This window comes from Medicago sativa, chromosome 3 (assembly GCF_051527215.1).
Source record: "Medicago sativa cultivar Bolivia chromosome 3, Bolivia_mono, whole genome shotgun sequence".
In the NCBI taxonomy this organism is placed as follows: domain Eukaryota; kingdom Viridiplantae; phylum Streptophyta; class Magnoliopsida; order Fabales; family Fabaceae; genus Medicago; species Medicago sativa.
Window position 1 is genome coordinate 99,382,271 of NC_140751.1, and position 72,089 is coordinate 99,454,359.

At 36.9% G+C, this 72,089-nt stretch overlaps 3 protein-coding genes, 1 long non-coding RNA gene and 1 pseudogene across 9 annotated transcripts; 4 read left to right on the forward strand and 1 right to left on the reverse strand.

Moving 5' to 3' along the window:
* Nucleotides 1-437: 437 nt before the first annotated feature.
* Nucleotides 438-13,358, forward strand: LOC146942784 (Tetratricopeptide repeat (TPR)-like superfamily protein). Of its 2 annotated transcripts, none has more exons than XM_085756864.1 (18): nt 438-622; nt 717-791; nt 958-1,118; nt 2,083-2,294; nt 3,154-5,030; nt 5,835-6,041; nt 6,151-6,813; nt 6,922-7,157; nt 7,312-7,522; nt 7,657-7,812; nt 8,426-8,583; nt 8,665-8,857; nt 9,028-9,410; nt 9,795-9,975; nt 11,098-11,327; nt 11,469-12,132; nt 12,542-12,614; nt 12,711-13,358. In XM_085756864.1, the coding sequence occupies exons 1-18, from the start codon at nt 620-622 to the stop codon at nt 12,890-12,892; spliced, it is 5,865 nt and encodes a 1,954-aa protein (XP_085612990.1). In that variant the 5' UTR covers nt 438-619; the 3' UTR covers nt 12,893-13,358. The 2 variants fall into 2 exon arrangements, with proteins under 2 accessions (XP_085612990.1, XP_085612991.1); XM_085756865.1 differs by having other exon boundaries at nt 11,098-11,321.
* A 1,500-nt stretch (nt 13,359-14,858) lies between these two features.
* LOC146942785 (ephrin type-B receptor) lies at nt 14,859-29,555 on the reverse strand. 5 transcript variants are annotated; one of them, XM_085756869.1, is made up of 23 exons: nt 28,498-29,555; nt 27,668-27,783; nt 26,445-26,653; nt 25,524-25,643; nt 25,201-25,329; nt 24,997-25,122; nt 24,320-24,375; nt 24,131-24,230; nt 23,920-24,037; nt 23,611-23,823; nt 23,177-23,513; nt 22,549-22,642; nt 21,176-21,284; nt 20,166-20,437; nt 19,894-20,021; nt 19,528-19,762; nt 18,610-18,798; nt 18,205-18,485; nt 17,825-18,032; nt 17,476-17,718; nt 17,242-17,330; nt 17,006-17,155; nt 14,859-15,133 (listed from the first exon to the last, which is right to left on the reverse strand). In XM_085756869.1, exons 1-22 carry the CDS (start codon nt 29,328-29,330, stop codon nt 17,008-17,010), a joined length of 4,353 nt encoding a protein of 1,450 aa, XP_085612995.1. In that variant the 5' UTR covers nt 29,331-29,555; the 3' UTR covers nt 14,859-15,133; nt 17,006-17,007. The 5 variants fall into 5 exon arrangements, with proteins under 5 accessions (XP_085612995.1, XP_085612993.1, XP_085612994.1 ...); XM_085756867.1 differs by lacking the exon at nt 14,859-15,133 and adding an exon at nt 15,863-16,149; XM_085756868.1 differs by lacking the exon at nt 14,859-15,133 and adding an exon at nt 15,863-16,350.
* Nucleotides 29,556-35,095: 5,540 nt separating this feature from the next.
* On the forward strand, nt 35,096-36,208 carry LOC146942786 (uncharacterized; annotated as a pseudogene).
* Nucleotides 36,209-36,233: 25 nt separating this feature from the next.
* On the forward strand, nt 36,234-37,870 carry LOC146942787 (uncharacterized). The gene is made up of 2 exons (XM_085750060.1): nt 36,234-36,251; nt 36,972-37,870. The coding sequence occupies exons 1-2, from the start codon at nt 36,234-36,236 to the stop codon at nt 37,737-37,739; spliced, it is 786 nt and encodes a 261-aa protein (XP_085606186.1). The 3' UTR covers nt 37,740-37,870.
* A 19,087-nt stretch (nt 37,871-56,957) lies between these two features.
* LOC146942788 (uncharacterized) lies at nt 56,958-58,252 on the forward strand. Its single transcript, XR_015033567.1, has 2 exons — nt 56,958-57,482; nt 58,056-58,252. It is a non-coding gene; the product is annotated as an uncharacterized LOC146942788 (long non-coding RNA).
* Nucleotides 58,253-72,089: the final 13,837 nt, after the last annotated feature.

Sequence of the window (72,089 nt, forward strand, 5' to 3'; positions counted from 1 at the left end):
CAATAACTATTCCAATATTTTATCATGAATCCTTCTTTTTGTTATTTCTCATTGCAACTAACATTGCATACAAGATTTGACGGACAACCCGCACTTGGAAGACCTATCACGTGCAGGTGCTAAGCACGTGTATACGTGTATGTTATTAGTTCTCTATTTCAGAGTGGATATGTTGTTAGCTAACCAACGATAAAAACATGATTTTCATGCTAACAAATGTTCTTATAGCATTAGTAGGTATTAAAAAAAAAACATTTGCTAAATTTTATGTAAGAAAAACATTTTTTTTGGAATTTTAACAAGTTAAATACACAATTTTTAAGATAAAATATTAAAATGCAGTAAAGACGATAAGAGTACTTGTTAGCGTTTGCTTTGGTGTAATAAAAGAAGTGAGGGTGAATATTTAATAAGTAGAAAAGTGTGCAAAAGACGACGTCGTGTGTGAAATAGTTAAACAACGATTCTTAGAGCGCGCTCACTCTTTCTCTCCCTCCCTCACTCGATTACAAGTTACAACCACGGCAAAATTTCGGAACCCAAAATCGAACCCTAAATTGGTGAAACTTCAGCGGCGATTCGCAACACTGCGAATACTCGTTTCTCTTAACCTCCAATTATGGTACGTTAATGCTTCTACCTTCTTGCATTCCTTTTCTTTTTTCTTACGAATTCTGAATGAATTTTTCATTCTGATCGATTTTGGTTTGTTTTAGTTTTCAATTGCAGCTATCAATGATACCGATTCTAAATGTCACTGGGAACCACTTGCACCCACCAAAGAAGCTCAGGTACGTTTCTTACTCCAAATCATTTTCTTAGTTAACCGTTTTTTACAGCTTAGGTTATAGAAGTTACGATTATTTATGCCCTAATTTGCTTAATCTTCATGCATGTTTTGATTGAGCGTTTTTTAGAGGATCCAAACTTACTATAGTGTTTTTTATTTTCTTTCAGGAATTTCATCTTTCTCAGACTTATCATGAAGGACTTGTCAAGTTACAAGCAAAAGAATATGAAAAGGCTCGCGAATTATTAGAATCTGTGCTTAAAGATCCTCTTATTGCTAATGCTCAGGTGGATCGAGGTGCCGCTGACAGTCATCTTTTGCAGCTCAGGTTTCAATCTCTCCTTTTTTTGTGCTCATATATGGCGCTGTTTAGGTGAAATGTATATACACATTCATTGTTTCCGTTCTTCTATGTGCACAAGCTGTTGCTTTTCTTGCAATGCTCCGGATACTAGATCAGATATGGTGTTGTTTAGGTCAATTCAGTATCTGCTTGGCATTGTAGGATGCTTAATGGATAGGATTAATTAGCATTTTGTTCAATGTTGTCAGTCACAGATCAGGAAAATAACGGTCTGTTCAAATTCTGCTATGTTACAGTGCTATAGCGCCGCTATTTGACAACACTTTGTATTAAATAGCATACCATGGAACAATACCAGGTTGTTCAAATTCCGCTACGCTGTAGCCGCTATTTGACAACACCGATTTTGCTATTGGTGTTTTATATAACCTGTCCAGTTGGATTTGTTAGTGTTAGAATATACGAAAGTAGACAAGAATATTGAGATTTACAGTAGAGTATTGTAGTTTATTTCATACGATTAGTTTTCAATTTTAGAACATCTTACATTATCTCCTAAATTTAGTTTCCAGATTATTTAGTCATTACCTTGATTTTGTTTCCTGGTTTTCCTATTTATTCAGAATTAGGAGTCTTGTATCCCTATAGGTAAGGGTCAGTGTTTAGTAGTGTTATCAATTGCGGATGGAGGACCATGGTGGAAAGCCATAATACCACCAATAGCACCGCCATCATTCACAAATTGCCCATGGTGGTTGTAAAAAAGTCCACCACTGCAATCCAAATCATTGTCATATTGTATGTTACGTTATTATTTCTCCTATGCTTCTTTTATCTGAAATCTATAAGTTCACCATTCTAAGACACCTACTTATATTCTAACAGTTAGTTTCTCTTATTTATTGATAATTCACTGTTCACTTAAATATGTGTGTGTGTGTGTGTGTGTCTGTGTGTGTATCGGTGTAACTTACAGAGGTTTCTACAGATTTTTGGCATTGAAAAACCTTGCCGCCGTTTTTCTTCAGCAAGGTTCTACTCATTACGAGAATGCTCTACGTTGTTATCTTCAAGCTGTGGAGATTGATTCTAAAGATTCCGTTGTCTGGAACAAGCTGGGAACATTGTCATGTTCAATGGGCTCGCTGAGCATTTCACGTTGGGCATTTGAGCAAGGCCTCTCGTGCAGCCCTAATAACTGTAAGCACCTAATATTTTAAACATTTCCTTTTTTAGTGGGTACTTAATGATGCGCTCATCAGTTTTTCTTTTCTGCGAGATTCACTTTTCTGTTTTCATCTCTGGGTTAAATTCCTTCATGTTTTCCAATTTAGTGTCTTTTGAACTGTCTATCTACGTCATCTTGCTTCTACGAGCTTGTTTGTTGGGTAAAACTGAAGAATGACATCCACAACCTACAATTGCATTTTGGACCCTATTTTTTGTATCACCAGCAACAAAAACGAAATTAAAATCTATAGCAGTGTGAAAAGCCATTCCGCCAATTGTAATAATTTGTTACTTCTCACTGAATGAACATTCAGCCAGGGTTCGTTCTGGTATATTTATACTTGGCGTTTTACAAACATGTTCACATTCATTGCATTTAATTATTTTTTAAATTAAAATGGGGTATCGTGAAGATCGATGATATGCAAGTTTTACCCCTGTAAGCCTTGAGTATTGTGGCCAAAGGCCGAAATTTGTTTGCATATTATCTAGACAAAATTAGTTCTTTCAAAATTATTTGGATGATCATTTCCAACAATAAAGTTCATCCTTTGAAAGTTGTTTTCATAATGTATTTTATTCAACAGTAATTATATTTGTGTGGGTTTGTCTAACATGTGCAATATTGCACATGTTAAAACAACTAAAAGCAGCAAGTTTTTACTGCAAAACAACAATTATTTATTAAAATGTTATATATTTAATACAAAATGTACAAGTTCCAATGCAAAGTTACTATTTGAAACTTCTTAACATGTGCAAATTTGCACATGATAGAAAAACCCTATTTGTGCATATGTGATTTTCTACCCTTGATGCGTATCTGCAGGGAATTGCATGGAAAAACTTTTGGAAGTTCTTATCGCAATTGGTGATGAAGTTGCTTGCCTTTCTGTTGCTGAGTTGATTTTGAGGCACTGGCCGTCACATTCTCGCGCTATGCATGTTAGAAATACCATTGAAGAATCGGAACCATTGCCATTTGCTCCCAGAGGCATAGACAAATTGGAACCAAAACATGTGCGGCTCAAATTTCCTGACAAGAGAAAAGCTAGTAATGAGAATCTAGACGAGGATGTTGCATTTAAAAAGCTGAAGCAAAACAAAGATCTAGACCTAACCGAAGCTTCATGGGTGGCTCTTGCTGATGCACTGCTGGAGATCTTATTGCCTTCAAACCTGCAGATTTCTGAAGTAGAACTTAAAAAAACGTGCAATTCGCCGGACATTAGGCTAAGCATAAACTTACCTTGTAGTTCAGAAGCTGCTGTGAACGTGGAAGTGAAAGGATTAAGTGGTGACAATTGTGCTTTTGGTGATGGTAATGTAGGACCAGAAAGTGATTTTAAAGAGAAAGAAGCAAATACCCAAGAAGAACAACCACATGAAAGGCGAAGTTCTCGACTTGAAAGGCTCCGCAGTCGTAAACCAGGGAAAGATGATGAATCAAACTCTTGTGGCAAGGACCCAGCCAAGGTTGTCATTCGGTGTCTAGAACCTTTCATTGCTGGTGGATTGGGTGATCAAGAAACTGTTGATAGTGATACCATGACACTCTCCTCTGCAGGAAATTCTGAATATGTTAATGTTTCTACATTTTTGAGACAAACTTCAAATAATTACGGTGCTTACCATATGGGGCACTTGCTGTTAGAAGAGGTTTCAAGACAAGGCCTCCCATTTCAGGATGCTTTTGTCAAATTTCTGGAGCTGGAAAAGTTGACAAGGCATTGGGGAAAGGATAGAACTGCTGAGTGTAATATTTTTCTTGCTGAGCTGTATTATGATTTTGGGCTATGCTCCGTCACTGGTTCTAAACAACTAGAATGGATGTCAGAGGCATCTTATCATCTTTGCAAGATTGTAGAGTCTGTAGCTCTTGATTATCCTTTTCAATTGACTAGTGCCTTGAATGAAGGTTGCAATTTAATTGACGGTTTCCAAGAGACTAGGGGTACATCAATACGTACCTCCACTGAGAATATTTCAGATTTGGACAACTCACTTTTGATGAAAAACAGTTCATTCTGGTCTCGATTTTACTGGATAAGTGGGAGACTGTCTATTTTTGAAGGCAACAAGGCAAAAGCTTGTGAAGAATTTTGTATTGCTTTGTCACTTTTGGCAAAAAGGGAAAAAATGGAACATTCTCCAGGTTCAGTCCCCCGCCCACACTGCAAGGATGTAAAAGAGATAAACATCGATAGAGTTCTTTATGAAGTTAATATATTGAAAGTCAATTTTTTGATGGAAAAGTCTGTCAGTAGGATGATGGAACAAGAAAAGTATTTGGACTGTGTATCTCTACTTTCTCCACTTCTGCTCTCCACAGAGGATGTCTACTTCAATTCATTTTCTTTATGCATGGCAGATAAAAAAGATGAAAAGATAACTTCCATCGAGCTCAGGGCTCTAGATGTTCTAATTGAAGCATGTCAGAAGACAAGGCCAATGGATGTAGATATGTATTTCAATTGTCATTACAGAAAACTGAAAATACTTATGGCATTGATGGGTTTGAATACAAGTATTACATCATGTAAATCTTCTGATCAAACACTCGGTTTCACTGCACCTTCTAATTTGGATGTTGACTCAAATGAAAGCTCTAGCAAGCACTGTAGTCACTTGGCTGCTGAGGAAGTGAAGGCACTCTCTGACTGTATATCACAAGTGAAGAAAGTTATTGATCATTTTGGAGATTCCGTGAGTAAATATCATTGAACATAGTCTTGGATTCTAAGCTGTCTGATCCTGAGGTGTATTTCTTTAAAATCGCTTTTGTGTTAATCCATGTAGTCCATGAACTATACATGTCGTTAATTCTTCTTCCTGTGCACAATTCAAATGATTCCATTAGTTAAAACATACCTACGGCATGCCTCCTTAATATGGTAAAATAAGTCTCTTGTTGCATGTAAACCCCCCCTGCTTTACTGGTGTTTGCTTATTGATTTTTTGGGCCGGACAGATTTCTTGAAGAATTCAAACAGATTGACAGGCTATACGTTTTAGACTTAAGTGATGCAGTATTGTGGCCTTTTTTTTTCTTTCCAATTTTTAGAGGGGGGTAGGTGTTTCATCTGAGTTTCTTTTTCTATGAATCTAGAAAAAGAAAAACACCAACAAGAGAAGCTGCCAGATATGCTTTGATTGCCGCCAGATATGCTTTGTTAGTTGTGTCTATGGCCTCTGTTTTATTACTCGTGACTGTTTGAACTGAATTTCCATTTCTGATATATGGAGAAGCTGCGCATCTCTGCTGCATTGTTGATTTTCTCTCTCTTTGTTACTTTCTTCTACAAAGTGTCTCATATTATCCTCTCAATTATATTTCCATCCCTTTGTCATAAACTTTATTTTTTATTGTAAAGTAGAACAGCTGTTGTCAGCGAGATTACTAATCCAAGTTAATGTTACATGGTTTTGTGGACAGCACCGTCTGTTTCCTCACCATTTTACTGTAGAATGTCCTTTGTCATGAAAGCATTTGTGTTAATGCATTTGCAGGATGGCCTCACAGTTCCAACAAGCAGCCTTTGTCAAATGCAATCTCTGCTACTGTTAATCATGAGCTATGTCGCGAATGTACTTGTCTGTAACAAAACCTCGGCACAAGTAATCTCTGATCAAGTGGAAAGTAGCTGTTTTGTTGATGCAGCCATTGTTTTCTGCAAACTCCAGCATCTTAGCGGAACCACACCTATCAAAACTCAAGTTAGCTATCTCCTTCGTGATATAATCTTACTTTCAATGATGGCTCTTTTTAGTTATTCATTTTTTTAATTGGAAACCTCTGCCACTCTTTCCTGAATTCCCAACTCAGGTTGATTTAATTGCTGCAACACATGACATGCTTGCTGAATATGGGCTTTGCTGTGTCGGTGAAGGTGGCAAAGGTGGAGAAGGAACATTTCTTAGATTTGCAATAAAGCATCTCTTGGCCTTGGATATGAAGTTTAAATCCATCTTTAACCTTAAAAATAAAGAATCAATGCGATGCCAAGAAGCGTCCAAAAACAGTACTGTCAATGTAACTATGGAAGATTCAAAATCTGATACATTAGATATCCGGATGGATTGGACCAGAATTGATGAAATTACCTCTGTCAAAAAGGATGTTTCCGAAGGAATATCTAAAGGCATTTCATGTTGCAAAGTTCAGAATAAAGACAGTAAGGAAGAAGAGTCTGAAAATCACTTGAGTTCTGGGACTGACTGTCAGTTAGTTAAGGGTGAAAATTCATGCAATCAATTGATTGAATGTGTAAATGAACTTTCAGAAGATGAAAGGGAAGAACTTGAGTCTATCATTGACAGTGCATTAGATCAGTGCTTTTTCTGTTTATATGGATTAAACCTAAGGTCTGATTCATCCTATGAAGATGATCTAGTGATGCACAAAAATTCAAGCCGGGGAGATTATCAGACCAAGGAACAGTGTGCTGATGTTTTCAAGTATGTTCTTCCTTATGCAAAGGAATCTTCTGTGAGTACTCTCTATCTTTAATTTGTATATGTTAGCTTGTTTACACAATGTGATGCCAAAATTGCAATTTTTTTATTTGTTTTTGCTAAACATTTTTATGTTTCTTAGAAAACTGGACTGGTCAAGCTCCGTAGAGTTTTAAGAGCTATCAGGAAACACTTTCTTCAGCCACCAGAGGACCTCTTGACAGGAAATCCAATTGATAATTTCCTAGATGATCCTAATCTATGTGAAGATAAACTATCAGAGGAGGCTGGGTCTGAAGGATTTCTTGAAACTATAACTAAGACCATGTTTCCTGATGTGGGAGGTCTTGGACAGTATAACACAACACTGTTGAAGAGGTATACATTTACACCATACTGTTTTTTTTTTTCCACACACACACATATATTATTCTTAACTTGTTTCCTATGAATCATATTTAATGGCTAATATATATCCATGATATTCCTTGTTTTTATCTTCTTAGGTTTATCTCGGTTTTTTTACTTTCAGGTCTGAGCCATACTTGGATGTCTACTGTAACTTGTATCATTTCTTGGCTGTGTCCGAGGAAATGAGTGCAACAGATAAATGGCCTGGATTTGTGCTGACCAAGGAAGGGGAAGAATTTGTTGAGCAAAATGCTAAGCTCTTCAAATATGATCTCATGTACAATCCTCTGCGCTTTGAAAGCTGGCAGCGACTTGGAAATATTTATGATGAGGTAAGTTTAAATGCAATTTGGCTTATTAAAACCTTGATTCTTCGGAATATTCATATGAACAACGCGTCTTGATGTCTTTAAACCTGTTAAACATTATAAAATTTCATATATGTTTCTTGGTTGCACCGAGCCAGGAAGTAGATTTGTTACTTAACGATGGTAGCAAGCACATTAACGTAGTAGGATGGAGGAAGAATCCTACTTTATCTGAGAGAGTGGAAACAAGCCGAAGAAGGAGTAGACGGTGCCTACTAATGAGTTTAGCTTTGGCAAAGACATCTGCTCAGCAGGTTTCACCATGCACTGCATATCTTCACTCTTTTTAAATTTTTCTTCTCTTGGACGAGAATAGTCAGTGTCCTCTTCTTGTTTACTTAGGTTCAATCAATATAAGAATTTAACTATAAAAGAATAGAATATTGTTTATACCCCTAAACATTCCATCCAAATGTTATCTGCACTTAACTTTCGTTTACTCAAAATGTCGGACAATATTTAAGGCCAAAAAAATGTGCAATAAAAATTCACCTTCATGCTGTAATGTCCAAGGCTCAAAATGTTATGGATTTGCAACTTTATATACTTACAATGCTCACTTGAATAAATAAACTCTTGGGACTTTTTAGATGTTGGTTGTCTTTGTCCAGGTAAACATATTGATTCTGTATCCTTTTAAAAAAAAACACGATTCTGTATTTAACTTTTGTGTGTGTATTTATTGTGTTTCCTGGCTAACAATGTCCTAATGCTGTGATGTTCAAGACTTGTAATGTTATTGATCTACATCTTTATATGCTTACAATGCTAACTTGAATAGATATTATATAGCTCTTTTGACTCTTTTACACGTAGGTTGTCAGTTGTCACTGATTTTTTTTGTGTGTGTATTTATTGTGTTTCCAGTGTGAGATACATGAGTTGTTGGCATTGGTATACTACGACAGTCTTCAAAATGTAGTCCCATTTTATGATCAGAGATCTGTTTTGCCCTTAAAGGATGCAGCATGGACGGCGTTCTGTGAGAGCTCAATGAAACATTTTAAGAAAGCCTTCGCACTTAAGTATGTCCTCTTATCTTGTGTCTTATTTTATGCGCTTATCTGGTATTATGACGTTTATGAACGACTTTTGTTCGTTTACAGGGAAGATTGGTTGCATGCATTTTACTTGGGTAAACTTAGCGAAAAGCTTGAATATTCGCATGAAATTGCCTTATCATATTACAATAAAGCTATTGCTTTGAATACATCAGCTGTTGATCCTGTCTATAGGATGCATGCCTCACGCTTGAAACTATTATTTAAGCGCGGAAAACAGAATGCAGAGATTCTGAAGGTTTTGCCTCTTTCTGATCGCATTACTATATTTTAATATTACTTTATTTGCTTGCTTTAATTTTCATGTCTTTGACAGTTGTACTTAAAGATAGACCTATAATTTTATAGTTGACTTGATGATTTGGTGCGCTTGATCTGTATTCTTGATTGTTGTCTGGTTCTCAACAGGTTATTTCAGCCTACGCCTTTGATCAATCTGTAAAAGAAGCTGTCACAAGTATCCTTGGCAGCACAGATAGCTCATCTTTAAATACAAAGGAGACATGTATCAATGCCAATTCTGTGGAAACAAAGCATGAAGGGTTACTAAAATTGGATACTGCATGGTCTATACTTTACAATGATTGCCTTTCTGCGCTTGAAACTTGTGTCGAGGGGGAACTCAAACATTTCCATAAGGCTAGATACATGCTGGCTCAAGGGTTGTATAGAAGGGGTGAGAGTGGTGATATAGAGAGGGCAACAGATCAACTATCTTTCTGTTTCAAATCTTCACGCTCATCATTTACCATAAACATGTGGGAAATTGATAGCATGACAAAAAAAGGAAGGTATATTTTTATTATTAACCTTTCTGTTATCTTTTCACTTGTATTATTATTGGTTTTTTTTTTTTTTTAAGCCTTTTGTTAGTTTAAACTTAATGAATTGATATTTTCATCAGAAACAGTTGATTATTGATGGCTCATACAATGGGATATTTCCACAAATACTTTGGTATTTCTAAGTGTCATAACAAATATTTGAAATATACAATCTCGTGGAACACTTTCTTTCAAATGAAAAGAAACCTTTCCCAATTTGTTTTATATAACTTGAGGACTTACCACTCAATAAATAACATTTGATGGATTTATCTGTGTTGTGCAAGAGTTAGGAAACAGCGATGTTGCCAATTCCTAAACTAATTTCTACTTTGCATTTAATGATATCAGGCGCAAGACACCGGGTTCTGCTGGGAATAAGAAAGGCCTTGAGGTTAACTTACCAGAAAGTTCTCGAAAATTCATTACTTGCATCCGAAAGTATGTGCTGTTTTATCTCAAACTATTGGAGGAGACAGGAGATAGATGTATTCTTGAACGTGCATATGTTTCTCTCCGGGGAGATAAGCGGGTAAATCCCTAAATCCTTATTTAGAAATTATAATTCATATAACAATTACGGTTGTTGCTTAGTTATGCTTCATTTATTCTCGTGGAACTGGAAGCACTCTTCATAATAATTTTTTCTTTTCACTTGATGCTTCATTTTCTGATTTTGACTTTATTTCCTGTTAGATAATAAGGTGAAAATATGTCTTTATAGATATGGATTTTCAGTTTATGCAGGCTTAAGGTAGGAACCCACCTTGTTCATATCGAAATCTGATAGTAAATTGAAGGATTTCTATCATCTTTATCTAAACTTGAAGTAAAACTCTTGCCTGTATATTTTATTATAAAATCAATCTGATCTTGCACCGATGATCATATCCTCGCCTGTTTCTGCAACTTTTTCCCTTTGTCTCAGCTAAAAAATTATTTTATATCAAATCCAAACATAATCTGGTTGGTTTTGCCTCTAGAGTATATTTGGAAGTTTCTATCGCTCCTTCATGAAACTATGCAATCCAATCCAACAGATACCGTTCCTCCTAGTTCTTAAACAATAATAAAACGAACCTCATTAATTATTTGCTGCTTCTTCCCCTAGGCACCTCAAAGGTGTTTCTTAAGCAGCCTTTGAAGGTTTTCTTTTTGGGCTAATTCTATGGTGACCAAGTAAAATAGTGTTGTACTCTGCACAAGTTTTTCCGCCATTGGATCCATAAGTCTCGTCATATCTCGCCTGATCCAATGGTGGAAACAAACTCGTGCATGGTGCTACACATATCTCACTGTGTACTACAGAACTAGGCACTATCCTTCTATTTGTCCCTTTTCCCCTCCCTTTTTATTTCAGTATTTGCATTCATGACCACAACCCCTTTCCTCACCCCCATAGTACTACAGAACTAGGCACTATCCTTCTATTTGTCCCTTTTCCCCTCCCTTTTTATTTCAGTATTTGCATTCATGACCACGACCCCTTTCCTCACCCCCATAGATGCGTAAAACATTCCAATATTGTCTAACGCCGGCAATATTATGCATTAGTCACTCAACTAAAACCCACATAATTTCTTGTTATATTTGTACACCCTTTCATCAGATTTGAAAGTAAACCTGATCTGTATTGTCTCTCTTTTACTTGCAGTTTTCATTATGCATTGAAGATCTTGTACCAGTGGCTATCGGAAAGTATTTAAAAGCTATGATTACAACCATGCGCCATTCTCAGACTACTGCTTCTGTTCCAGTGAGTAGTTCTGACAATGTGTTGGAGAGAATGTTTGCTTTATTTATGGAGCAAGGAAGCTTATGGCCAGAAATATGCAGCTTGCCTGAAATTGAGGGCCCTGGTATATCAGAGAGTATCCTGTATGGGTAATACTATTTAATTTAAATTTAAATAAAATAAAATTTTGAACCAATTCTGAGTCCACAAACTTTTGTAGCTTCTCTGGTTGAAATATTAATGTCTTTGCTGCCAGTTTTGTCCTAATTCAGATCCTCAAATAATTGCAGGTATCTGCATGACCATATAGCATTGTTGGAGATAAATGGAAAATTGGAAACTCTTGAAACAATTAATGAGAAGATTCGAAAACGTTTTAAGAATCCTAAACTCTCAAATAGTAGCTGTGCAAAAGTTTGTAAGCATGCTTCTGTTGCTTTGTGTCGATCTCTTATATACAATTTGGCACAAATCACTCCTGTATCAAGTGGATTCTCAAATGGGATTCAGGTCCATGATTTGACTGATGATGGAATGGAATATAGCCAGTTTCTCTGTATTGATTTGCAGCCACGTGAAATATGGAATACAGCTTTTGAAGATTCATCTCTTTTAGAAAATATCAAAACAAAATGGAGTGCCATTTTATCAAAAATAAAGGATATGCTGATAAAGAAAGCTTCTGATGAAAATTTGGAAATAGCAAACACTTTGCTTAGAGCTTGCTATAATTTTTACCGGGAGAGTTCTTCTGTGGTGCTTACCTCTGGCCTCAACTTTTATGTAATTCCATCTCAATTAGTAACAGAGACACCGTTCGATCCAACTATGTCCGGAGTTGAAACCCTTGATCTGAGCATCCCAAGGAAGCTTCTCTTGTGGGCCTATGTGCTAGTGCATGGACGTTATACAAATATATCAATTGTTGTGAAGCATTGTGAAGAAATTTCGAAGGTATGCTAAGTTCTGTGTAAGATCATCTATTAGCAAAAAACCTAGATGGGTTTTGTTACAGATGTTAGTCATTCATCATTCATGTGTCTTCACCTAAGCTTTTAGATACTTGCTTTATGACAATGTTTGAGAAAGGTGCTCGACATACAAATCTTTCATGATTGACAATATTTTATAGATTTTCACTTCTAGGGGCTGTTAGTATGGAGTACAAATCCACATGAAAATTTAAGTTGCGGGAGTTATGTAGTTATTGACACTGTAAAATTCTACAACTTTTATTGTCAATTGTACTTCAGCTGAAGATTATGCTCTATAAATAATCCTTCATCATGTTTACTCAATCATGCATGATTCTGAAGTAATCGGTTCATGACCATGAATCCTTATATTTGTTTCTGTGGTGCAGTCAAAGATGAAAAGAGGGAGTGGAATGTCACCTGCGCTTACAAACTCGCCTGCTACGGCCCCAACTCTTCATGGTAATTTTCCATCCTCAATAAAAAACAATAATAGGTTTGGACTATGCAAGTCTTTATAAGAAAAGGCTTAACAACTACAATTCCTGTTTGTTGTAGGTAGCAGTAGAAGTGGACCAAATGACATTGATTCTACCCATGTCACAACAGTAGGGAGTGGTTTACTTTGCACCGATGACATTCAGAAGAATCTATTTGGTTCTCCCCAGTTGCATCAATGTACAACTAACGATGCTGAGAGGAGCAATGTGAACGCACGTGAAGTAGAGACACGAGATTGACTACATCTTTCTTGTCCTTGTAAAATTTTGAAGTTTTAACGACTGTAAATTTCAATGTGAATGTGTATAAGAAAATGGGGTGACCATCGTAGGTTGAATCCGTGCATTTCTATGAAAAATAATGCATGGTAGGTTGATGATCAATGAAGAAAGATGTAAGAGGAACATGACTATTGATGATGATGACCCTGTGTGTCATTATGCTGTTGCATCTATCATCGACACTTTGAGAGATTTTGATGAAGTGGACAGTTATTATACATCTAGACCATTAGGCTAAGAAATTAAGCCTAAGTTTGCATGCATGGATTGATTGGAATCTCACCAAAGAGGGGATCGGTAACACCCCTTGAGCTGAGATATTTTTTTAGAGAAATTACACATGCTTTATGGTAGGATGAAAACTCTTTTGTAATCTCTCAACATTCACATCTTCAGCTAGATTGATGGAACCTTTTTTTCTTTCCATGTCAGTCTCATTACTCATGATATTCTTAACCTTGTGTATTGAAAAGTTTAGTGTATTGAGTCCCTCCTGTTGATAGTGCGTTCAAAGTCAATGTAGATGGCTTCCACAATAATCTTAATGGTAATTCTGCTTGTGGAAATCTTATTTGAAATCCAACTAGCAAATTAATCAAAGGATCATATTACAATCCTGGTCATTGTGGTGTAATCTGTGCTAAAAGAGAACCCCTCTTCGTGATATTAAATTGACCCGTGGCTTGAATCTCTTTCACGTTATTTTTTCAATCGATTATGCTAATCTAGCCTCACATATCCTTAGAAAGTCTACATCTATATCTAACCTTAAACCTTTTTTACAAAATGTTCTTAATCTCTTAAACCTTTTTTACAAAATATCCTTAGAAAGTTTACATCTATATCCGTAATTGATTTAAATGCTTTTGTTTCTCATTGTTCTCAGGAGGCTAATTGTTGTGCGAATTTGGTGGCTCTTCAGGGCCATCATACTCTGTTTTTTTTTGAAGGGATGCTGTTTTTTATAATTTCTTTTTTGAAGGGCCATCATTGCTTAAGTGCCCGTCTTTTCACTATTTTTATTGTGCTAACGTTTGAAAATTATGGATGATGTTTTTTATTATAAAATTTTAATTTTGATTAAAAGTAAAAATATAAATGTTTTTTGATTTCAAATTATAACAAATCAAACTAACCATGATTATCTATTTCAATGAAACCAACAATATAACAAAAGAATTATAATCTAAATTCTTATTTCTTAATGATACCAACGACAATCTTTATTATAGAAAAAGTGGTTGTTTAGGAGTATAATTGGAATAATGAAAAAGTAAGAATAAATATACTCATATAGTTTGTTACACTTTTAAAATGATAAAGGAAAAAACTGAACAATTGTGTTTGTTACACTTTTATTTTAAAATTTATCTATTTTTTTACATGTGTTATTTGTATTGAAAATTAAAGACATTTTTGAAAAGAAAAAAAATACTAACCTAAAAGAGCTGAAAGGGACTGTTTTTTTTTCATATATAGTATAAATATTCCTTTATTAAACATCCTTTTATAAAATGATTGTTATGAACTTTCTTCTGTTCGTGAGTTAATTAAATGTCTAATTCGTAAATAAATAAAATTTATGAATAAAGATAGCAATACTCGGGTCACACACTCAAACAAATAAGAGTCACGTCAGCCTCTTTTTTAATTCCTGCTCCTGCACTTGGCTACCAGTTACTATTTCTAACTATTTAGATTACCTTTTAATTTAATAAAAAACCTCAACTCCCACTATTGTCTTCTCATATGTTCTTTCACCATCGCACAGATTTTCCAGCACAGTCCAGAACATACCCAACGCACACATGTTGCAGCACAGTTTTTCCTTTTACTTTTTGATACAAACATGTGAAATTATAGAAAAAGAGATTAAATAGAATAGAGAGAAGGGTTGTAATAAGAAAAAAAGGGCAAAACGAAATCTCAAAATTAAAGCTATTACCATTTCTGCTTCACAATACTAGATCAAACACCACACTTGGAAAATGGAATCCAACTCAAACAATTTAGGAATTGGTTTTTGAAAACACACCCAACTCTATATGTCATATTCTTATAAAATATACTTATATCCAAGACATCAACAACAACGTGAGCTTGCAACGTAGAGAATAGACAGAGAAAGCCACCATCATAGCACACAACAAACAACGGAAATGGCTGCAGCCGCTGGCGCACTGAAAGGGTAGATCATAGCTAACAAAACAGACGATAGAGCTCAAGACAAAGATGATTGTGACAGATACGACCATAAGCTCTAATAATAGCTTAATTCATATTAGTTTTAACTCATTGAACCCAAGAGCTTAGTTAAATTAAAAGAGACTTATGTCATTTCATAATAATTCTCTTCGATGAAACTATCTTTAATATCCATAACATGTGATTCCTTCTTTTTATTTTTATAATACAAACTGCAACGGAAATTTGTTTTGTTACCACTTGCAATTAAGACTTCAGTAATTTTAAATTATTATTCACGTCCGCGTGATAAATAATTCAGATTAATAATATGAAATTGAAAGAGTTATGGGAAATTTGTGACTTGTTTAAGCATTAAGTTTCATATTATATAACCTTTTGAAAAATAGCTTCCGGAAATATAATATTTAAAGGGTATAACATGATTGATATTCGAATATATACAAAACATTTTGATATATGGAATGATAATTCTTGAGTGAAAAATTAAAGGTGATTATAGCAAAACCCAAGTATAGCGTACACGAAATCCAGTATTCCGCCATAAACAAATACAGAGTATTTAAAAATGCTTACTAAAACAAACAGGTCATGAAATATATAAGTCTACCTATCTAGTATGTGGCTTTAAGAGAGAGAAAAAATCGGTAATTCAAAAATAAAATCACAGCCTTTTACACAAAAAAAAAAAACCATTCTTAAGAAAATAAAAATGTCTACTTAGCAGACAAGACCTCAAGGTCATGTACTAAATAAGTTATAAGTTGTTACATAATCGTTAGTTAAAAAATAACATCATAACTTCTTTTTTAAGTAATTGTGTAAAAGTTATGACGTTATTTTTCTAATTATTTATACATTATAGGCATGCATTACAGCAGCTTTGCATGAATTTATTATAACCTATAACATAAATAATATATGCCGATTCATCAAAAATAAAAGATACACATTAACAATACAGAGCAGAAGCCTGGATTCTAGAAGGGTATAAAGATTCACTCACTCAGCTATAGTTGTGTCGTCAAGCATCACATGCAACAAAATACGGATATCAGTAGGCAATGCCAAAAAACTAATCAATTCTTAACAAAGCTACAGTCATGTCGGTTTCAGACTCTTGGCTGCTTAGCGTTGAGAATTATATTTGTAGGTTTCTCAGAGGAACGAGTTTTTGTCCTCACTCAAATCGTTAGTTTTGTGACAAAAACCTAAAACAAAAATATCCAGACTTCTGATGGAATTATTGAATTTAACAAAGTTTACTGCAATAACTTAATTTGACTGCCCAGATAAAAGCTGAGAGAACAAGAACGAAGCTAACTTATATCAGCCCTGCATTTTTTTATCATTAAAAGATTATTCTGATAGAGATACGAAAGCATAAACTGCCCTACATTTTTTTCATTTCAAGGTTGTTTTAATGCGGTATGAAAACATAAATTACAAAAACGTACTTCAGATCAAATTATAAACCTGCACCTAAATTCTCACTATTCTGGTTTTACTGAAATTGAAAGCATTTCTCAATTGAACAAAGTGAAAAGTAGGCATGAGTTACTAGACCATAACATAGTCTGAAGAATACTTAATTGCTTGATATTTACACATTAGAGAATTCAAGGTGAAAATGATTTCATTTTAAAATAACTATTGAACTTTAGGTGTTACATTAACGAATACCTCTACAACATCTACTTTGGGTTTATGTAATTCTATTTCTCCCCCCCCTAAAGTTTTCCCATCATCTCTATGTCAACCTTTGACCTATTCTAGACATACGCAAATCAAACATGTGATGGATCAATAAGAGAAAATCAGGGGGGGGGGGGGGAAGTTAATGTTGAATATATGATGTGAACATACCATCATGACTGCCAGAACAGCTCAAAATCATTACTATACAAGGAACGGTCTTGAATTTCCAGATTGGCAACATGCCAATTGATGAGTTGAGACTGGAATATTTTACACAAAACCAGTCCAGCTGGAAAAATCCACCATTCATTTTCATCCCTGCACCCCCAACCAGTTAAAAAATAAACAACTAGGCAGATATTCCCAAATAAATGTTATCTTACTGAAGCTAGGAATACACTTACATGATATTCCAAGGCTGGATGCTTGGGTGTCTTTTGCTGGAAGAGGATTGAGAGTTGTAATGAATATATCCACATAGAAATGCAACCACCTGGTGATAGAAAAAGTAACACAAAATCCCCAATTAAAACAAATAAACCCAATCATTGTATTTCACCCTAATAAATGGAAAAATCCAAATGTGACAAAAAGGGGGAAAATAATACTACTCAGCTGAAATTTGATAGAAAACTCACAACATTTATAAAGGACGTAAGGTTCCACAGAGCATAAAGACGTGCAAGGCCTGCAGAACGCCTGGGTCCATGACTAAATAGAGCATTGATTCCAACAGGAAATGGGAGAAGAATGCCAAAAGGTAATATAAACAATACAAGAAATACATCCACCAAAGAAATTGAGTACAACTGGAGCAGGGTAAGTAATACTAAACTAAAATCTCCTAGAAGCAACATTGAGATTACTAAACCAACAAGATCCTGCAGTCACCACAATAAAGGAAAAGGAGGAAGTCAGTTCTCAAATAATACAAGCACCACTGCACCAGTACAGGCTAAGTCTGCAAAAGTTATCATTACAAGATACCTGATGCCCAACAGGCTTTGTATTCTGAAGTATAAAAGAGAGAAGATAAAAAATATCTCTCTTCTCGTCAAGCATCTGCAAATTGTTTACATCTAAAGCAACTCCATGCATCTTTCTCCTCATACAATTCTCCTCTGTTCTTCCATGAGGGCTTAAGCGAGCTCCACTTGCAATCCCCAAGGGATGTTCCTTTTTAACAGTCTGAACCCTGGAAACCAAAAATTATATTAAACCAGAACCGAAAATATCATCACACACAGAAAGCCATATCACATATCTCTATAAATTATTTATCAGCACATCATGTTTACTGTTACTCATTAATTAAGATTGTAGTAAAAGAATTTGGTGGCATGTCATGAGTATAAGGGATTAATTACCGCGATATTTCCTCATTTCTTAACGCTCCATCAATACTTCCTCTATAACCTCCTCCTTCAAGAGCATAAACCACGAGCCCGTAGTGGCCATAGCCAATACTTGTAGCTTCAAACCAGGCAAGATCAACCCGTACACCATGGACGCTCAATGCAGGATTGGCATGAGTCTCGAGCCATCTGATGACAGGCCGCAGCGTTACTCTTAGTCGTCCACGGCGCACTAAACGCAATTGTGCATTCAGCCCAGCAACCAATCGATACCATGTTGTAGGCTGAACTGACTGCGACAAAGATTAAACAAATATGCATGTAAATTAAGTTCCCCGACAGTGGAATAAAAAGTAACAAGTTTTAACGTATCTTAGTGTGTCTGCACATAAAATTGTGTTTCAAAAATTAACAAACCTGACTCATGAGGCTGGTAAGGATATTATCATTGTGAAGGGTAAATGGAGCCATATAACTTCCATCACCACCAAAAAGCAATGTCATTGGGAACCTTTCATGTAATCGAGGAGGCAAGTCTGATCTCTTTTCATCCCCACCAAGAAAAAAGTCCACATATGCAAGCATCAAGTCGGAAGTTGCATTTACCTACATAAGTTTATGAGTCAATTTACATTCTACACAGAATTAAAACCTGAATCTACTGACTTCAATTGAAATAAAAAATTGCAAAGTTATCTCGAGAAAATTTCATTCCTAATGAAAAACTCTTAAATTCAAAAATATAACAAGAATGTGAAGACTGTATATAATTATGATAGATAACGTAAGGAAAAAAGAATGATGAAATTTTAATATAATACCGGCTACCAGAATGCCCTAAAAGATTCTGGCTGTCTAACTTAACGAAGTGATATCATTTGATAGAAAACAGTGATGCAATAAAATAGATGGCATCTGTAAGACAGACAGTCATTGTTTTAACAATACCACAACTCTGCATGACATTGATACAATGTTGTCTATGGCGGGCCATGGCGGAAAGCAAAAAATCCAACATACGGCCGTCATATTAGATGTCTGGCGCTATGGCGCCACCATCCTTCACAAAATGCCATATTGGTTTTCCGAAAATCAGCCTCCAAAATCCGCCATAGCCGTTATATGATAACACTGACTGGTATTAAGCAAACTATTCACTAAACATGAATCCAGCGACCCACCATTTAATAAACTCACTGTTTATATTTGACCATTTGTGTGCAATATAGATTCAGATCAATAGATGCATCTAAACCAACAGAGTTTTAAAAAACTCGATTCCATTTCAAATGTTTCATTGTCCATAGGCTAAACATGCATGTCAACAAGTCAAACCTTAATCCCTTCATAAAGAGCTCGTGAACGGCAAGAACGAAGGCAAGCATGATCATACTCTGATCGAACAAACTCACGCAATCGTTGCAACTTCAATTTCCTTCGCCAGTGTTGCCATGAACATGCAAGTGGATATCCAATAAAGGAAAGAACGCTATATATTGCTCCCTCCCACCATTGATAAGCTGCTATAGCATTAATCTCATCCACAAATGTATTGAATGCACTTTCATAACTGCCACATCAAAGTTTAAAAGATTTCCATCTCAATATCATGCCCAAATAAGTTAACCAAATACAAAATTTCAACAGCCAGAAATTTCAACTAAGGAATCTGCAAGGATCAAACAAAAGAAATTTACTTACACAATGTCATGTATTTGTTCAGAAGGTGTATGTGGCAGCTGCCAGGGTTCGCTGAAAGTATTAGGTCCAATAAAGTACATTCTATGAACATGACTCTGCGACTCCTCGACTCTGTTTGTCTCTAAGACCTGGCCATTGCACAACAAACATGGTCATGCCATTAACAAATATTCACAAAAGAAAACAAAATATCTACTGGTTCGGGGTATGATCATCATAATTAACAAATCAAAACAAGGATACCAAAAAGGAACCAACAGTTGGAGAAAAACCTCATTTAGCGACTCCAGGAAAGGGAAGGAATGATCTATTTGAGACCCATGTTGGGTGGGTGCTGGGCCTGGTAATTCATCAACACCAACAAATTTCATCCTTGCAACACTAAGCACCAAAGCTAACAGGATCAAGAGACCCGTAAGTAAAAGACCAAACAACCAAGGTCCACCAAATGTATAAATTAACTCTTCAAGAGCTGTATAACAGTCTGGCATGTGATATCGGTCTGAAATGCATTGGTAAGGGCAAGGGATTTCAGTAATGCCACCTGCACAAAAGGACATGATTGCAATTTATGCATTGATATACTAGAGATACTATAATCCGGATCAGAATTACACAACTACCCATCTTCACTCAAAAATAAATACATAAGCAATTAAAATGCAAATCCATAATCAAAAAATATACTCCCTACGTCCCAAATTAAGTGAGTCGTTTGCTCATTTCACACTTACTAAGAAAAATGTTTAAGTCAAGGAGAGAGAAAAATGGTTTTAAGTTCTCTTGTCAAGTATTGGTGCATTTACCATTATCATAAATTCAAAGTGGAATACTCTCTCCGGTCACATTTATAAACAAAAACAACTTTGTAGATTCATAGAATAACTAACGTATCTGACCTATAGACCAGATACATTAGGTATTCAATGAACATGAAAATTTATTTTATGCTTATGGATGTGATCGGAGGAAGTATATTGAATTGGGAGTGATGAAAGTAGTATTAATTAGAGTTATAATTGGTAAAACGTAAATAATATTGCATTGAAAAGTGAACCCTTCAACTTTCAAAAGGGTCAATTATTTTGGGACAATATTTTTTTACCAAACGGTCACTTATTATGGGACGGAGGGAGTACAAGAATTATGGTTCAACCCTTCAGCTTTCACAATATTTTTTTATAAGCTTCAGCTTTCACACAATATAACTTTTAAATTGCATGACGTCAAAGTCTCTGGCATGCCAGCTAAATTAATCATCCATTAATTTGTAAAAATCTACCTCGGACTGAAATATAAACAGCACGACGAGGAAGCTCATGAACAGGACAAACTTGACAAAGTGATCTATCAGATCCTGTAACATTCTTGTAAGTGCCTGGTGGACATTCCTGGAGGCATGCGAAAATACAGTCTGAGTGAAAGAAAAAAAAAAGAGCAGAAGCATCTAGTCACCAAAAAATGAAAACCGTAAAGTAGACAGTGAGCACAGGGTAAAGCAAGCTCCTATTAGTTTTAGTAGGCTTTCTTTTGCCCAGTCAAAAGCAGGGGTAACCTAACCCACGGCACTAAGGAAGAAGGGATGCCGATAGTGTAGCTCACCAGTATCAAGGTAGGCGTAGCCTTACTTACCAATGTGAGTTTAAAGTGGTTGCATCAGAATAGGCTATGACACACAACATAAATAAATAAATAAACCCTGTTTATCTTCTAAACACTTGTTACCAATACTATGCAAATGACAAAAGCATCAAATCACAGTAATGCTCAATGAAGTTACAAAATTAAAGCAAAACAGTCATTCAAGAAATATCTTTGTTTGCTAAGTGTAAAGTAGGTGTGACAAAAGGTCTAGGATAAGACAGATTGATGACTGGGAGTTAAGCGTGTGATTATAGAAATTTGGCTCTTGTTTTCAAGCATCCGTCCCCATCCTGTCTTTCTCAACCCAAGGATCTGCAGTCTACTTTTTTCTTAGTCAACTTCTGTCAAATCCACAACCCTCAACTTCAGTCACTACTAGCATGTTTGTTACCAGTTCCTAGGCATGTATTTGGTTTATAATCAGTTAGTCACACACATAAGGAACCTTCTGCCACAACGTCTTCACTTATTTCCAATCCTGATGATATGCAGACATTTTTTTCTGTACAGCTTTAACTAGTCGTATAGTTTTAATCAGGTATATACCAATACATTGCTCGGATGATGACAACTGGGAATGCTATACTATTATCTGTTAGAAACAGGGTGCAGTCAACAGAAAAAGAATGGATAATGTACTCTAGGAGGAAGTGCAGACGATGAAGAGAGGAGTTATTAGGAATAGGGTTAATTGTTTAAATAGACAATTATAGAATTTAGTGGGCAGTTATGGGATACAGTAAGAAGAGAGAGTAATGAATATTTAAGGTAAGGAAAGAACCCAGAAAGAGTAGGTTGTTCATTCGCAAATAAACAAGTGGTCGTTACTTGTATGGGAGCTATCCCTTCAGAAGGTATTTATATACATTGTGCAATCCCTAATTCTATATGCATGGTACTGTCCCCAAAGGTCACATTCACAAAAGAACTCGTAAATAGAAAACTAGCTAGAGTGTAAATTAAACATGGAATTATAACATAATTGGGGAATTGGAAATTATATTTATATACCTCACAAAATGTACCATAGAGCCCTTTGGGACAAGCTTTCCCAGATATGGTTCCATTTGCTCCAGAGCCACCGAGGCCTTTACCCTTTCCTCCCCTACAATAATCAGATAAAATATAGAAGTTCAGAAATTACGAATATACATGTATGAAAAACAAGTGTAAAACTTCAAATGAAATGCCAAGGGTTGAAATAGAAAACTTCAAGGAAACAAATATAGGATGAAATTTACGTAAAAAAGAGGAGATTTACTTTAGTCACAGGAGTTCGAGGCTGCAATCACCCAGTCGGGTTGAATATATCACCCTCTAGAAGGATGCCTATCTAAGATGTTACCTTGTGGTGAGAAAAGTAATGAAAATCTATTACTTTGGAGGTACACGGAAAGAGGATAAATACAAAGCAAAAGACAAAAGAAAACTAACGTCAATGGCAACCACAACTGTTAACAACTTAACATTAAAATATAGCAAATATAACAAAGGTTGGGGGCCGTTTATTTTTCAAATAAGAAGGCAGCTACACTGGTGGGGAAGAAAAGAAACAAAAAAACGTACTACAAGATGATATTAAGCATACTAAGCTTAAAATAAATCTTGTAACTGCAACAAAAGATTATTGTAGCCATACCCAGACTGAATGTCTCCTTTCACAGTAGCAATGGGCTGATAAACATCTCCAGTGGGAATGCCAGACCAATGAAAATGAATTCTTCCGCCACCTCCACCACCGCCTCCACTAATACCGCTATATCCCCCAATGCTAGAAAGAATAGCTGATTCATCAATGGCAAGGCTATGGAGAAACAATAGAATAGTGCCACCAGATCCACCTCCAGGGCCTCCAGTAAAATTATCAAAAATTGCAAATTTCTCCATTCTGATTGCTGGATCAAAATTCTCTCCATCAGCAATTACAGAACCTTTGATTGACAAACTTGACAAAGGGTGTTCTAATGATCCAATTACTGATGTGAGACAAGAGAGAAATTGAAGGGGAAAAAAACAGTAATTAATATCTGTTCTTAAAAAATAATGTGTTAGCTGAACCAAACATAAGCTTACCTATGATACCACCCCCAGCTGTGGTACCGGTTGAGCTTCCATTTCCACTTCCACTACCAAGTTCACAGGGCAGGTCTGGAGTCCCATATGAAATGCCACCCTCGACACAATAGTCATCGGAGGAACATGCTTTTCCACCTTTACCACCATGCCCACCACCACTGCAAATACCATTGGTTAGAATATTTCCACGACCCATACCACCAGTACAACCTGCAAGATTATTATTATTTTTAAACAAAATCAGTGTCGGAAATGTATATTTGAGTAAAAAGTGACGACAACCTCTTTGACAACAAGGAAACATACCCATTCCAGAGGCAGATATTGTTCCAGAAGATTCAATACTTATTGTCCTTGCCCTATGAAAATGAACAACAGAACCTTTTATAAGGCCTTCAACAAGGACATCCTCAACACGGCAGATCTAGAAAAGCAACATACAGAATTCTCAAGTTTGAACAATATATATACACAAGAATAACCAAAAAATTTAAACCATCCAAACTTGAACGAGTACCTGAAGTGTAAAAGACAAGGATGAGTTCACATTGCAATCTTCTGGAGGGTGAAGTAATTCATATGGGCAATCTTTGTTGTCACAGTAAAGTTTCGGAGTACTGTCAACATTAAGAGTATAGAAATTCAGCAGAAATAGAAACTATGATGAGAGGCCAACAAATAATGATTTGACAGCAACCAGACATACACATCATCAGTTGTTGCATTCTCCAATGGACCACGCAAGACAGATCCAGGCCCAACCTATAAGAAAATGCCAAAAAGCAAACTCAGTTTGTTGAGGTAAGAACAAATAAAGCTCAATCTGAACACAAGAACATACAATATTATCACAATGGCTAAGAGAAAATTGAGGAGAATCAAACCAAAATTCATGAGAACCAAAAACTTCAGGAAGGGTATCATTGAACCACCAAAAAAAGACAAGCAATAAAAACAGTCCATTGTAACGCAGAGTATGGACTATGAAGAAAGATGAGTAAGCACCAAGATTTTAACATGATGCCAATAGAGTCAAAATTCATTATGATTTTTTTCTGACAGTGTCTTTTTTCATCAGTCTTCAAGCCCAGCAACAAAATAGTAATTTATATGGATTATTTATATATATCTTCTGGAAGGCATGGCAGGTGGGGGGGTGGATATTCATTTTTTCTGAGATAGAAAAAAGGCAAATAGTGTACCATAAACTTTAAATTTATAGACAAAAGCTGTCCAGCTAACCGGTAAAATGTAAAAGAATAAGAAACATATCACAAATCTATATAAATAGATTGGTGAAAAGAATGTTTGCTGAATGAAAGGAAATAAGATCCCTTAATTCATTATAAGATAAATCAGGCAGGAAATCAAGCGTTGTCTCACATGAATACTATAAAATAGGGATAAAACCAAACGCTGTGCTTCAATCCAATCTCCTGGGCCTGATAAATTAAGTAAACCTTGTCCATGAACTCCAAGGTTTGCATTAGAGTGTATCACAGAAGACCCCTGTTAACAAAACATCATGTGTCAAATATACTGCTAACAAATGGAATAATGATGCACAGAGAATGAGTTGTTGCATACCCTGAGAACAATCAAATTGCTAGCCTCAAGCAAAGAAGTTGCCACTGATATATCTTCCCCGCCATCTATGAGCATTTTTGAGTTCCACATCAAGAACATTTTTACAGTCATGCGTAGCGCTCCATACACCTTTGTCATGCAAATTAAGTATAAGGCTAACGTGACATTGGACCATGAAAAAAGTCGTATAAGAAAACAGTGAACCCTATGTTTGAAAACGGTTCCAAATCACAATTTAAAGATGCAGTTGATAGCGGAACTAGAGCTTCAAAACCTATCAAGAAACAAGATCTATTAAACAAAAGCTCAAAGATTCCAGCTACCTTCATCACAGAATCACTCATCAACAGCTCTTCAGCCAATAACTCAAACTCTGAAGTAGCATAGTGTGGCAGCCCAAAGCTCAAAACCCCACCCTGCAAGATACTTATCTGTCCTTGCACCTATATAATGAACGGGAATGGGAAAGAAATAGTTTAACGGATGCCCTCAAATGCAAAAAAAATATATAGAAATTCAATACCTTGCACCAATATAATGAACAAGAATGGGAAAGAAATAGTTTAACGGATGCCCTCAAATGCAACAAAAAAAAAAATATATAGAAATTCAATACCGATGAAAAATAAAGACACAACATGCATCAAAATATGAAGGGGAGAAGGAAGTTTACCATTTTATGAAAGCGTTTGTAAGAAAGGGCAGGAAATACAGGAGGGGAAAAATCTCTTATCAAATCTTTAACAATTTTCTCAGTGCCAGTATAAAAATCCAAACTTTACTGTGGAATTGCTTTGGCATATGGCTACTTTGAGAGAGCAAATTTGGCAAGAACAATAATGACAATATAAAATATTAAACCTACGTATCACTCAGAATATTAAATGAAAGAGGAATGACAATGATTTAGGAGACATAACTGGGTGAAACAACATTGAATTCCCTTTTTCAAAACTTCCACCTCAATCAGATAATTCAATTGCCTCGATACTTGTTTTTCATCGGTAAATGTTTATGGGAGGAGGTAATCATATATGTTCATGTACTCGATACTCACTCATATTTAGAGTTCACAAAAGAATTTCAAAATTGATATAAAAGCATGTGAAAAAAGACAAGCAAAAGCAAAGAATAAATAAGAAGGCTGTTGGAAAATAAGTAAGAGAAAGAAAGGGGTTGACTAACAGAAAATCAGCAATGGGATTGGGATAATCCAATAATTTATAAATTTGCATTTTGCAAACCTGAACACGACTCCATAACAATGGAACTGTGGCCCTAGCCTTGTTGCGCACGTAAACATTAGTCCAAAGGGGTTGATAAGGAAAATCCAAGAGAAGTGTTTCTGTATCAGTTGTCATGTTAAAGTTGTCAACTATAAGGCTTCGAGGAACTGCATCATAAAGAGTCCCAGCAGCACCTGCATTTTCAGGACAGGCAAGGCTACTACCACCTGAAATAAACATTAACTGTGCAGTCAACGTAACAGATGATGAATTTGAAATCAAGACATAGCAAAAAACAACAATAAAGTTGTATCATAATTTCAAAATCATCCAAGGAGAGGCCAAAGGGATAGCAAAACATCGCAAAACACAACAATAAAATAATATCAGAATTTCAAAGTCATCCGATGAGAGACCAAAGGGATGGACTCATCTATTGTCTGCCTACAAGAGTTGTCCAAAAAGTATGATGCTGGATGATATATCCAACGCCTAGTTAATTCTAGAGTTATTCAATTGCAATCAAGTGGGGAAAAGTGGAATTTCCTCAACAAATGATTATTTACTATATTATTCTAGGCAAAATTACACAATTAGTCCCTTAACTTAATTTTAGGTAACACTTTCATCCTTTATCTTTTTTTTGTAACGATTTAGTCCTTTATGTTATAAAATAACAACATAGTTATCCTTTTTTATGAAAAAAATAATCAAAAACTCCAAAAAAAATTCATCAAACTCATAGACAAACGCAAATCTTCATCATACAAGCCTAGAAAATTCATTTTATAACAGAAAGGAGTAAATCGTTACAAAAAAAAGATAAAGGACGAAAGTGTTACCTAAAATTAAGTTCAGGGACCAATTGTGTAATTTTGCCATTATTCTACTAGAATACTGCGGTTGACTAATTAGAACTAATACAATTCTCTGTGAATTCAAATTGAATAACCACTTAGCATCTATGAGCTTACTTAGTTTGCAAATATAAAGATCCCCCAATACAGACACGGGGGTATAGAGAAGCGCCATGTCACCTCATATATTAGAAGATTAGCAAATATGAGCACTTAACTAGCAGGAAAGGTCTTCTGCAAAGTATGTTTAAATACAGCTAACTAGTGCAAAAACATCAAAACTCACCATGCACGTAAATTTTGGGCTCATCATAACTAGCACGAAAGGTCTTCTGCAAAGTATGTTTAAATACAGCTAACTAGTGCAAAAACATCAAAACTCACCATGCACGTAAATTTTGGGCTCATCATGCCTACTGAAAACATCAACTGAAACTCTGCCGCCGCCTCCACCAGCAAAACCATTACCTCCACAAGCACTTATCATCCCACTACCAGTCCTGCTCTTTAAAAGAAAAAACAGATAAGTGACGAATCATAAAGTCTACATTCATAAAAACATTACGCTTTAATTGCAACAAGCACAATAATCTTTTAAAACATTCCATTATTGTCTAAATAAATCTAGGCATATAGTTAAATATAGAGAGAGAAGAAGTCCTTAGAAATGAATAATTCATAAACTATGACCCCTTCCCGGACCCTGGGTATACGGGAGCTTTAGTGCACCGGGCTGCCCTTTTTTATGGTTTTAGGCCTCAGTAACATTTTCTTACATAATACTAATAGTCAGGTATTTAAATAAATATACTATGGCTAATTTTGTTGAAACAATGATAACGATTAACTGATGCCATGCATAGACAACCACGTGGACCATGGCAGTGAGCAAAACCGAAATTAAAAAGCATATATGGAATATGGAACGCATTGATCATGTGTCTTAACTTCAAAATCAAAAAGAGAAAAACCAAAATTAAAATCGTGATTAAAATTAGAAATAACCTTCTATGGAATATGAAATGCAAATAAGCGAAAAAGTTGGAAGTAATGAAAAAACAGATAACACGGCGAGGATGAATATCGAAACTGCAAACAAGACATAGTCTATCAAGAGTAACTACTAAAATAGAAAAATTACTCACTAATTCAGACTAATCAATTCAATACCATGCTTATTATAAACAAATAAAACCCAAAATAATAACTATTACATTCTATAACCCTTGATGTAGATGCTGCCTCCAGAGCCGCCGCCACCTTTGGTCCCTCCATCACCCCCCTCAGCCAAAAGAGATGCGTTCATCTCAAGAACTTTATGAACAACAATCCTCACAATGCCTCCACCCAACCCACCATAATCACTCTCCTTACTTGTCGATGCGCCAGCGCTCCCAAAACTCTCCGGTCGCTGCAAAGTAGCCCACGAATACGCATCTCCGCCCCAAACATCCTCCGGTAGCTTTGTTGTATCCTCGAGACAACTAGCACCCCTCCCTCCATGCCCTCCACCACCCCCATCAACCCCTTGAGGAGTCCCACTCGTCTGTGGCGGTGGAGAACCTGCCATGGCCGTCGTGTTCACCACCGAAAAATTCCCAAAAACAGCATTATCAGCTTCCAACTCAAAAGCTCCGGTGAGAATCGACGAGCTGTTACCTAAACTAAAATTACCAGTAACATTAACGGTTATCATGCATCCATGAATTTCGCAATGAAACCTCACACCAGGTAGGATGTTAAAATTCCCCTTCCCTGCTATATACACGTCGCGAGTGAGGTTCGCATCGTTCGCTATCTGGCACGTCGTGTCCAGAGTACCAACGCCACCTAGATCGTCCACGCATGATACCGACGGTGGATGCGGTGGTGGAGGTGGTGGTGCTGGCGGTGAGTAATCCTGATGAAAAAGGTTCCAATCCAAATCAGTTACAGAAAATTCTTCATGCTCCTCCAATTCATCACAAACACAGTCTCTCGCGAAGAGAACAACGGCGATTGCGAAGACAACGAAGAAACAGAGGCTCCGGAAACGAAATCGAGCCATTCAGCGGCGAAAATAGAAGTCATTACACTGAGGAAAGTGAGATTCGGATTTCAGTGAAATTTGATTCAGAAACCAATGCAATGAACCTTGAAATCACCATGAAGAAGCAAGAAGATGGAAAACCCTAATCTCTGTGATTGTACGGAAAATCAATCTCACTGAAAACCCTAGAAATTTTTCTCAGAGAAAACGCACGAGGTGAGAAAGATCGAATTGAATTAAGGTGAAGAACCACGATGTTGAAGAAATTGCTTTATTTAATTCTGATGCTAAAAAGAGAAAAAGGATTTTCTAGTATACGGTAAACTTCACGTGAGCTGGTTGATTTTTCTATTTCAATCCATCGTGATCTTAGTTTCTTTTACTTGGATGATTTTGATTGGGTGAACCATGGGAGTTATTGTGAACTTTGCCGTAGGGGAGTATTTTCTAGTAGTATTATCGAAGCTCACGCTGCTTGAAAGGAGCGTCAAAGACACGCAGTTGTAATTAAAGAAACTGATTAAATGTAATTAAATGTGAGAGTGAGTAAAGGACATGGTAGGTTATTTGTTGCGTGGACTTTACGCTCTGGTCGCGGTCAGCGTAAGGCGCGTGTCAGAAAAAGACAAGAAGCGTAGAATGAGGTATCGTCAGCTGAATTGACGAATGAGGTACATCCAACGGTGATGACTGTTGTTGTGTTTGATTTATGAGCGAAAGATTTGGAGGCGGTCTCAATGTGATGTGAGGAAGTGCTTTTCAGCATGTAAATTTTGTTTAGGAAAAAAACAAGTGTTAAATGCTCTTTTGGTCCCTTAACTAAAAAAAAAGATTGTTTTGGTATTTTATCTTTATCTCCGTTACCTGTTTTGGTCCCCTCCGTTAAATAAATTCAAAAAAACGTTAGGGTTTGTACCAACCCAGATTTTGGGACCAAAACGATACCAAATAAATACTTAAGGGACCAAAATAACATTTAAGTTTTTTTTTTATCATCTTCTTTTTCTTCATCTTCTTCCTTCATCATCTTCATCATCTTCATTAAATCTTCATCAAAAAACTGGTAAATAAAAACAGCCTATTTTTTCTTCTTAAATCACTACCCCATAACCATCATCTTCATCCTCTCATCACTACTATTAACAACAACACCTAATATCATCATACCCATAAATATTCTAACAACAACACATTACATTGAGTTCAAATTCTGCAGAAATCTTCATAAATCCAATTGTTTCATCAGCATCACCAAAACCATACCCACATATCATCAGAACCTCAAAGCTTTATCATTTACCACTTTCTTCACCCAAAGTCACAATTTTTTTTCATTTGGATCATAAAGATCTACTTTTTAAAAAAAAAAAAAGAAAAAAGAAGAAAAAAATGTTTGATTTGAAACCTAAAAAAAAAGAAGAAAAATATGTTTGATTTGGAACCAATTAAAATTTTGAGGTAATAGTTATTTGGATCCCGAATGTGTAATTAGAAAAATGCTAACTTATGTTTTTGGAGCATAAATTAAACACTAAATGTATAAAAAAAAAATCTTGAAAATTGTGCATTCAATGTCTTAAAAATTTCAAAAGTTATCTTTTCAATATAAAATTTATTTTTTAATTCTATTTTAAGCTCTTTAAATAATCTTTGAATAAGTTAAAATTTTGAAATGGTTATTGATTATGCACTAAGTTAATTAAAATAGTCTTTTGTATTAAAATATTTTGTTAATATTGTTATATTAGTCTCTCAATATTTGTATTTAGTGTCATATCAATTCATATAAATATTTATTTATCGTCGTATCAATCCCTATAAAAAGAGAGTCATTATCAACATTAAATGATTATTTTAAAGTCGTAAACTATTTTGTATTTCGATACATTGAAATATTATTGTAACTACTCGTTATACGTTCAGAAACCAAATTAACTATTACCCCTACAAAATTAAACGTGTGACGTGATTTTTAAATAAAAATATAATTAATTATCTATTTTGTTTTTAAAAGAAATCATATTTCGTTTGAAATATTACTCCCTCCGTCCCTTAATGTAACCTCCCTTTATTTTTTTCACATTTCTTAAGAAAAGTTGTCAGTGTAATTATTATGTCTGTTTTGTGTGTTAATATTACCATATTGTCCTTTGTTTGTATGTGTATTAAATTTGACTTTTTAAATTTCAAAATAAGTTAGTAGTATTAATTAGGGGTATGTTTAGGAAAATAATAATAAATGCATCTAGTAACTTGAAAAGGGGTTTAGATTTAGGGACAAAAATAAAGTCAAATGGATGGTTAGATATAGGGACGGAGGGAGTAGTTTGGATATACAAGTTTTTTTTTTATAGAGTTTGGATATACATGTTAGAGTGTTTGTAAGATATATGCAAACTAACTAAAGATAGTCACCCTAGCAGAACTAATGACACTATAATCTTAGACATTGATTTTTTTTTTTCATCGAGTTTATCCACAACAGTCTGTCTTCGAGTCCAATATATGGAAATCCATATCAAGTATATGCGAGTCTCTACTCAATTTAACGAGGTTAAGAGTCTTAGTCCTTCATTTGGATCAACCTCAAAAACAGGGTAGATCAAATTAGTTCTGGACTTTTGGTTATGACAAATCTCCTTTGTTATCTCTGATGCAAATTTCAATTTCAAAGTTGTCGAGAGCATCACATAATGTGAATCAACATTGCACCTATGCTGATCTCAAGATGGTTTAACCCATATCGAGTGTAATGTAGTAACGTAAGCCATTAGTATCCCACATCTTGCTTCTTGAGAGTTCTACCAAATTGTCAACATCTAATGTGCTTTTTCATACACTGCTTGAAAAAGTTTGTTGTCGTTTCATTGTTGTTCTTACGGTTCCAAATGCTCCATAGCATGACAGTAAGCGTGAGTTGTTGTTGAGTACCAATATTCCACAACACAACAACTAAGTTTTGTGTAATGTTTTATTTTTTTTGAAGAGGCAAGTTTTGTGCGATGTTGTTCGGGTTCAACACCTGCATGATGGCATTTCACACACCCATGCGCTGCTAGCATTGCATACTCTTGTTCCACATAAATAAAATCATGTAAGTTATCTTCATTATGATCACAAAAAGCGCATAATGATGGACATTGACTATGCAGTTGTGCCTGAGTAGTGAGACAACTGTGTCTAACTCTCCAAGTGAAATTCTTAACCTTTTAGTGGCATCTTGGCTCGTCGTATAATATTCTAGTTGCCCTTGATCCGCTTTTGAATTAAGCTGTCGATGTGCTCAATGATGCCTCTATAAGCATTGTGTACCGAATATCTACCACCTCTTCAAACTTACAGGTTTCAGTGTCACGTTGAACTGCGACAAAAAGCGGTGTCCAATAGATATGGTTTGTTGCGTGGGCAAAAAAGAACTTGTTAATAACCTTTTGTATTCCTGCTTTTCGTGGATTCTGCAATCATGTCTGAGACTTTGATGGACTCCATGGGCGGATGCATTGTTGGTGACTTTAGATAGTATGTCCACTTTGAAACCAATTATGATCCCAAATTGAGATACAGTCGCATGTCACCATAGTCCACTTGAAACCTCCCTGAACCGCCGACTTAACGCTCCAAATGCTCCTCCAAACGTAGTTTGGGTTGTTCTAATGCTTGAAGCAAAGTAACCACTGATAGGAAAATGTCTAGCTTTGAGTAATAAAGTGATTAAATAACCTGGACTCATGAATATTTTCCAAGCTTGTGTGACGAGCATTGCCATGTTAAAAGCTTCAAGGCTTTTAAAATACATGGTGCAAAATTATTTGTGTGTAGTAAGCCGCTCCCAGAAAAATCAATGAATACCTATATTATTCCTGTTAACATGGGCCTGCCAATAAGAATTAAGTATTTTTTCAATCTCATTAGTAAGAGTAACAGTAATGTGGAAAATACTCACAACATACGAAGGAACAGATTGAAGCTGAAATTTGAGAAGGATTTATCTACTTGTTTGCAAGACAACCCGACTACTTCAAAATTTATTTCACCCTAAATTATATCCTCTAGAATGAATCAGCCCTCCTCGCTCGACTGCTTCAACGTCACCCAACCTTCTATCGACTAGGAGGTTTCATCGCCTAAGAATTTAACTGCATGTTTACCGTGGTTGTCAAACATGGCAATTGTTTTTAGATGTAATCAAACATCTTCCTACGCTGTATCATCGATTTATCCTTGAGAGATGAGATAATGTGATAAAATTAAGCTTTAGTCTTTTTTGCGGTTGAAAGCGAAATATGCTACCTTCGTTTTCAACTACTATTTTTTATGGCTAAATCCCCTTACGTGTTTGGAAGCATTTTTTAGCCTGTTTCATTGCCTATTTTTCATTATGTTTTTTCCATCTTTTTTTTTGAGAGAAGTGTTTTTTCCATCTTGTTTTGCGACTATGTAAACTTTCTCTAAGTACTTTCCAAACACTTCTTAGGTTGGAAATGACTTGTTGGTTTTGTTCATATATTTAATTTTGACATTTAAAAAAAATAATACTTTATCTTTTTACAGAATCAATAATTTTTTGAAATATATTAACAATAAAAAACATTTCTCATAGCATAAGATGTACGAGAGAGGAACACAATGGTCTTACGATTAAAATATAGTCGACCTGACAGAAGTAAAAAAATAAGGGTTATTAACAAATGTCCAAACACGAGAACAAGCTAAGCTACCAACAATGATAACCAAATGCTAGATTGATGTATTTTACCTTCAACCGCTAGTAGGAAAGAAGCTTAACTTTATCCGCTATATTATGAATAGAGTATTGCTGTTCACACATGTGTTTTTGCTGAGAAACACGAGTAAAATACTGCCGAGTGATTCAAAATCCGGCTACAGTTAACTGCCGAGGAATTCCTCGGTAGTTAACTGCCGAGGTGTACTGAACATAAACAGAAGCAAAAACGCAACAGAAGTAGTTTCCCAGTTTCCTTCTTTTTCTTCAAACACATCCCAAATTCTCTCCAAATTACATTTTCACGAATTGCAAGTCAATCATCCCACATCATCACAAGTAAGTACCATTAATCATTGCAATGTTAATGTTAGTTTGTTTAGGTTTATTTTTAAAAAAAATTAGAGTAGTTTGCATGTGGTTAGGGTTGATTTTAAAATTGACAATTTGATGATTACATGTGTAGTTTATGAATTGATAAATGAATGTAGTTGTTGCCTATGTTGTTTAAATGATAATGTGGCTTTGAATGGTGGCAAATGAACACAATTTGAATATGTTTTATACTTTGCACACAAAGTGTTTGATCAAATGCCTCAGTGAAAATTATATTGATTATTTAGTTAGTTTAGGTTATGGAAATGATAGAAGTGATGTTAATTATAGTTTGATTAAGTGTATATTGATTTTTTAGTGTATTTAGGTTATGATGTAAATGATTAAGTGTATAGAAATGATTAAGTTATGATGGAAATGATGGACATAATGATGATTGTATGAATGATTTTATTGTAAGTGTATAGAAATGATTAGTTTAGGTTATTGATTTTATTGTAATGATGATTGTATGAATGATTTTAGATTATGGAAATGATGTTCATTGCTGTTAATGTTAATGTTAATGATTAAGTTATGATTAGTGTGTTTAATGTGTTTGATTATGTTATGAAAAATGATGATTAGTGTGTTTAATGTGTTTGATTATGTTATGAAAAATGATGTTAATTTATTAAAAATTTGTGTAGATATGGTCGATCAGGACCCCATTGATCCATCTAAGATGATTGGTGGTAGGCGTGCGATGACTCAAAGCCACCGGAAGGAAAGGCAAAGGGGGCACATCCCAAAGAGGGGAAGAGGTTGCAGGGCGGATGGTTCAGGGACTTCTCAGGCATCTGAGGCTTCTCAGGCACAGCCTGAAGAGTCGCAGGTGGTTGACCCGACCCAGGAGGTGGAGTACCTGAATTATTAGGATCACCATGATGTCACTGATGGTGGGTATGACGAGCAGTATATGCCAGAGCATCCGCATATGCCAGGGGAGCCAGACGATGATGACATTGCAGCAGCGGCTGCCCCGGAGGTGTTACCTAAGGACCCTCCCTTTCCTGGAGGACTGCAAAACCTATCTCTGCTTCATTCTTATGCAAATCATGTGTCATTGCCGCTTTGGTATAATTCACAGAACGTAAGTATAATTTTTTAAATGTTCTTTCTTTACGTTCAATTATGTGTGTGTTTGTTTAATTATTATATCAACTTTTATATGTGTTTTTTTTTAATTCTTTTCTTTATGTTTAATTATTTTCTTTATTTTTTTCTTTCTTGATTTAAATTGTTTTTGTTATATGTTTTCTTTATATGTTTTATCTATATGTTTTCTTTATATGTTTTCTTTATTTTTATTTTAGCATTTGTTAAGTTTTATATTTATTAGGTAAATGTTTACATTGTTTAAACTATGTTTATTTTTCTATTTTTTCAGTGCCGCAAGAAGCGTAATGTAAAACCAATTAATCATGGCCCTAAGATTTTGAGTCTCGGACGTCCAAACGACAATCAGAGATGGTTTTGGGATCCGCTTAGGGAGAGTGGCATACATGACTTGGTTTTCTTAGGCTACGCCACTGTGCCTCATGCTTTGTTGATGACTTTATGCGAGAGGTGGCATCCCGAGACCAACACTTTTCACATGCCCATGGGGGAGATGACTGTGACTTTGGATGATGTCGCATGTCTTATGCATGTCCCGATTGAAGGGCAGATGTTGGGCCACCGAAAGAAGATGTTGAGAGAAGAGGGAGAGGCACTACTGATGAGGCACTTGGGTGCGTCGAAGAGGGAGGCAGAGAAAATCTGCAATAGAGAGTGTTGGAACATGTGTGGAAATTGAGTAAAAAGACTAAACACAAATTCCCATGTTGGATAGAACTAGTGTTGTGTGAATTGAAAAAAGTGGAAGTCCCACATCGGATGGAACACACACATTAGTAGTGTTTATATAGTGGGGGTGTACCTCTAATTAATGGGGGTACATAAGCACTAGAGAAAAATATATATTGATATATATTTTATTATTTGGAAATGATAAATTAAATAATTAATTTAATCACTATTAGAAAGTGCTTTCTTAGTCCCCAAGTTTTGCTAAAATATTTTGGTACATAATATAATATATTTTTGTACTAAATTTAATATATTTTAGTACTCAATTAAGATATTTTTGTACTAGATCTAATATGTGAATTACTTAATCGCAAAGTAATATGTTACTTGTTCCCAAAGTTTCTCATATTACTTGTTCCCAAAGTTTCTCACTTATTAGTTGTGAATTTTCTCTATAAATAGAGAGCTCACACAGTGCATTCCACACACCAAAGAGTTTCATTGAGTTGTCGGGAACTCCTTCTCTCTTCTCCTTTTTTGACTTGTGTTGTCGAGTCTTTCATCTCTTCTCCCTCCTTCGACTTGTTTAACAAGTCCTTCTCCTTTTTCTACTCCATTCTGTCCCTTCGGAATTAAGAGTATTCTTAAGACCATAGTCCCTTTTCGGTTTAATGTCCCTTCGGAATTAAGAATGATCTTAAGTTCATAGTCCCTTCGATAATATATGTCCCTTCTTGGGATTTAGGGTGTCACATGTATGGTTTGTGCAGGCATGGTTTTTGGCGCACTTTCCTAAGTTTTATGTTGTTGATCCAAACCCGGACTACATTGAAAATTTACCGGTTGCGGCGAGGTGGACTCTTCAGAAGGGTCATGGAGAGGGGGCCACGTATCGGTCATTGCTTGATCGTATTACGTTTGATGACGTATGCTGGAGGCCGTACGAAGAGCACAAGGAGTTTCAGGCTTTCGAGGAGGTATTCTGGCATTCAGGCTGGATTATGTGCGGTGATCGTAGGGTGTACCGTCACTTGCCCGAGAGGGTTTTGAGGCAGTACGGATACGTCCAGACCGTCCCTAGACATCCGTCTGAGATTGTACAGCTGTCACCGACTGAGATTGTGCAGGCCTTCGTCGACTTTCGCCCTCGCACGCTTAAGGCGGCCGATTGGGGTGAGCATGCAGGAGAGCAACCATGGCGTATGGCAGATGGCTATGTACGATGGTACACCGTTGTGTCTCACCCTCAGATTTTGCCACTTCTTCCGGGAGATATTCTGAGGCCTCCAAATGAGGAGCAGATCATTGCAGAGCAGTGGGAGCGGTACGAGGCGAGAAGCTCGCCTGATACATATGACATGGTTAGCGCCGTTGTTGCCCATGCTGATGCGTTTTTGGGTCAGGAGGTGATGAGCATGACCCCTCAGCAGTTGTATGAGGCCTTGCATGATGTTAGGCAGCAGATCGCGCCGATCATTACCAGGAGGCGAGGCCAGAGGCCGAGGAGGAGGCACCAGCAGGACCCAGACCAGCAGTAGGATTACTTGTAGTTGTTGTTTAGGGATTGTTGGTTTTAGGCTTTGTTAGTTTCATTTTCAAACTTTGGTGACTTTTGTTCGTATTTGGTTGACATTATGTATTTTAAATGATGTTGGTACATTTTGATTTCATCTTGGTAATTTGCTATCGTGGTGCATTTTTGTTAATGTGAAAATATTTATTATTGTTGTTGATGTGAAAATATTGGAATAGGTTTGTGTGTTATGTGTTTTAAAACACATTACAGGTCCAGAAGTAAGTGCTTCTGCCATTTCTGGACTTCAGGACGCCTCGGTAGTTAACTGCCGAGGATTTCCTCGGTAGTTAACTGCCGAGGATTTCTTCAGCAGTTAAGTGCCGAGTATTTCCTCGGTAGTTAACTGCAGCCGGATATATTTTTCCTCGGCAGTTAACTGCAGAGGGGTATTTTGATATTTTACTGGTGTTTTTCAGCCCTATAACATGTGTGAACAACAATACTCTTATGAATATAGTAGTCCTTTTGATTAAAATTTTAGATTATTTGTATCTTTTCAAATTACTCGGACACAAGAAAATCAAATAAAATACATTATGTTAGTAACTCACATTCTCAGGATGATGAATTTGAGCTTTATGTTTATGTGCTGACACAGTTAGATTATATAATATGAATTGTACATTACAATCTCATAAATGTGACAATTTACAAAGGTCTTTTGGGGGATTTAACACATTTTAAATTGAGTAAAGATCCTCTTCATTTATAAAAATAAATGGAGAATGTCATTTAAAAAGATATACACGCAAAAAATATGTGATAAGACTTACCATTAAGTGAGTTCCACCATCATTAATTATTTTTTACATTTTTTGTCTCTTTGTCTCTCTTTTAAATTATATTATTTGAACTACTATGTAAGTTTTGAACAAACCAGGATAAAATTATGTATTTTTCATGGATTTTTAGGGTTTCGTATTATATTAATCTAAAAACCTTCAAAAAGGAATTCAGATTATATAATACTAAAATACTATGAAAAGATAGATACATTCAAATCCATCGCAAAAAAAAAAAAGCTAAAAATATATTCCCTATGTCCAACATATTTTTATGTTAATATCAATTATTTTTTAATTAATTAATATCTTGTTCGCCACTCTAAAGCCAACAAATATCACTTTATATCGCGTAAAAAATCACTTTATGTTTACGTTAACGTGAATACTTAGTTCATAACGTGTTAAAATTATAACTTGATAAAGTTGTTACCATCTTTCTTTCATAGTTTCTCTTGGTTAATTCGTGTGAATTAATCAGATGTGACAATTACAATAAAACACTTGGAGAAGATGATAATAACTCTCTTTTAGTTTGTTTAATCACATATTCGAATTCGGCCATGAGAATGTAATTAGGGATGTTCAAATAAAACTACAAACCGATCAAATAAACGAAAACCGCAAAAAACCGAATATTTTTAGATGTGTTTGGATGTTGTTTTATAAAAATCGCTAAAATCGGATCAGACTTCATATCACTTTTTTTAAAACCAAACAAACCGAGCCGAACCCCAAAAGTAAACATCAACACTTATTTACTAGACTGTTGACCCGTGCTCCTCACGGGTCTTATTGACTAAAAAGACACCAATTCATCTGTCTATAATACTTGCCAAGAAAAACGTATTATTGCAAAATAAAAGATAGTTCACATATAAGTCGTACCATTTTTTTAAGTTTAAATCGCATATATTTAGATCTGGTCGATTTGAATTTTTTAGAATAGTCATTTCAACCGAACGGAACCGCGTGTGATTTTTGTTTTGGATCGGATGACATTTTGCCTCAAAATTGATCTAAACCGCACCACCAACACCCCTAAATGCAATTGTGTTAAATTTTTTGAGGAAATTTTTTGTCTAGTCTCTGCACTTATCCGTCGAGGATATTCATTCACACAAAAAAGAAAATGTCCTAAAAGATAAATTAAAACCTTGTGTCTTCGTACACTTAGATATAGGTTGATACGATCAACAGATCTTTCAACCCGTAATATACCTGAACTCATTTATAGACATGTTGAATATGACTCAACTCAATTAACAATGAAAATATTTGAGTGGAATGACATATTTATAATAAGGAACTCATGGACATGTCAATCCAACCCATTAATGTATCATTTGATTTTTTTGTCAATTATTTATACATGTATTTTAATTTGATTACGTTTGTTTACGAATATGTTATTTTGTTGAATTTTTGCTTGAAATTTTATTGCTTTTGAATTGAAATGTTCGAGTATGAAAATATCACTTTATATCTCGTAGAAAAAGCACTTTATGTCTATGATCGTGAATACTTAGTTGATTATGTGTTAGGATTATAATTTGATAAAATTGTCAGCATCTTTCTTTCATAGTTTCTCTTGTTACTCTGTATGAAATAATCAAATGTGACAATTATAATAAAACTCATTAATGTATCATTTGATTTTTTTGTCAATTATTTATACATGTATTTTAATTTGATTACGTTTGTTTACGAGTATATTATTTTGTTTGAATTTATGCTTGAAATTTTATTGCTTTTGAATTGAAATGTTCGAGTATGAAAATATCGCTTTATATCTCGTAGAAAAGGCTTATGTCTATGATCGTGAATACTTAGTTGACTATGTGTTAGGATTATAATTTGATAAAATTGTCAGCATCTTTCTTTCATAGCTTCTCTTGTTACTCTGTATGAAATAATCAAATGTGACAACTATAATAAAACACTTGATGAGATGATAAAAACTCTCTTTCAGATTAACCACATGTTCGAATTTAGTCATGATAATGCAACTGTGCCAAATCTTTTAAGGGAAAACTTTATTATCTATTACAGTTCTATCAGATTCAAAAACAGTTACGTGCGGATGATATTCATTCACATAAAAAAATAAAGTATTGAAAAAGACAAACTAGAACCTCGTCTCTTTGTACACTTGGATCTAGGTTGATACGATTAACGAGGTTTTCAACCTGGAACATACTTGAACTCGTTTAATATACATGTTGAATATGACTCAACCTAATTAACTCTCAAAATGTTTGAGTCGAATGACATGTTTATAATATGGAACTCATCGACATACCAATCTAACCCGTTGATGTATCATTTTTTTGTCAATTATTTATAATGTATTTTAATTTGATTACGTTTGTTTACAAGTATATTATTTTGTTTGAATTTAAGCTTGAAATTTTATTGCTTCTGAAATGTTCAAGTATGAAAAACATTTGGTATGGTTCTCCCATAAAAACTATTAATCATGCTAAACACTAAGCTTGATCAAACTGCTAAATTTTGCCAACTAAATTTACATATAGAAATTAGTAATTCCGGGCAATGATATTGTCATACCCCAATTTTTGACCATTTTAAAATTTTTAATCATATTTTTAAACGCCGAGTAATTTCGTCGTTTCAGACGAAGTTCGGCAGAGAGGTATTTTAAAATACCTCATTTGGTTCCGATAGGGACATTTATTTATTTATTATTACTTTATTTTATTTTATTTTTGCTATTTTAGTTCATCTTATTTGTTTCTTTATATTTTTCTTTCTTTTCATTTTGTCACTCACGTGACACTTTTTTTTTTTTTTTTTTATTTTAAGTTTTAGTCTTTAGTCCAATTTTAGTCAAGCAGAGTCCAATTCAGTCCAAGTTTCATCCAAGTCTGGTCCAAGCAAGGGTACAATGGTCAGAGGGACACATCATCAGAAGAGCATTGCTATTTCTAGCGAAGCCCAAGTTCCCGAATTTATCCCGATTGATTTGCCACCGTTAGATTTCCTTTCCCACAATACATGGTTGGATGGATGAAATTCAGATATTTTGCTACAGTACATGTATTTATTATCGTGATGTCATCGGGATAAAGTTTTTCGCTTTATCCATCATTTCTGTCATCAGAATACCTGCAAACCCTATTTTTACACAGTATAAATATAGCATTAATTGCAGTCACTGTACACAGACTGACAGCCGCAGAGCACAATCAACAAACCCTAAATCCATACAAACTTCAATTTCACAGAATCAAAACACAAAAAATGAAGAAATTAGCAAGAACACGGTGAACAATTCAAAATTCCAGCAACAGTCTCACAATACAATCCATTAACAAATTCGTTTCAGATTCAAGTCCAACACAAACACCTCAAAGGGACCGATTCACACAAGTATCATGGCTGGACTGTGGCGAGCCAGTAACAAATGTGTTTAAACTGTGAAGAAATAAAAGAACAGAAGAAGGAAGGTTCAACCACAACAAGCTTGAACCGGATCCAACTCATTTCAACAAAGCACGCAATTGTGAATAAAGAAGAAGGTGATTGAAGCTGAAATCGCGTGAAGAAAAAGGAGGTAAAGTTTAGTTGTTGTTTCTTCCTTCGTTTATAACTTTTGTGTGCGTTTTTAAAAGGTTGATCTAGAATGTTTCAAGCTCGTTTTCAAAATTTTGATTGCGGATTCGCACTTTAGAAAGAGAAGGATTTCAAAGCATGAAAAGAAATTTGAAAACGGAGAAGTTTTGTTCTCCGGCAGGGCGGCGCCGCCGTTTTTGGCCGGCAGCCACCGTGCCGGAGCTATGAAGCTCCGTCGGAGTTCTTTTTTTTTTTTAGCAAGCTTTTAAAGAGAGAGAGAGTATGATTCCTTTCTGAAACGTTTTTATAAAGAGGATTTAAGGAAGAAATGAACCTTTTAGCAGCAAAATGTGTTTTATACTCTCTCCACTCAACCGACCCGTTTCAAATAACCCTACCCGCTCCTTGAACCCAACCTATTGCTGGATCTGCTAAGCCCAACTGCTTGTATCATATTCTGGTTTCTGCTTGCTATTGGTATACCCCTTGTTACTGCTCCGTACCCCTATCCCTGCATCTTTAGTATTTTTTTTCTTTCTTAACTTAATACATCATTTTAACCTTATTCCATGCATTATTTTTTAATCAGTTTTAATACCATGTGTTGTTTTAAGGTTTAATACTTTAATCTCATTTCATGCATTTTTTATATCATACGTCTTTTTATTATTATTTAGTTTTGTTTGATTAATTCAACATATATCTCATGCATATTTTAAACTCATCTTATGTCTCTAATTCTAAGCATTTTGAAACACCTTAATCTTCATGACTTTTTATTCTGCTTTAATATTTTAAAACATTATTTCATGCATTTTAAATTTTTTTTTACTCTATAATATCTTGTGTTGATTTTGCTTTAATATTTCAATTTCTACTTCATGCATTGCTTTAATATTTTGACATCATGCTTTCTATTCGATCATTCCTCCTAGTATGTGATTCATTCAAGTCTCTTTTTATCTCTTTATATTTTGTTTGCTTTAATTTTAGTATAATCTCATTCATTTTCTTTATTTCTTGCAATTTATTTAAATTTCATGATATTAGTGTGTATTTAGGTATCGATGTAATTTATTTTTGAGCATTTTATTTCTCGCTTTAGAATGGATCTAGGATGGTATGTAATAGCGTAGTAATTGCACACACCGACACAAGCACCGACACCATATCACTTTATTTATTGCTTTACTCTCGCTTTATTTTTCACGTCGTTACGCTCGCTTTCCGTTAGTTTAGAAAAATCTTTTTACCTCAAAAAATCAAATGAGCAAAAAGTCAAATTATTTTCTTAATAAACCTTGGATCCAAATCCAAGAGATTTTTCCTTTATTTTCTTAATCAAATTCCTAAATGAATCTTAATTAAACTTAGACTAAATTTCATAAATAAAATGAAACAACCTCACTCCCATTTTATTCTTCTATACCTTGAGGTCTCGCAACCCTTCTTAAAACCATTTTCAAAAAAATTAAAATCAACCTAACCCACCAAAAATATTTTTGAGAGAAAACTACGGCGGTTTTGATCCCTTTTAAGGGTACGTAGGCAGATGGTTTATTCCTTCCAAATCAACCAAATAAAAATAACAAAAGCTTCATACTTCTTCTCCCTCCATTCTTTCACTTAGACTTTAAACAAGAAATTTTCAAATAAAAATAATCTAGCACAAGATAAAGTTAGAAAGAGGTTCTCACGGAGTACCGTGATCTTTAGAGGTGTTTAACACCTTCCTCTATCGAAACCAACCCCCGGATCCAAAAAGGGTTTTAAATTCATCTTTTCCCTTCCCACGAATAAAGATCGAAAAGTCCAAACGATTGAAGGTTCAAAACCAATTAATGGATTGACACCCGAAAATCATGGTCTACAAAGTGGCGACTTCACTGGGGATCCTATGCGGGTTAAACCCACCTTTCTTTCTTTATTTTTGTGATTTATTGATTGTATATACTTTGTAAATATTTTTACGTGAGTGGTGAGACAAGTCCTATACCCGGACTTGAGTGAAACATAGGAATAGGACGGGGTAAAATCATAGTGACATACCAAGAGCATTCTTGGACCATGTTTACAAGTGATAACCCTACTCGGCGGAGGCCTCACGGAAGGTAGTAGTCTTGTTAAGATGAGCATTCGTGTTGGCTTTATTACTTTCAATGTGAGTGTCCGGTGAAGCCTGAAGGTGAGAAAAACACAAGAAGGGGGGTTGAATTGTGTTTTGAAAAATTCTTCGTTTCTCTAAATAACTGAATACACTGATCAGAAGCTAAGTGAGACAGCTTCTGAAGTGATGATCAGAATCTAAATGCAGCGGAATAAAACAGAGAGAGAGAAGAAGAACGACACAAAGCAATTATACTGGTTCCTTCCACAATCCGGAAGTAGTCCAGTCCCCCTTGCACTTCCAAGGAGATTTCACTATGAGTAATATCTGATTACAAATGCTCAAGCACACAAGCAAGAGACTTCCAATGCTCAAGCACACAAGCAAGAGACTTCCTTTGCTCAAGAACACAATCAAGAGACTTCCTGCTCAAGCACAACTGCAAGAGACTTCCTAACTAAACAAAATTACACAGAAAATTGTTTAAGGTTGAACACTTGATATACAATCAGAGGTGCTCACAATACAAATCAGATACAGACTCAATGGACTTAAGAATTTCTAAGATATGACTTTGAGACACAGAAATTCTAAGTGAATGCAGAACAATTTCAGCAGAGGTTTGGTACTTGTGAAAATCTTGTGAGTCTTTCGTTCAGCGTTCTTGCATTACCAATTCTCTAGGTCTTCACTCCTTTATATAGAGGTGTGAAAGAGACGTTGTGAAATTGCCAGCACACCAAAGAGTCGTTGTTGAAGCTTGATCTTTCACCAATGATCTTTTGCCTGATTTGGTTGTTGTCCTATGAAGAACAAATTTGAAATCCATTCCTTATCCAAAGGAACATCTATGCAGGCGAGACCGTATTCTGGAGCTGTTTTCTTGTCTTGAAGTGCAGACACAAAACAGAGTAGTGGAGAACGTGGTTGTACAATTCGTACAAAGTACAATGTCAACGCTTTCGTCCAAATTGCAAACACACACCTTCAAACACCTTTGAAATGACCGTTGCAAGCTCCACTAATCCTTTGTTTGTGTTTTCGAATCCAATAGACAGCTTTTGCATTGATGATTCTTCAATTCTTGATTCTTTGCAAATCCAGTTGATATTCAGCTTCTGGTGAAATGGCTTCTGATGAGGCAGCTTCTGATGATGCAGCTTCTGATGATGTGACTTCTGGACCTCTTGTCTTCAGGAGCACTATTCTTCAGGAGCGCTATTTCTTCAGGAGCAGCTTGACTTCAGGAGCGCTTTTTCTTCAGGAGCAAGTTGCCTTCAGGAGCGTCCAAGCTTCAAATTTTTGTTGTTTCCATAGCTCTTTATTTGCTCATTCAGAACCAATGATGATGTAACTTTATAATTATGGTCCTGTACACTTGAACAAATATTAGCTAATCCAATTTACAATTTTTAATACCTTGTTATCATCAAAACTCTTTAAGGTTTATTGTTAAACACATTTTGTTCCAACAATCTCCCCCTTTTTGATGATGACAAACAAAAGTATTTAAAATTGATCAATTGTTGTTAATCTAATTAACAAGTTGACTTTGGGGTTCTGAGGTTTGTAAGCTCAGAATCTGAGGTTTGTAAGCTCAAACTCCCCCTGAGTCTGACAGTCTTTAAGGTGAGGTTTGTAAGCTCCCCCTAAGTTCTATCCAGGTTAATTAAATTCATTTTGCGCAATAATTATTATCAGAGCTTAAAAGCAAAATTGAATCATTGAAAGAATTTACTTATAGATAAGAAGAATGGTTCAATTAACTTTACTTGAATTTTGATACTCCTTCGTTCATTAAGCTTATACCAATAAGGTAAAAAGATAGAAGTTTTTCAAAAATTTCAAATGCCATTAATGGGGCTCAGAGCCTTTAAATACTTGTCACATATACTCCCCCTTTTGTCATTATCAAAAAAAATAAAATAAATCTAAGCACAAAAGACAAAAAGATATGAGAAAAACTCAAACGTGAGAGAGTATACTAAGCAATGAACTAAATAAATCAGAGCAAAAAAAAACATGTATATTCAATTGTCAGAAGCAGCTAAACAGTCAGAATCAGTAAGCATTCAGAAGCAAAGAGAATTAAAACAGAATGGTTTCAGAAGCAAGGACTAGGAATTCAAAACAAACAACAAACAAAAAGAAAAACACAAGGGTGTGCAACTAAGTGTTGGTTTGATGTTGTTTCTTCATCTCCTCCATTTCTTCAATCTTCTTCTGCAACAGTTCTTCAAGCTGTTGTTGCCTCTGGAGAAGAGCCTGTTCCCTTTCCTTAGCTTCTTGCTGCTGCTGTGCCATCTGTTTCTTCAGAAGCTTACACAACCTTGCTTCTCTGGTCAAGTAATCCGTTTCTAAGAAGAAAGGCTGGTTTGCCAGGAGCAGTGTAGAACTTCTTACTCTGAGACTCTGATTCAGATGCTCCATTAACTTCCTGACAGAAGCTTCCTTGCTTCTGATGCACTTAGCCCTTAAGCTTTCAATTAGCTCAGTTGCCCGGTTCTGAAGTGATGCCCAGAAGTCTTCATATGCACTTGTGAGATCAATTGTCCTTCGTTGATCCACAAGATTAAGCAATTGACTAAGGATTGTCTGAAGCTCAGAATTGATATATCCAGATTCCAGGATGTTTGTGGGTGGATGTTCAAGGATTTCAAGATCAGAATCACTGATTTCTAAGTCTTGAATAGGGTTAGGAACTGGAATGGTAAGGTGTGTTTGTGTGTTAGAAGATGAGGGCTGGTCAGAATCAATGTGTGTGGTGGAGGTTGAGGCTTGAACATTGACTAGAGAGATGTCAACATCCATGGGAGTTGGTTCAGGAGAGTGTTCAGGTAAAGGTTGAAATTCAGTTTCAGATGGTGGTTGTTGTGGTGAAGTTGATGTTTGAGTGTTGAGTTGGGGGTCAGTGATGGCTATTGGTGATTGTGGGGGTGTTGTGGGTTTTTGTGGTTCAGGTGTTTGTTGATGAGGGTTTTCTGAAACAACATTTTCAGAAGCAGCTGCTTCTGGAGTTGTTTCAGAGGCTTTTTCTGAGGTGGATTCAACATTTTCAGGAGGAATCATGTTGAGAGGTTGAATGCAAAGGGGTTGAGGGTTAAGGCGAAAGATAGAATCAATGACTCTTTCTCTCTGCACAGCCAGTTCAGCTAACTTCTCATTAACTATGTGGCCAACTGGTTCATAAGAAGTTGACGAAGAGGGCTTATCGTTGGTTTTGGTTGATGTTGATTGGCTTTTTACTGGTTTTTGAAAAAGTTGAGCTAAGGGTACATCATCATCAGAATCATCAGAATCTGATAATGATGCGGATGCGGAATCTGAAGATATATTAATTACCTTTTCTGGTTCAGGATCAGAATCCTCTTTAGCAGATTCACTGGACACCTGCAACAGTTGCTTGGCCTCTGAAACTACAGACTCTCGTAGCTCAGCAGCAATTTCCAGAACTTTTTCAGCGGCTGCTTTCTTCTCTTGTAACTCTTTTAACTTCAAATCAGAAGCAGCTTGAGCTCTTAAGGTGATATGAGGAAAATCCTTGGTTCTCCTCAAGGCTGGCTTTCTCTTCCTCTTTGGTATAGCAGGTTGATCAAGAGGAATGTCAACACCCATGATCATCCTGGAGTCCATGTCTTCAATGGCTTCTTCAATAGAAGGTACTGATGAACTACCAATCTTGAGCTTGTCAGCAGCAACTTTTGCCTTTTTAGTAGTTTGTTCAACCTCTAGATATTGCTCTGCAGTCATCTTCCTTTTTGACTTTCTGCCTCTGGCTCGTGGCAGAGCACCACCATACATTTCCTCTGGAATATCTTCCAATCTGATTCTCTCATTGGTTGCCTCAAAATGTTCCTTGATATAATACATCTGCACTTCAATGGGATCCTTCTTGCAGATAGGTGGAAAGTCCTTCATAAGATCAGACTTAACAAATGATTCACTTAAATCAGTTTGAAGTTTGGTGACTTCACTGACTAGCTTCATATTCAAGAGAGTATGAGCATTAATGAATTTTCCAGTTTTTGTGTCAAGTAGCTGATCTGTGAAGCCTTGAGATTGACTGAGACTGTCCAAGATACCTCCTTGATAGAATATCTCTGAGAGGAGTCTTCCATAAGGAACCAAGGGTTTATCCAGTAGCTGACTCTGTTTCAAACACTCTACCAAGTACTTGAACATGTATTTGGGCACATTCACCTTTTCCTTCTTGATGAAGTGCTGGAGAAGGACCTTCTGAGCTAGATTTGGCTTCACACAGTCACCACTTGGAAACAGGGTCTCATTCTGAATCTTCAGAAGCATCTTGGTTTCCATGCTCAATTCAGCATATTTCTTCTCCTTCTCAGAATTGTAAATCACCAAGTTGGCTTGCTTTTTCCAAATGCGTTTTTCAGCAGCATCTGAAAGATCAATTCCAGAGTAGTATCCAGAGGCTGCAGCCTTGAGAACATACTCTATGTGCCATTGTGCAATTCTTATTGGAATACCACAGATGCTGGACCTGATTTCATCTTCAACAAATGGCGCAAGACCCATTTCTTCTCTTGTTTTCCCTTCTAATTCAGGATACATTAGCACCATTTGACTTTCCTCAGATAAGGATGCCGCTTTGTTGTAAAATTTTGCTCTTACCCAGAAGTGTCTAATCAGAGCTTCATATGTTGGTCCATTCAACATTCTGAAATAATCCATGAGTCCTTGCTCTTCATAGTAGCTTCTGATAGAACACCCATGAAAATTCAGAGAATCAAAGTCCACTGGATTCTCTATCTGAACTTGCAAATCCCATTCTTCCAATTTCATGCTTCTTCCTCTGTAGTCATATTCAGGGACCATTCTTGAAGTAGATACTGAAACTTTTCGTTGCGAGCTTGATGATGCCATTTGATGATTGACGAAGATTTGAAGAAGATGAAGATTTTAGGGTTCTAAGGTTGAGAGAATGCGCTTACTTCGCAAACGGTTTGAGAGCAAATGTGTTTGTTGTGAGTGAGTAGTGTGTGAATTGACAAAGTGTTAAAAGTAAAACGATTGCAATTCAAAAGAGACAAACAAACATAACATTAATGACAAAATTGGGGGCGCGTGAAAAGTACTTTCAAAGCTTTTAAATCATCATTGCCCTTTTAGTTATACACCAACACATACAGGCCACGTAAGAAGTTCACAGAGTAACTACCAAGTTAGTGGGCCAGAAGTTACTTTAAAAAGTAACTCCTAACGTTTCCACTAATCCAACTAATCAGAAGCAACAAATCCAGCTTCTGGACTTCAGATGCTGATGTCATCATCAGAAGCGAGTTTTCCTCAGAACCTCAATAAAGAGCTTCTGATGGACTACTGCTTCTGAACTAACTTCAGAACCTAAAATCCTATTCAGGAGCAAGCAAACATTTAATCAGACACGAAGTGCATGTTCAAATTTTTCTTTATAAAATCAAATCTTTCAACAGTTAAAGGCTTAGTAAATATATCAGCCCATTGATTTTCAGTATCAATGAATTGTATATCTAAAATTCCTTTTTGAACATAATCTCTGATAAAATGGTGTTTGATTTCAATGTGCTTAGCTCTTGAATGCAAAATTGGATTTTTAGACAAACAAATAGCAGCAGTATTATCACAATAAATGGGAATACTGTTAGCAGTTATCTGATAATCTTCCAACTGATGTTTCATCCAAAGTAGTTGTGTACAACAACTTGCAGCTGAAATGTATTCTGCTTCTGCTGTAGACATAGCAATAGTTGTTTGTCTTTTGCTAGCCCAGGATATAAGATTATCACCCAGAAATTGACAATTGCCACTGGTTGATTTTCTTTCAATCCTATCACCAGCATAATCAGCATCACAGAATCCAATTAGCTTATAATCTAAGGATTTCCTATAAAGGAGTCCAAGATTAGTTGTTCCCTTCAAATACCTGAAGATTCTCTTGACAGCAGTCATATGAGATTCTCTAGGATCTGATTGGAATCTTGCACACAAGCATACACTGAATAAAATATCTGGCCTAGATGCAGTGAGGTATAACAAAGAACCAATCATACCTCTATACAGCTTCTGATCTACTTTAGCTCCTTCATCTTCTTTGCTCAGGTTGCACGAAGGATGCATTGGAGTGTTCATCACTTTACAATCTTCAAGTTTGAACTTCTTCAGAAGCTCCTTTGTGTACTTTGATTGATGAACATAGACTCCATCTTTGCATTGATTGATTTGAATGCCAAGGAAGAACTTCAGCTCTCCCATCATGCTCATTTCAAATTCATCCTGCATTAACTTAGAAAATTCCTTGCAAAGAGATGCATTAGTAGAACCAAATATTATATCATCAACATATATTTGCACAACAAGAATATCTTTCCCAAGGGTCCTTCTGAAGAGTGTAGTGTCAACCTGTCCTCTCTTAAAATCATTTTTGATTAAGAAATTACTTAGTCTATCATACCAAGCTCTGGGAGCTTGTTTCAAGCCATATAGTGATTTCTTCAGTTTAAAAACATGGTCAGGATATTTAATATCCTCAAATCCAGGAGGTTGCTTAACATACACTTCTTCTTCTATGACACCATTGAGAAATGCACTCTTGACATCCATCTGATATAATATTATGCCATGATTAACTGCATAGGAAAGAAGTAACCTGATTGCTTCCAATCTTGCAACTGGAGCAAACGTTTCAGTGTAATCAATGCCTTCTTGTTGACTATACCCTTGTGCAACAAGTCTGGCTTTGTTTCTTGTTACTTCACCTTGCTCATTCAGCTTGTTTCTGAATACCCATTTTGTTCCAATAATGTTCTTGTGCTGAGGTTTGGGTACCAGATCCCACACATCATTTCTTTGAAATTGATTCAACTCTTCTTGCATAGCTAGGATCCATCCATCATCTGAAAGTGCTTCATCAACTGTTGTAGGTTCAATCATTGAGATTAGTCCAATCATTGACTCTTCTTGTCTGAAATGTGATCTTGTTCTTCTTGGACTATCTTTGTTTCCAATGATTAGCTCCTCAGGATGTGAAGACTTGTGTTTGAATGTGTTTCTGGGAGGATCTTCTTGATGTGAGCCATCTTGTGCTTCATCAGAAGCAGTTTCATCTTGCGCTTCTGATGTGGGTTCAGCTTCTGGACTATCTTCAGACTCAGCTATCTGATCAGGTTCTGGAGTAGCTTCAGGAACCTGTATCTCTGCAAAACTTTCACCCTGCTTTGAAGTTTTATCTTCAAGCTCCTTGTCATCAAATTTAACGTGCATAGATTCTTCAACACAGAGTGTTTCTGAATTATACACTCTGTATGCCTTTGACCTTTCAGAGTAACCTAAAAAGATTCCTCTTTGTGCCTTGGCATCAAATTTCTTTAGGTAGAGCTTGTTGTTCAGAATGTAACAAGTACATCCAAATTGATGAAAGTAAGAGATATTGGGTTTTCTTCCTTTAAAGAGTTCATATGCTGTTTTCTCCAAAATAGGTCTAATATAGATCCTGTTTTGAACATAGCATGCTGTATTCACTGCTTCTGCCCAAAAATGTTTTGGTAAATTGTTTTCATGAATCATGGTTCTGGCCATTTCTTGTAAAGTTCTATTCTTTCTCTCTACAACTCCATTTTGTTGTGGTGTTCTAGGAGAGGAGAATTCATGGAAAATTCCATGTTTTTCACAAAAAGCTTCAAATGGCTCATTTTCAAATTCTCCACCATGATCACTTCTGACTTTCAAAATTTTTGATTCTTTTTCCGATTGAATTTGAGTGCAGAAGCTACTGAATACATCACACGCAACATCTTTACTCTTTATGAATTTCACCCAAGTCCATCTGCTGTAATCATCAACAATGACTAATCCATATCTACTTCCATATAAGGATGCAGTACTCACTGGTCCAAATAAATCAATATGGAGTAATTCTAAAGGTCTTGAGGTTGAGACAATGTCTTTGGTTTTAAAAGATGATTTCACAATTTTCCCTCTCTGACATGCACCACAAAGTGCATCTGAATGATAGTCAATGTCTGGTAGCCCTTTCACAAGTTGTAACTTACTAAGCTTAGAGATTAACCTCCAGTTAGCATGTCCCAACCTTCTGTGCCACATCCATTTCTTATCATTCACTGATAGTAGGCAAATCACCTTCTGATCAGCCAGTTCAGAAAAATTGATTTTATAGACATTGTCAACTCTCTTTCCCTTGAACACAATGGATTTGTCTTCCTTGTTGATTACTGTACAGTTGGGTTTTTCAAAAAGCACATCATAACCATTATCACAAAATTGACTAATGCTCAAAAGGTTATGTTCAAGACCATCTACCAACCATACATTATTAATTGAGGTAGAGGAATTACCAATAGTTCCTGTACCTATGATCCTGCCTGACTGGTTGCCTCCAAATTTCACATTTCCTCCCTCTTTCATTGTTAGGCTGAGGAACATGGACTTGTCTCCTGTCATGTGTCTTGAGCAACCGCTGTCTAGGTACCATGATCTTTGCTTTGGCACTGCTCTTAGACATACCTGCATTATTGACATTTTTAGATTTAGGTACCCATTGTTCTATGGGTCCTGGAAGGTTAGTACTTAAGGCTTTACTCTTCACTTCTTGTACCTTGTGCTGTGAGTTGGGTTGCTTCTGATTAACCATCACCTTAGGTTTTGGTACTTCAGAAGCAGTAACTGTCTTCTTCTGAAACTTAGACTTCAGAACCCCAGATTTTGGTTTCACCAGACTCTGAGGAATAGGTTCTGATCTTTTCAGAATCCTAACCTTTGAAGTTTTGGAATCAGATTTGATCATAGCCTTTGACTTAGAGTTCTTTGGCTTTGAAGTAATCTTAGCCTTAAAACTGGAAGCTTCAGGTTCTGATTGAACAACAGTTTCCAACTCAGCCCCTTCTGGTACAAAGAATGTTTTCAGACCTTCCTTGATGCATTCACAACAAGACTTTAGATTGGTTTTCTCCAGTTTCACTTCTGGAAAGCCAATTCCTCTGCCATTGTTCTTGTAAATGCTATAAATCATAGAAGCCACTCTGCTTCTGTCAATGCCAGATATAATGAAGTCTTCAAGAGCAATTTCATGATTACTTAAAGGTTTTTCATTACACTTTTCTTGTAGCTTCTGACATAAGAACCTGAGCTGGTCTTCATATGTTTTACACATGAAGTCAAAGCCCCTAAGTCCCTGTTCAGAAGCTTTCAGATCCAATAGAGTTGATTTTTGCTGTTGTACCAAATCAGCATATTTTTCTTTTAAATCCTTCAACTCATTGGTTCTTACTTCAAAATGTGTAAGAAGTTCTTTAAGTGACTCAACAAGTTCATCTCTGGGAATTTTGGAATATACCTCATTTTCATCTTCTGAGTCTGAATCTGATCCAGCTTCTGAAGTTGCTGTTGCTACCAACCCAACAGCTACCTTTGCATCTTCATCAGCTTCCTCTTTATCAGATCCAGATTCACTACCCAAATCATCCCAGGTTGCCATTAAACTCTGCTTAATCTGCTTCTTGAGTTTGCTTGGTTTGAAGGTAGACCTCTTTGACTTGTCCTTTGACTTTTCTCTTTGAAGATCAGGGCATTCAGCAATGAAGTGACCTGGCTTCTTACAGTTGAAGCATCCCTTCTGATCTTCTTTCCTTGAGCTTCTGGAGTTACCCCTTCTGGAGAGAAACTTTCTGTTCTTCTTGGCCAGATATTGAAGTCTGTTTGAGAGCATGGCCATTTCTGCAGCATCTGGTTCAGAATCTGAACTTGACTGTTCTTCCTCTTCAGATTCAACCACTTTGAGAGCTTTTGATGACTTGCCTTTGGATGGAAGAGCTATTGATTTACTCTTCTTAGTAGACTCATGTTCATTAAGACTTAACTCATGAACTTTGAGAGAACTAACAAGATCTTCGACACTTAAAGTGTTTAAATCTTTAGCTTCCTCAATGGCAGTCACTTTTGGTCTCCATCTGGCAGGTAAGCTTCTGAGTATCTTGCTTACATGATCAGAAGCAACATAGCTCTTCTTTAGAATCTGTAGACCAGAAACTAAGGTTTGAAACCTTGAGTACATCTCCTCAATAGTTTCATCATCCTTCATTTTGAATAACTCATACTGATGTACAAGCAGGAGAGCCTTTGCTTCTTTGACCTTTTTGCTCCCTTCATAATTTGAACAGAGAGAAGCAAACATAGCTTTAGCAGTGGATTTGTCACTCATCTTCATGTATTCTGCTTTGGGTATGGCAGTGACAAGAGCTCCTCTGATAATATGATGCTTCTTGTAAAGTTTCCTCAGTTCTGGAGTATGTTTCTTTCTATCCACAGCAGCTCCTTCTTCATCAAGGACTAACCCACCAACGCCGTCTTCCAGAATATCCCACAATTCTTCATCTAGGCTCATGATGTAACTGTAAAAATTGGTCTTCCACCAAGAGAACTCTTCAGCATCTCCATTGAACTTTGGAACTTTTCCAACACTGGTTTTCTTACTATCACTATAATCATGTGAGACATTTTTATAGCTAGTATCACCATCAGGAGGAGGAGTAGTCATGTTTTTCTCAGATCTTTGACTGTTGCACGGTTAAGTGATACACAACAGACCAAGGCTCTGATACCAATTGAAGGTGAGAAAAACACAAGAAGGGGGGTTGAATTGTGTTTTGAAAAATTCTTCGTTTCTCTAAATAACTGAATACACTGATCAGAAGCTAAGTGAGACAGCTTCTGAAGTGATGATCAGAATCTAAATGCAGCGGAATAAAACAGAGAGAGAGAAGAAGAACGACACAAAGCAATTATACTGGTTCCTTCCACAATCCGGAAGTAGTCCAGTCCCCCTTGCACTTCCAAGGAGATTTCACTATGAGTAATATCTGATTACAAATGCTCAAGCACACAAGCAAGAGACTTCCAATGCTCAAGCACACAAGCAAGAGACTTCCTTTGCTCAAGAACACAATCAAGAGACTTCCTGCTCAAGCACAACTGCAAGAGACTTCCTAACTAAACAAAATTACACAGAAAATTGTTTAAGGTTGAACACTTGATATACAATCAGAGGTGCTCACAATACAAATCAGATACAGACTCAATGGACTTAAGAATTTCTAAGATATGACTTTGAGACACAGAAATTCTAAGTGAATGCAGAACAATTTCAGCAGAGGTTTGGTACTTGTGAAAATCTTGTGAGTCTTTCGTTCAGCGTTCTTGCATTACCAATTCTCTAGGTCTTCACTCCTTTATATAGAGGTGTGAAAGAGACGTTGTGAAATTGCCAGCACACCAAAGAGTCGTTGTTGAAGCTTGATCTTTCACCAATGATCTTTTGCCTGATTTGGTTGTTGTCCTATGAAGAACAAATTTGAAATCCATTCCTTATCCAAAGGAACATCTATGCAGGCGAGACCGTATTCTGGAGCTGTTTTCTTGTCTTGAAGTGCAGACACAAAACAGAGTAGTGGAGAACGTGGTTGTACAATTCGTACAAAGTACAATGTCAACGCTTTCGTCCAAATTGCAAACACACACCTTCAAACACCTTTGAAATGACCGTTGCAAGCTCCACTAATCCTTTGTTTGTGTTTTCGAATCCAATAGACAGCTTTTGCATTGATGATTCTTCAATTCTTGATTCTTTGCAAATCCAGTTGATATTCAGCTTCTGGTGAAATGGCTTCTGATGAGGCAGCTTCTGATGATGCAGCTTCTGATGATGTGACTTCTGGACCTCTTGTCTTCAGGAGCACTATTCTTCAGGAGCGCTATTTCTTCAGGAGCAGCTTGACTTCAGGAGCGCTTTTTCTTCAGGAGCAAGTTGCCTTCAGGAGCGTCCAAGCTTCAAATTTTTGTTGTTTCCATAGCTCTTTATTTGCTCATTCAGAACCAATGATGATGTAACTTTATAATTATGGTCCTGTACACTTGAACAAATATTAGCTAATCCAATTTACAATTTTTAATACCTTGTTATCATCAAAACTCTTTAAGGTTTATTGTTAAACACATTTTGTTCCAACAAAGCCGTGGACCTTAGTAACCCTTAACCCCACTTGGCCTTTTTAGGACGTAGTGCGGAGACTGAACCAAGAGCATTCATGACTTTAGTTGTCACGCGATACTACACTCAAACTAGACTTCCTTATGGATGATATTGGACTAGGAGCATTCCTACGCACCGATAAATTCATAAGCGTAGTTGTAATTTGGGAACTTGGTAGAACCTTTGTTACAAGTGCAAATGAAAACCTTAGTCCTTGCCAAATGGCGTTGTTGTCCCTAAACTCCAACATTGTATACCTTAAACCTCATCATATTTTTCATTGCATAATCATGCATGCATGCATTCATCCATAAACCTTTTTTTTATCCAAAAAAATATTGAAGGATTTAGCCAAGCTTTTTGTAAACATCAAAGGAATGGGCATTGTAGGAATGAACACCAAGCAATACAATTTCAAAAATCTCAACTAAGCTTTTGCTTATGTTAAGAACTTCTTCCTTGGGTTCGTTCTTACCTTTTGAAAAGGAAACCTATTGCAATATCTTTACAATTTTCAAACGAAACCATGTACCTTTATGATGTTCACAATTCACTTTGACAAATCCTTCGATAACAAAAATTATTGGTATGTTTTTGCATAAGCATTTCATGCATCATGTGCATTCATAGTTTCTAGTCCGTGTCTTATACCTTATTTCTGTCTACAAAGGTTTATCCATCAGTAAAGTGGTCCGATGTTTTCATCCAAGTTCGGCTCGTATATGCAAACACTCGTGCAAACACAAAAGATGGATCAACTTGAGCAAGAGGTCCATGAGCTTCGTTGAGAGGTAACAACACTTCGGGCTGAGGTAGAGAGGTTAACTAGCCTAGTATCTTCATTGATGGCTGCAAAGGATCCACTGCTTGTTCAGAAAAGGTCTCAGCCATTATGTCAGCCAATGTGCATGAAACGACCTCGACAACAGGTTCCTCAACAGCCTCAGTCGTTTACTACTCAGAATCAGGCTCCTCAGCCGTTTACTTCCCAGAATCAGACTCCTCAGCAACTTATTCTTCAAAATCAGGCTCGAAAAACATCACAGTTTGACCCAATTCCTATCAAATATGCGACTTTGCTTCCCATCTTACTTAAGAAGGAACTTGTTCAAACCAGGCCACTTCATTGGGTGCCGAATCCGCTGCCATCTTGGTATTGCCCTGATCTCAAATGTGATTTCCATCAAGGGGCACCAGGTCATGACACTGAGCAGTGTTACGCTTTGAAGGAAGAAGTTCAGAAGTTGATTGAAAATAACACCGGTTTCTTCGAAGACCCGGATATAAAAGCGCTACTTCAGCAACAACATCTGGATCCACACTCTGTTGTCGTTGCTAGGCCCATCAATGCTCTTCAAAATCCGGGTTATCAGCCCCAGTTTCAACAAAGTCAACAACAGTATCCGATTTCTCACTCTGCTGCCGCTGTTAAGCCCATCACCAATACTGTTCAAAATCTGGGTTATCAGCCCCAGTTTCAAAAATGTCAACAACAGTATCCGGTTTCTCACTCTGTTGCTGCTATTAAGCCCATCACCAACACTGTTCAAAATTCGGGTTATCAGCCCCAGTTTCAGCAATACCAACAGCTGCCTCAACAACAGGCTCCAAGGACTCAGATCAATCCTATTCTCATGAAGTATGCAGAGTTGTTTCCAAGATTGCTTCAGAGGAATTTGATCCACACCAAGGCACCTCTCTCAGTACCGACAATATTGCTAGCAGGGTATAGAGCTGATCTATCTTGTGCCTTCCATCAAGGGGCACCAGGTCACGATATTGAACAATGTTTTGCATTTCAAAAGATAGTTCAAAAGTTGATCCGAAAAGACCTCATACCTTTTGAAGAGTTTGAATTTGAATCTGCAAGTTAATCCGCTATCGGATCTTGGAGCATGATGTTGATACATGGAATGTTTAGCTGCAATTGGGTCTTTGCTGATGTTGCTTTCTACTACTCATTTGTTCAAATTATATGTTTGGTTGTTGCTTTATGTTTTTCAAAAAAAATCATTTCGTCCTACCCGAGACAAAAGTGAACTTGTTTAGGGCTTTTTGCTTTATGTATTTTCACCATTAATTAAAAAGTCGCTTTGATCCCGACTTTGTTTTTATTTTATTTTGTGCTTTTTCTGGAAAAATGGTAATACAAAAAAAACCAAAAATTATTTTTCTTTAAATCGTTTCCACACATTTGCATATTCATAGTGTTTATATCAATAATCAAATCATGCATTAATAAATCCGTTGAACACTTAAACTCTGTACTCTCTCTCGACTTTGAGTTCTCGGTATCTGAGGCTGAAAAAGGGATGATGAAGAAGTTTCCAATGAGATTTCTCGCCAACTGGGGCATCTTGGCCATCGAAGCTGCAAATATCAAGAAAGATCGTCCTGAAGAGGACTTTCATACACAAAGACTGGCACGAGATGCTTCCATCTACCTTCCAGGGATATTATACTTCAAGTGCACACTTTAACAGGGGCAACCTCCCCGCCATCCCTCAGTATATAATATAAAGGTAGTGCTCCACAGGGAGGTCAAAGTCCTGTCAACAGAGGTTCCAATGAAAGCTAAGCTTGGTTGAATTCAAAAGTGTTATTGTCGTGTGCCACCGACAATTATATCAAGAATTCGACAAAGAAGGCGCGTCCCCGTGAATGTCAAGAATGTGGCTTTGTGTTCAAAAATATGTCACCCGATTCCAGGGGCAAAGGAATGCCTAATTACAAAGAACAGTGACAAACTTGTATGTCCTGTGGATGCCAATGCAGTCAAGAAATACTTTGTTAAGATGAAAAGCTCGATAAGTCGCAAACTTGAAAAGGCGGCTTAGGCAAAAAAGAGCGTCTCGATGGACTGAAAACCCGAAAGGGCGGTCCATGCAAAAGTTAGAGACATAAAAAAAATGATAAAAAAATGTGTGTTTATCCTGATAGGTTGAAACCCGCAAGGGCGACCTATGCAAAAGTTAAGGATTATGACAAAGTAACTGCATCTGGTCGGACATGACTCACTTGGGGCACTTCAGTCGTCAAAAGATCTCCGTCTTATGGCAAGGTAACTACATCAAATCATATATGATTCATCTGGGGCATCTTAATTGTCAAAAGGATCTCTGACAAGAAGCGTCTGCAAATCCAAGACTCGGAACAGTGAAATTCAAAGTTGTTAGAGAGCACAGCGGTTATTGTGTTCAATGTACCTTTCCCATATAATTACCATTTTCCAAGCTTTTTAAAATTCGTGGAGCCACGCCTTCGGCAGGCCACCACTCCTTTACATCTAATTTGAGCCTGTGCCCATTTATTTGAAATTCTCATTTATTCTCTTTGCATAATTTTCTTCTATTTTTGGTGTGAATAATTAAAGCAAAAATTTTAAAAAAAACTTTTTTTAATGTCTTTTGAAAAGCATAAACAACAGGTACATCTTTCTTTGAACTTATGAGTAGTAGAAACATACATCAACATTTGTCTCAAGGACAGTTAAACTCTGCAAGGTAAGCATGACCAAAAGCGGTGAGATGACCTCTGTAAAAAAAAAATACAAAAAAAAGAGCTCGCTAAGTCGAAAACCTGAAAGGGCGGCTTAAGCCAAAAATGAGCGTCCCGGTGGATCGAAAACCCGAAAGGGCGATCCAGGCAAAAATTAGGGGCATACAAAAAAAAGAATATTTTCCCGGTGGATCGAAAACCCGAAAGGGCGGTCCAGACTGTTATACCCTAATTTTGGACCTAAAAATACTTGTTCAATTCTTCCTTTCTTGCATTATAAGTCATTTGATATGTCTCTGATTAATTGCATCGTTCTCTGCATTTTATTTCAATGTTGTTTGCAAATTTCACATAAAAGGGTATTTTAGTCATTTTTTGCATTCAACTCATTTTAATACTTGAAAATTGTTTAATTTTTTTAAATTGGTTTGTATAAGTCCTTGTTTCAATCTCATGTCAAAATTCATTTCAAAAAATATCAGTTGAGTCATTTTTTTTAGTCAGTTTAGCCCCTAGGGGCATTTTAGTCATTTCCTATGTTAAAATTCCTTTCAGTCCTTTAAAAAATTGTCTGAGTCTTTTCATTTGATTTGAATGAGTCTCTGTTTCATTCTATGTCAAAATCCATTTCAAAATTTGCATTTGAAGTCATTTTGAGTCAGTTTTGCCCCTAGGGGCATTTTAGTCTTTTCATGTGTTAAAACCCTGTTTAAAATGCTAAAAATTGTCTCTAAGTCTTTTAATTCGCTTGTATAAACTCTTGCTTTAATCCCTTGTTAAAAAATCATTTTAAAATTGCATTTGAGTCGTTTTTAGTCGTTTTAGTCCCTAGGGGCGTTTTGGTCATTTCACATAAAAACTCTTGTCTACTTCGTTGTTTTTAATCGTCTCGCTTTACGATTAATTTTCAATTTACTTTTTTCAATTCAATTTTAGTTTTAATTTCCATTTTGGTCCTTGTACTTTTGTTATTTGCATTTTAATCCTTTTTTAGTTTGTTAGAGTCCAAGTGCCACGTGTCCAAATGTTATTGGTCCACAAAAGTTTGTTACAAGTCAAGTGCCACATGGCATTATTTTATTGGTCCAGGCTCACCACATCACCTATATAAGTCAAAGTCTTAGTCAATTTTTCAACACCAATCATTTTTTACACAAATTCCACAAAAAAATCAAAAAAAACTTTTCTCTCATTTTTCCCTCCTTCTCTCTCACGTGACCACCCTCATCCACCATAACAAACTTTCTCCTCCACCTTCTCCCACCATAACAAATTTTCTCCTCCACCTTCTCCCACCATAACAAATTTTCTCCTCCTCCTTCAACCAACACAACAACCTTCAACCACCATCAAACTTCATCTTCAACTACCACAACAACCTCCAATCACCATAAAACTTCATCTTCAACCTCCATAAACTAACCTTCACCTTCAACAATCATCATCACCAATCTTCAATCAATTCTCACGCTGATCCTCACGCTAATCACTACCGCGAACAGTTCACGAATCCGTCAAACAATACCACCGGAACGGAAGCAAAGGAAGAGAAAGAACGGTGCATATTCGTGCTCGGAAAAATCGCAAACGTTGCTGCTCCAAAAGCAAGGTCCAGATCTGATCAAAGGGAAAAGACGAAGAGGACGACGAACGAGACCGGAACGGCAATAGCTTCTTTCGGATTGTGTCGGCACCGTCGAAGGAGAGGTAATAGCGCTCCCTTTGTGATTGTGTTATAGTTGTGTTTATGTGAAATCAAAGTTTGAGAGTGAATTCATAGATCCACAACGCTGCTATCTCCCTCTTTGATTCTCGTTCTTGATTTGGGACAAAGGGAAGAAAAGGACATTAAAGATTGTAAAAAACGAAATCGGAACATAAGGTTACTCCGGCGCCGGAAACCGTCACCGGTGACCGCGTCGGAGTTGTTTAAACTCGCCGATGAAGATGAATCTTCATCCCCTACCTCCCCTTTGTTCTGGATTCGTTCATGAAGAGAGAGAGAGGGAGCAAGGCGTTGAACTTAGAGGAAGAAGAAGGAAAATGCATTTGAGCTTGCTTTCACGTGATTGTTATTTTAAGTTGTTGTTGTTCCATTTTATTCCATGCATGCCGTCCACCATATTATCATGCTCCCTCACTGTCCTGGTCTTGTGATTAATCAAGTGGCTCCTGAAGCTTCTCTGTGGGCTTGGGCCTTTGTTTCTTTGCTGATTTCATTTTTTTTGCTATTTTGGTACGGATAATTGCTAGTGACACCTCCTGCGTATCTTCTTTTCATGATAAAATTCCAAGAAAATTACTATTGGTTTTTGATGCTTTTTTGAGGTTTCTTGATAATTCTTGCATGTTAAATCTTGGTTAAAAAATGCGTGGAAAAAAAAAATATTTTGGTAATTTTTTTTTTTTTTGTTAAAATGTTGCTAAAAATTTGTAAGAATCTTTGAAGATTTGGGGGACTTTTCTTGTAAGTAATTTTGGTATTTGAAGACTATCTTTTGGAAGGCAATTGCATGTAAAAAATTCATTTCGAAAACATGTAGGACATATTCTTGTTTTGCTTGCTTTTTATTAACATTTTTGTGAAGTTTTGATGTGGTTTTGAACTTGTAATCTTGTTACAAAATTGTGGCTTTGAACATGTGATTTCTTGGAGTGAATTTGCCTATTAAATGTGACATGTGCTTGCTGTTTTGAGTTAAATTTTTGTGGACTTTGTGTTGTAAATAATGTGAAACGCTCTAGTGAAATAAAGTGCATAAAGGACTTGAAAATCTTATAATCTTTGGCATGTCGATTTTCCTTGATTCTCATATCTCTTTCCTTGAAACAAGTCACCTAAAATTTCCAATGTTGTGAGAATTTAGGCCTCAAACTTGCTTTAGAGGCATATTGAATTTCAAGTCCCTTTGTCACTTTTTTACTAAAGTTGGTAGTTTACTTTACTTGCAAGTTATATTTGTTTTACTATGCATTTGTCATTTTGTTTCTATATCATTGGTTTTACTAACCCTTTTTGTTTCATGTTTCATAAGCATACTTCATCCTTCCATTTTAGTTTTATCTCTTGCAATTTAATTTTTGCCAAGGCTTAGAATGTAATACTTAGGAGCTTTTGTAATATTTTACTTTCATGTCATTTACTATTTTTGCAAGACCATAGAATGTATCTAGGATATGATGTAATAAGGACAATGGACTCTAATGATGTACACCGACACAAGCACCGACACAAGCACCGACACATGCACACATATCACTATATAGCTAGAATATGCATGTTTAGATGTATGTTTAGGATTGTATGTTTAGATGTATGTTTAGGCCTTATACTTAGAAAAATCATTTTCCCAAAAAACTTGAACAAACTTCACTCAAACATTTTTCATAATAAACCTTTGGGGTCAAAACCCCATTGAATTTTCCTTTTATTTTCTTAACCAAACTTCAATGAAAAATAATCAAACTTTGACTTCTTTTGCAAATGACTAATTCAACCTCACAATTTCCCAATCTCATGCCCTTGAGGCCTCTTTCTATTCTTCAAATTCCAATTTTCAAACTTAAAATCAACCAACAAAAACAAAAACATTTTTGGAAGAGAACTACGGTGGATTTGATCCCTTAATCGGGTACGTAGGCAAGGAACAAAATTCCTTCAATTCAACTAAAATAAAAATCCAAAAGCATTCTTCTCCCTCCAATTCTTCATTTAGTAACTTTTAGGTGTAAATAACATTTTCAAATAGCATTTAAAAACAAAGCGCGCGCGTAGAAATTAAAGACGGTTCCTATAGGATACTATAGTCGTTATGGGTGCCTAACACCTTCCCGTAGCGAAAACAACTCCCGGACCTCGATTCTCAAGGGTTTTGCTTACTTTTTCCCTTCCCAAGAAAAAATAAGATATCACCGGTTTAAAAGGTTCAAACGTAATCAATGTTTGACACCCGAAAACCAAGATAAAACAGCTGGCGACTTCACTGGGGGGATTCGAGAGTTACGCCTAGTCTTTATTTCCACGCTTGCGCTTTGTTTTTACTTGCTTCTTTTACTTGCTTTCCTATGTGAATAAATGTTTAATTTCTTGCAAACGTGTGGGGTGAGAATATCAAAAGTCCTGCACCCGGGCTGAGTGAACTTAGGATTTAGGGGGGATATAATCGACAATTCATTCCGGGGGTTGCCTCGTGTTCTGGATTATGCGATCAATCCCACATAGCTGAGGCATTTTGGGGGTGATGTTGTCGGCGCGTGTTGTCGCGTTTAGGCACTTTACTTCTAATTGTTCTATGACGCTATGAACTGTAGATAACCAAACCCATCCATGGCCATTTTCTAGGACGTAGTGCGGAGGCTAAACCGAGTGTTGTCTCGAGTTTTAGTCGTCACGCGATACTACACTCAAGTTAGACCTTCCGCGGATAATCTTAGAGCGAGTGTTGTCTCGTGACACCATGATATACGTCGGAGAGGTTGCAGCTTGGGAACCTTTTTAGAACCCGGTTACTATCTCCTAAAGCCCTAGTTTCACCGGACGCCGTGTCCACCCATGACTCCTCGACTTTGAACTTCAAACCCACCATGTTTTCTCCGAACTTGAACATAATCATGCATACATGCATACATGCATAAACTTTTTCCCATGCATTTATCGGAGGACTTAGACAAGTCATCTTTTGAACATCACGGATGTGAACGCCAAGTGACACCATCTCAACTAAACTTTTAGTTTTGCTCAAGATTTTCAAATAAAACCGTGTTTCTCCGTGATGTTCACAACCACTTTGACAAGTCTTCTGACAAAAAAGAGAGTCTTTTTGCATTTGCATATCATGCATCATATGCATCATTCATCGGTCACAAATGGCTTCCCGTGCTCATTATCTCCTGGTTCCTCCGCCGCAGTCTGAAAAGTGGCTCGTGTTCGCAAAGTCTACCAACCAGATAGAATTCATCAGACAAGATTTCACAAGAGAAGAATTATGGCTAACTTTGAGGAAGAAAATGCTCAGCTCCGTGCCGAATTGGCTGCTATAAAAGAAGACTTGGCTAAGGCTCATGACGTTATGTCCACTATGATGGCTGCACAGGAACAACCAGCCACTTCTGTTCCAGTTACTGCTGAGGTGATTCCCTCTATCCCACTGTCTACTGTGGCTACTGATGCTCGGTTTGTTATGCCCAACGGCCGTCCTTATGGACTCCCACCTTTCTACTCTCCTAATACTGCTGCTGGTGTCTCTGGTTTTGCTGGTCAAGGACAGATTCCTGTGTCCACTGCTATGCCTCAAGTGACTACTGTTGTTACCGACCCTATTGTACACACTGTACAACAGGTGATTGATGTTGACACTCCGCGTGGACAAGATCCCGCAATGGAAGCTATGAGAAGACAGTTGATGGAGTTGGCTGGAGAACTCCGTGAGGTCAAGGCTAGCCGAGGAAACAATAGTGCTCCTGCTAAAGCTCGTGATCTATGCTTGGTGTCCCGATTTGAGGTTCCTAAGAAATTCAAAGAGCCAGAATTTGACAAATATAATGGGACTTCTTGTCCGCACAACCATGTTATCCGGTATGTCCGAAAGATGGCTAACTACGCAGATAATGACGCACTGATGATCCACTGCTTCCAAAGTAGCTTGACAGATGACGCAGCAGATTGGTATACTAGTTTGAGCAAAGACAACATCCATACTTTTGAGGATCTGGCTGCTGCTTTTGAGAGTCAATATGAATTCAATACCCGTCTGAAGCCAAATAGGGACTCTCTTAAAGCTCTATCTCAGAAATCAGATGAAACCTTCCGTGAATATGCTCAGAGGTGGAGAGGGGCAGCTGCCCGTGTTTCTCCTCGACTTGATGAGGAAGAGTTAACACAGACATTCCTGAAGACTCTGAAGAAGGAATATAAGGAGAGAATGATAGTCTCTGCCCTAAACAACTTCTCTGATATGGTCACAATGGGAACTCGTCTAGAGGAGGCCGTTCGAGATGGTATTATTGTCCTTGAGAAAGGTGAATCTTCAACCAGTGCACCGAAGAAGTACGGTAATGGTCATCATAAGAAGAAAGAATCTGATGTAGGGATGGTGTCTGGTAACCCATCTGCAGCGGCTACACAATTACCTCTGCCCTACCACTACATGCAGTACTCTCAGCATCCTTTCTTCCCACCATTCTACCAGCAATATCCTCTGCCACCGGGCCCACCACCAGTGCCCGTCAATGCCATCGCTCAGCAAGTGCAACAACAGCCTCCTGCTCAACAGCAACAGCAGCAACAACAGGGTCCCCGACCCAAACCTTCTTTTCCACCAATACCAATGCGGTATGGTGAGCTGCTCCCAACTCTACTGGCCAAGGGACACTGTGTCACTAGACCAGGCAAGCCTCCGCCTAATCCATTGCCTCCCAGGTTCCGACAGGATCTAACATGTGAATTTCATCAGGGTGCTCAGGGCCATGATGTTGAGGGTTGCCTTGCTCTGAAATATATTGTGAAAGACCTGATAGAAAAAGGACGGTTGACTTTTGAGAACAGTGTTCCTCATGTCCTTGACAATCCGCTCCCAAACCATGCTGCTGTTAATATGATTGAGGCTTTTGAAAGGGCCCCCGTTTCTCAAGAGGATCCCGTGTTGGATGTCCGCAATGTTGTTACACCCTTGGTACCGTTACATGTCAAACTTTGCCAGGCTTCTCTGTTCAAACATGATCATACTTCTTGTTCAGAATGTCTCCAAAATCCTATGGGTTGTCGTGTGGTGCAGGATGATATCCAGAGTCTGATGGATGACAAACGCTTGACCGTCAGTGATGTATGTGTGATTGTGCCAGTGCTTCAGGATTCTCCGGGTCAAGAAGGGCAAGCTGCTGGCTGGGGCAAAGTGATTCAGATTTTGGAAAACAAGCGCAAAGAGGGCCTTGGATTCTCCCCAACCTCAGGCGTTTCAACGGGAACTTTCTACAGTGCTGGGTTCATCAACGCTATTACTGAAGATGCTGCTGAAGGAAGTCACGTGCCTACATTTGTTATACCAGGAGGCACTGTGAGAAATTGGGAAGCCATTGATGTTCCTTTAGTCATGCATGCTTCCATGTAATGTGTCTTGTTGCTCATGTTTTTTTTGTTTTCAAAATAACAATCCTTTCGCTCTGCCCAAGGCGAAAGTGATATCATTGTAAGGGCGTGTTTGTTTCGGCATTGCCGTTATCAATAAAAGTTGTCGTCTTTTTTCACGACTCTTTGTTTTTACTTTTTAGTGCCTTTTCTTGGAAATAATGGTAATGCCAGAAAAAACCAAAACATCTGTATTTTCTTATTAATTTCAAAAATCTGCATAAAAACATTTTTCTAAAATCATCCCAATCATATTATGCAGATTGAACCACAATAAACCCGTTGAACACAGTGACCCTATGGTTCCTCCAAATTTTGAATTCCCTGTATATGAAGCTGAAGATGAGGATGATAATGAAGAGATACCGTATGAGATCACTCGACTGCTTGAGCAAGAAAGAAGAGCCATTCAGCCTCACCAGGAAGAGATTGAACTCATCAACCTGGGTACTGAAGAGAACAAGCGAGAGATCAAGATTGGTACTGCACTTGAGCTAGAAGTGAAAAAGAAGATCACTCAGCTTCTCCATGATTATCCAGATGTCTTTACATGGTCCTATGAAGATATGCCGGGTCTAGATCCCAAGATTGTGGAGCACCGGATACCGACAAGACCTGAATGTCCTCCTGTCAAACAGAAATTGAGAAGGTCTCGTCCAGACATGGCTCTTAAGATCAAGGCTGAAGTACAAAAACAAATTGATGCGGGTTTCCTCATGACAGCTGAATACCCTGAGTGGATTGCCAACATCGTACCAGTACCAAAGAAAGATGGGAAAGTTCGAATGTGTGTTGATTACAGAGATTTGAATACAGCCAGTCCAAAAGATAACTTCCCATTGCCTCATATTGATGTGCTTGTTGACAGCACTGCTCAATCCAAAGTCTTCTCCTTCATGGACGGTTTCTCTGGTTATAATCAGATACGAATGTCTCCCGAAGATAGAGAAAAGATGTCCTTCATTACTCCATGGGGAACGTTCTGTTATAAAGTGATGCCGTTTGGCTTGATAAATGCTGGTGCTACCTATCAAAGGGGTATGACCACTCTGTTTCATGATATGATTCACAAAGAGATTGAAGTATATGTTGACGATATGATTGTGAAGTCAAGTGATGAACAGCAGCATGTTGTGTATTTGAAAAAGATGTTTGAAAGACTGAGAAAGTACAAGCTGCGTTTGAATCCTAACAAGTGCACATTTGGTGTAAGATCTGGAAAGTTGCTAGGCTTCATTGTCAGTCAAAGAGGCATTGAAGTTGATCCTGACAAAGTCCGAGCCATTAGAGAGATGCCAGCCCCTCATACTGAGAAGCAAGTCAGAGGTTTCCTCGGACGTCTGAACTATATTTCAAGATTCATATCTCACATGACTACTACTTGCGGACCAATTTTCAAATTGCTCAGAAAGAATCAGCCTGTTGTATGGAATGATGAATGCCAGGAAGCTTTTGATAGCATTAAAGAATACCTGTTGGAACCACCTATCCTTGTCCCGCCAGTGGAAGGAAGGCCATTGATTATGTATCTGTCAGTGTTAGATGATTCAGTGGGTTGTGTTCTCGGACAACAAGATGAGACTGGTAAGAAAGAGCATGCTATCTACTATCTGAGCAAGAAGTTCACCGACTGTGAGACTCGGTATACAATGCTTGAAAAGACTTGTTGTGCTTTAGCTTGGGCTGCCAAACGCCTGCGTCATTATATGGTGAATCATACAACTTGGTTAATATCCCGAATGGATCCAATCAAGTACATCTTTGAAAAGCCTGCTGTTACTGGAAAGATTGCGCGTTGGCAAATGTTGTTGTCTGAATATGATATTGTGTACAAAGCTCAGAAAGCAATCAAAGGAAGTGTCCTTGCTGAGCATCTTGCTTGTCAACCTCTTGATGATTACCAGCCAATTAAATTTGATTTCCCTGATGAAGAAGTTATGTATCTGAAGGCAAAAGACTGTGAAGAGCCACTGATCAATGAAGGGCCAGATCCCAATAGCAAATGGGGATTGGTGTTTGATGGAGCTGTTAATGTTTATGGTAAAGGAATTGGAGCCATCATTGTAACTCCGCAGGGGCACCACATTCATTTCACCGCTCGAATAACTTTTGAATGCACGAACAACATAGCTGAGTATGAAGCATGCGTCTTGGGCATTGAAGAAGCCCTTGATCTGAGAATTAAGCACCTTGACATCTATGGAGATTCTGCACTTGTTATTAATCAGATAAAAGGTGAATGGGAGATTCATCATGAGAAGCTGATCCCGTACCGTGATTATGCAAGACGTCTGTTGACATACTTTACCAAGGTCGAGCTGCACCACATCCCTCGGGATGAGAATCAAATGGCTGACGCTCTTGCTACTCTGTCTTCCATGTTTCGTGTCAACCACTGGAATGATGTGCCCGTAATCAAAGTACAACGTCTCGATAGACCCGCTCATGTGTTTACTATTGAAAAAATACCAGATCAAACTGATGAAGATATGAATGGTAAAAAGCCTTGGTATTACACTATCAAACAATTCTTGCAGAACCGCGAATATCCACCTGGTGCTTCCAACAGGGATAAAAAGACTTTGAGACGATGGGCTAGTAGATTCTTTCTAGACGGAGAAATCCTATACAAGAGGAACTATGACATGGTCTTGCTGAGATGTGTTGACAAACAAGAAGCTGAGAAGTTGATGCATGATGTACATGATGGTACCTTTGGGACCCATGCTTCGGGTCACACCATGTCAAGGAAACTGTTAAGAACCGGCTATTACTGGATAACTATGGAGCGGGACTGCCACAAACATGCTAAGAGATGTCACAAATGTCAAATTTATGCTGACAAGATTCATGTGCCTCCACACGCTCTCAATGTTATCTCTTCCCCATGGCCTTTCTCTATGTGGGGCATTGACATGATCGGAAGAATTGAACCAAAAGCTTCCAATGGACATCGTTTCATTCTAGTGGCAATTGACTATTTCACCAAGTGGGTTGAAGCTGCTTCCTATGCAAATGTGACCAAGCAAGTGGTTGTCAAGTTCGTTAAGAATAACATCATCTGTCGATATGGTGTTCCCAACAAGATCATCACCGACAATGGTTCCAATCTGAACAATAGCATGATGCAAGCTTTATGTGAAGAATTCAAGATCGAACATCACAACTCTTCTCCTTATAGACCGCAGATGAATGGTGCAGTTGAGGCCGCTAACAAGAACATCAAGAAGATTGTTCAGAAGATGGTCACTACTTACAAAGACTGGCATGAGATGCTACCTTTTGCCTTGCATGGTTACCGTACTACAGTGCGCAGTTCAACCGGGGCAACTCCCTTCTCTTTGGTGTATGGTATGGAAGCAGTTCTCCCTCTGGAAGTGGAGATTCCATCTCTTCGAGTGATCATGGAAGCAAAATTAACTGAGGCTGAATGGTGTCAAAGTCGGTATGACCAATTGAATTTGATTGAAGAGAAACGTATGGATGCCATGACTCACGGACAGTTGTATCAAGTGCGAATGAAGAATGCTTTTGACAAGAAAGTCCGACCTCGAGAATTCAAGGAAGGCGAACTTGTATTGAAAAGAAGGATAAGTCAGCAACCCGACCCAAGGGGCAAGTGGACACCTAACTACGAAGGTCCTTATGTTGTCAAGAAGGCTTTCTCTGGTGGTGCTTTGATTCTTACACACATGGATGGTGTTGAGCTTCCAAATCCTGTTAATGCCGATATAGTCAAGAAATACTTTGTCTAAAAAAGAAAAGAACAGCGTGGTAGGTCGAAAACCCGAAAGGGCGGCCTAGGCAAAAATGCGCTTCCCGGTGGATCGAAAACCCGAAAGGGCGATCCAGGCAAAAGTTAGGGACAAAAAAAAATGAATATGAAAGAGCTCGCTGAGATTGTACGCAACTCAGGCAAGAATGAGCGCCTCGATGAGCCGAAAACCCGAAAGGGCGGTTCATGCAAAAATGAGGTTGATAAAAGACAAGTAACTACATCTGGCAAATCACCATCACCCCTTGGGGCATCTGCAACTGTCAATGATTTTCTTCATCAGAGGCTTCTGTACTTATGGATTCAAAATTTCTATGAAATGTAGCGGTCATCGTGTTCAATGTATCACCAACCAATAAAATTACCATTTTCCAAGCTTTGTAAATCCGTGAAGTCATGCCTCTGGCTGACTCTCACTCCTCTACATCAATTTGAGCCTTTCTATTGTTTGAAATTCTATTTCCTTTCTACTTTCAATGCTATATGAAAAACATTTTTTCTAGTTTGATAATGTTAATGTCTGAAACAAACATTTTTTGAAAATTAAAAAACCTTTTCCTGTCTATTTTGAAAAGTAAACCTGAGCAACATGGTACATTTCAATGAAACATGCATGAATGAATGAGTGTCAATGTCTATTTCAATACATGTTACAAGCAGGTTACTCCCCAGGATGATCTGTGGTTAATGGCAAGAATGAAAAAACAGAATGAAAATGAAAAAAATGGAAAAATACAAATAAAGAGCTCGCTAAGTTGAAAACCCGAAAGGGCGGCTTAGGCAAAAATGAGCACCCCGCTGATTGACAACCTATGAAGGCAATTCAGGCAAAAATGGGGCAATGAAAAGAATCTTTACTCCCCGGTGAATCGAAAACCCGAAAGGGCGGTTCAGGCAAAAATGGGGTTTGAGAATGAAAAAATGAAAGAATGAAATATTGAAAAAGCATTGACCACAGATACGAACATCCAATGTTTACCCAGCACTAACACGCCTAGCAACGGCGACCTGTATCCAAGAACTTTCCAAGGATCCCTCCTTTACAAGTTTTATTGCCCTCAGCCATGGGTTCGATACGTCTCTCAACGACGGTCTCTCCGAAGAGGTTTTCCCCTGTGAATATGTTGCAACACGAGCCACTACGTGCCCAATCTTCCAATGTCTTGTCTGCCTTTGTGAAACTTCTCTGCCAAATTGCCAACCAATCATGCATTTCAAGCATTCATACATGCATAATCATGCATTTTATGTGCTCATACATCCAATAATCTTGCTATACCATGCATACATGTTGCATATCCAACTGTCAGCTGTCAAATTCAATGTCAATGTCAATGTCAATGTTAATGTCAAATGTCAATGTCAATGTCAATGTCAATGCCAATCCAATGTCAATGTCAATGTCAAT

Coding starts and splice junctions, on each gene's coding strand:
- LOC146942784 (XM_085756864.1), top strand. Junction 2,295..3,153: donor CTCGTGCAGCCCTAATAACT/GTAAGCACCTAA, acceptor GCGTATCTGCAG/GGAATTGCATGGAAAAACTT. Junction 5,031..5,834: donor TTGATCATTTTGGAGATTCC/GTGAGTAAATAT, acceptor ATGCATTTGCAG/GATGGCCTCACAGTTCCAAC.
- LOC146942785 (XM_085756869.1), bottom strand. CDS start 29,330: ATGGCTCGATTTCGTTTCCGGAGCCTCTGTTTCTTCGTTGTCTTCGCA. Junction 24,376..24,996: donor CCCTATTTTATAGTATTCAT/GTGAGACAACGC, acceptor ATTTTCTTATAG/GTTGGGCCTGGATCTGTCTT. Junction 20,022..20,165: donor TCCTGGAGTCGCTAAATGAG/GTTTTTCTCCAA, acceptor TGCAATGGCCAG/GTCTTAGAGACAAACAGAGT.